We start from the raw sequence: 72,089 nt of genomic DNA, 5'->3' as shown, positions 1-72,089 counted from the left end.
TAAGAAGATAAGAGCTTCACTCAGCATCTTGGATCTCTAAAAGATATGTGGAATGAACTGGATGTCTACCGACCTAATACCACTGACTCCACAATTCTCCTAAAAAAGGTTGAGGAGGATAAAATCTTTTAGTTCTTGTCTAGCCTGAGCTCAAACTATGAAGATCTAAGAAGTCATATCCTCATGAATCCCAAACTACCAACCTTCACAAGCATTTGTGCTACCATTCAATGAGAGGAAGTGAGAAGGAAGGTTATGAATGCAGGAACCAAAGTGAATGTTATTGAAGCTCGAGCCTATATGACCAATGAAAAGAGATACAAGAGGAAAAACAGTAATTTGAAGTGTCAGCATTGTCACTACAATGGCCATGATAAGGAGACTTGCAGGATCTTGGATCCAGAGTTGAAACCTGATTTTCTGAAAAACAAAGTTTCACCTAGAAGATATCAACCACCACAACTTTCCCACCGAGCCAACATGGCTTCATCTTCAACTATCAACAGTCATGATCATTACAAGCAGTTCACAGCTAATCTTGTAGATCTTATAAACAAGTTTACAACCTTCATACAAAAGGAAGAAGGAAAATAAGTAGCCGATCAAGCTGTTGATCTTGAAGATGGAAATACCACTACCGTGTTAGGCAAGTTTGCTGGTTTTTTGGCATATGCTGATTACATACCAAAGCAAGACCATCAAGGTATCTTAAATGCTTTCAAAACTGCTCTAAATGTTAATTTCTTGCATGATTTTTGGATTGTTGATTCCGGAGCCACAGACCAGATGACTAACAAAGTGTCAAAACTAAAGAGTTTGAAAAATTGAATGAACCATCACAAGTGTTAGTTGCAAATGGTGAAGGGGCTAAGGTTGTATGAAAGGGAATAGTTCATTTGATTTCAGATAAAATCGAGTCAATGGCTTTGTATGTAGCTACATTTCCTTTACAGCTCTTATCTGTGGGAAAATCACAAATACTTTGAATTGTTTGGTCATTTTTTCACCACAAAGTGTCAATTTTCAGTATTGTATCACCAAGAAGACGATTAGTGAGGGTTTTTGTCTAGATGGACTGTATTACATCTCAAAAAATAGTCCAAGTGGATTCCATTCCATGTTAAGTCAATTCCCAACCAAGACAATTTTTCGTGGCATCAACGTCTAGCTCATCCTTCCCAACGTGTTTTGTCTACTTTGTTTCCCAATTCAAGCAAAGAAGCAATTAAGTGTGAAACTTGTCATATGTCCAAAGCTACTCGATTACCCTTGGGATAGTTTGTATCTAGGGCTAGCAAGATTTTTGAACTTGTACACTCAGATATTTGGGGTCCTACTAATGAATCTTTTGATGGTTAGAACTATTTTGTAACTTTTGTTGATGATTATTCAAGGGCCAATTGGTTGTATCTTTTGAAATCAAAAAGTCAAGTAATGGATATGTTTAAAGACTTTCATAACCTTGTCAAAAACCATTTCTCTTCAAATATTCAAACTCTAAGGTCTGATAATGGCTCATAATACATGTCTCAAATCATGACACAATACTTGAACAACAATGGCATTATGCATCAAACTAGTTGTGTTGAAACCCCTCAACAGAATGGCATTGCTGAGAGAAAAAATCGTGACTTATTGGAAAAAACTAGGGCACTGATGTTGTAAATGAATGTGCCTAAGAAATTCTGGTCACATGGTGTTATGGCAGCTGCTTATTTAATTATGATAGGATTAAAAGCACACCACAAAGTAGCACACAAATGTCCTATTAATTTTCCTTATTAACAATAAGATTTATCAATTGTAACATATGAAAATAAGGGTTTTTCCCACAGAAGATTGTTTTATCTAACTACTTAGAATGTCACAAAAACTGAGCTGTGGTCCCTACTGACCAGCCACCGAAAAATAATTATTAGACCAACTTACACTTACCTAAAGTCTACGAAATTTTACATGCATATACAAGACACACAGAGCTATACTCACACAAATTTTTGGGATTTTTGGAGTTGATTTGATATTTAAATTAAATCGAACAAAAACAAGACAGAGACAGATTTTTAAGTAGTTCACAAATTAAGAAAAATGAGTTAGGGGAATTGCTATCCACCACCAAATAATCATGCAAACATGTTATGTTTCATTCAAATTCCTTTCATTTTTGGATGAAGATGCTCAAGTTGGCTCAATGTTAGAACTCAACCTATTACTCTTTCTTATGTAGTATGTTAAGAGAATGGCGTTTTCAACTTAACTTAGTCCCTAACATGCAATTTCGAATGGTGTGTTCAAAGATTTAACAAGTAGAAATCATTAAGAATGAAAAGAGTTTGAGTCGTCACAAGGCATCGTAAGTACTAGCGTTGTCTTACTAATCCTAGAAATTGGTTCACATGTTAATCACAATTAACAAGTACTACTCTAGAACATATGTAGGTCCTCATTCGACAAGTGCAGGCACACACATATTCATAGCATTAGAATCCTAGATATGCTTACTAAGTATGCATCCGTAGAAATCACATAAAGAATTCATTAATGAGACAAGTAGTGAACCAATTTTCATCCATTCGTAAAAGTAATTCAAACAAAATGTCATAACAAACTTGCAATCATATTAGGGGCTTCAAAACAGACCCTAACTACTAAAAATTAGTTACACATAATTCTCAAATTAAACCAAAAGAAAGACATGAGTTTGAGAAGATAAAACCGAGAGAAGAGAATGCCAAGATTTCCTCCTTCCTTTCCTTCCTTTTTTTCTATCTTTTTTTCACACTTTTCTCCCTCTTTGCTGCTGCAACCTGTAGCCCTTTTCTTCTTTTCTGCTGCCATAGTTTTTTCTCCATAACTCACCCCACTAACAGCCATTTAGTGATGACAATAAGTGAGAGGAAATGCTAAAACAATTGTAACTCTTTGGGCAGCCTTTATGCCCATTACTCTCACTTAATTTTCCATTTCCTCTGATATTTGAATAGGTGTTAGCTGGCTTGTCCTTGGCTGCATCAGTTTTGGCTGTTGGTTTTATTGGATTTATTGCTTTCAATGCTTTCTTGTCAGTTACAAACTGCTCAGCCTCTTGGGAACCTTTCAATGTTAAAACGGCCATAACTTCTTCTAGAACAATGATATTAACAATCCGTAAAATGCTCCAGAAAAATAGATATCCGTAGCTTTCCAAGCATATAAGGCTCATTCTCTAATTCATTCTAAGCTGTCCGCAACTTGCTTCCAAAGTCAGCTGACCTGCACGGGCAGTATTGACGAATTTGTTACTTAAAATTCCACTTGTGTTATTTTTCTTTTCTTTACTTGACAAATCCTACAAAACACAAAAAACAAAGTAAATTACTCAAAAATATAAGGAACTAACTAAGAAAAGGCAAGTGAATTTGATATAAAATATATATAAATATAAGCTTATCAAATACCCCCACACTTAGCTTTTGCTAGTCCTCGAATAAAACAAAGAAAACATGCAAAAGTAGCAACATGAAAAACATTAGCTTCCCGCTATGTGACCCTCATAGAATTTCATTCAAGAAAACAAATCATCAAGAACCTTAGCTAGCATCAAACAAGCTAATCCAAGCTCATCTTCCTTGTGCAAATGTTAACAACTACCTTTTAATCATCCTTGAAGTGTAGTGTGTGTAATAGCCATGCTAATGCAATTTCAAGTTTTGTTTAAAACACCACATGCAAACTAGTGACCTTCTCACGGGACATACACTCAATCACACATATGTTTAGTTTAACGTGTTTCGCTCAAAGAATCAAATGTGAAAGATCTACCATAAGTTTGCATAAAGATCTCATCTACACAATCATAATTGCAAAACTAAAATCAAGAGGACTTTTATTGGTTGTAATGAGGCTTAGGTGATGCGAAAATTACTTGACACTCAAATTAAACCCTCGTTTGACAATTGTAGTAGAATGGATAAGTGAGGGATCGTTCTGGACCGGGGATTAGGAGGGATTGTTAATCTCTTGGAAACTGACTCAAAAACGTAAAAACAATATAAAACACTATACTAGACTCAAAGAATGCAAAACTAATCTTTAAAACACTAAGACAAACCAAAGACTCAAAATGCTTTTAAAAACACAAACTAAAATGATTTCTAACTAAATTGACATTAAAGTAAAGGGGGATTTAAGTTTATACGAAATTAAATTAAATGAACAAATTAAAACAGAATGTAAATATGGAATTGATGAAATGGAATGAATGGATGATAGAATAGCTAAGGGGTTCATCTCCATACATGTTACACTTGCATAATAAAAAGATTTCCAATTGCATTTTAATAAATTATGAAACTCATCACCCCGGGTCAATTAGGTCCGCTTAAATTAACCGTCAAGTTTTCCTTAAGTTAATGAATTGGATGGGTTAGCGCAACGCAATTCACTACATTCTCCAAAAGTCCTTTACGTGAACAGCACAATAAAGATACAATCAAAGATCATTAAGTATTATGAAAACTATAAGTGTTGACGAGGCATTCGTTACTATGGAATACGCATGAAACTCGTGCCAAGAATTCATTTAACGCGATTGTTTATAAGCAACCTCCACTACTTGTGAATATAAGTTCATAACGATTAGGTGAAACTCACTTATATTCTAGCGTCATATTCATGCATGAAAATTAAGCGCGCATTCTCAATAACATACATAAATAAGTTATCAATCAAACGGTTAAACAAATTGAATTCACAACTTATGAAACGCAATTAGAAGTAATCAAATCAAAATGCAAGCATAAACATTTATTTCGAATCACCCCCTAGCTAAAGGGGGTTTTAGTTCCTCATTACGTTGAAATCAAAGAAACACCTAAACATTCCAACAACTCAAACTTGAATTGTATGAACGTTTAGGCACTCTTCTCTTCCATTCCTTATACGTACAAAACAAAGAGAATTAAAATGAAACATTGAAATCAAAGAATCACCTAAACATTCCAACAACTCAAACTTGAATTGTATGAACGTTTAGGTCCTCTTCTCTTCCTCGTTGTTGTAGCACAAGGTCTAAGGTGAGGTTTGGGGGATTATGGAAATGTGGAATGGAGTGAGGAGTGATGGAAATGGAAAGATGGTTTTGGATTCTAAGGGGACTCACGGCAAAGAGAAGGAATGGAAGTGTTTGTGGTGTGTTGTGTATGAAATGAGATGATGAGAATTGAGGTGTAATGGATGCTTATTTATAGGTGAATGAAGGAAGGAAAGAGGGAATATTGTAGCTAGGAGGGAATGAATGAATATGGGTGCATGTGATTGGAATAATGAAGGGGGAATGTATGTAATAAAATAGCTAGGAAAAGTTGTGGAAAGCTGGAATTTCAAAGGGGAAGCCACGGCATGGATGTTGTTTGAATGTGTAAAGTGTGTGTGAATGCATGTGAAGATGCTAATAATTAATGCATGTAGGGTTAGGAAATAAAATCATAACTTAAAGGGGGATGATTAAAGGGTGTTGAAAGGTTTGAAATGCATGTGTAATGTTGGAAAGGGATTGGGAATGCACGGCTTTGGGGAAAGAATGAGTGGATGTGCAAATGTGTTTTAATTAATGAAAGTGTTTGGAGAATGAATGCAATGATGAAGAGTGAATAAAGAATGCATGTAGGGTTAGCTAGGTTGGCTTTGTTTGGGTGCATGTGTGTTAATGGTGGTTTTGCATGTGAATTGATGGATTGTTTTTGATGGAATTGATGGTTCTTTGCATGGCTATAAGGGAAAGAATAAGAGAGAATGGGCTAGGCCCTTTGTTTTATGTCCAAAGTGAATACAAGGCCTTCAAATTCGTCCATCCTCTTGGCTCCATGTATAAGCTATCCAATCCATGCCCAAAAATGCTCCAAATGGCCTCAAAATGCATTTTCTTGCTCCCTAAGCCCTTAGAACCTGAAAACACACAAAAGAAGCATAAAGAACTAAAATAACTAAAGAAACATAACGTAAATGTACGAGAACAAGCCATTTAAGTCGCATGAATATGCTCCTATCAAATACCCCCACACTTAGCTTTTGCTAGTCCTCGAGCAAAACAGAATAAAAACAAATAAACAAAACGACACTAAACACGTAAAACACAACCTAAACCTTCCAACAACCGTCTTAGGGATTTCCAATGCACATGACACGTTAAAAATCATCATTCCCACAGATTTTAGTCATCTTCACACTTAAGTACATTCTTAATCATAGTCACCATATACTAGTTCACAATTAAGCATTTAAAACCATGTTTTGAATGTAGTAACATGCCTTAGAGAATTTGCTCAATTCCTTACAAGATATGCACTCGATTTTCACTCAGATTTTCTAACTACACACCCTAATCTAGTCATATGTGAGAAGATTGATGTAAACATGAAAACGAACACTCACATATATGTATCATAAAGAGAGCAATTTCTGGAGTTAATAAGCATGTTTAGGTATGATCTCATGAATGGAATGCTACTACTTAGAAGCGAGAACCAGTGACACCATAAGCTTATACCAAGTTCAAACTCCACAAATTGAAACACATAACAATCAAGATAGAAGTCAAAGGGTTGTAACGGGGCTAGGGTATTGGCTAACAATGAAAGGTGAAGGATAAACAAACATTCTTAAAGCAATAGTGAGCAAAGTATTGAATTAGGTACTTAGAATTCCCTTTAGAACGCAGAAGTCAACTTTGAACACCCAAGGGGAAGTCACAAAACTTAGGGCCATATTCAACTTTTTTGGGCCCTTTCTTCAACAATCACACTTGTGAGTCCATTCTCACTTATTTTCACTCTTTTTCTTTCTTTTCTTCTTCTTTTTCTCACATTTTTTTTTTCTTTTTCCCGTGCCTCCTTTAAGACTTAGGCACATACATACACACAAAAAAAAATCCCTTCCCCCACACTTATTTTCTGCAACATATTAATCAAAAGGAATTCATTATCCGTCATGCTTACTATGCTTCAAGAACAAGGGTACGGATGGTCCTAATCTAGGCTAGGTGAGGATGATATGGGTTAACAAAGAACATGGGCTAAACAAGGCTCAACGGGGTTAAAACTTACAACCTATACGAAATATGGGAAGTAAGGCTATTTGGCTATGATGGCAACTACACAACTTCATCTTGATATATGTTATGCAATTCAATGTCATGCTTTGAATGAAACGGATATAAGTTCTAGCATTTAGTTCTATCATGATACAATTGCATTCTAAGTAGCAACCAAGCAAGGAATAATGAGATCATGCAACAACTTTAGAAAACAAAGAATCACAGAAAATAACTCTCCAAAGAAGGTAATGGCTCGAGTCTCACAGGGATGTAGCGTTATTATGAGTTCCTTCCTTCAAGCATGTTACAAAAACGAATTTTTTTTTTTTCTTTTATGATTGCATGTGAAGTCATACATTATAACCATAACTAAACATATACCAAGAGTAAATCAAACTTTCATCCATGTTTATAACTCTTTTTAACAGTCATGCAATTACAAACCAAATCCTCATCATAACGTTGGAAGGTTCCCTAAGACACAAAAACAACTCAAAACACTCTTTTTAGGCTTTTCAAAAAAATTGTTTTTCAAATTTTTATGTGATTTTCGGAGTTATAAAACAAAACACGCTAAAACAGTTTAAAAACACCTTAAAAACATTTAAAACAGCAAGGAACAACACTTGAAGTTATGGGTGATAAAATTCAACGAATTTGCATCAACATACTTAGTTACCCCCCCACACTTAAATCAAACATTGTCCTCAATGTTTTAAGCATAGATTCACACAAAGCATAAGTAAATACACAAAAAGCACTTAAACATACTAAACATGGCATAATGTAATTAACAAAGAGAAGAGTTTAGAGACGCAAATCTGGTTATAGAGTGTAAATTTCATCTTCTCCTTGGTAATTGCATTGAGGCTTTTGATCTTTGTGATTCCACAGGCTTACTCTTGAACTGGTTTCTGCCCATCGTTGATTTTCCTTTGTGCTACTTCTTGAACTGGGCAGCAGGATGGTTCTTTTGGTCTCCCCCGAAGGTCTGAGCTTACCCTTTTGGTCTGTTTCTTTGTTCAATCTTTCCAATTCGTATTGAAAAGGGTTGGAGGATAACTCAGCCTATGTTTGTCTCCACATGCTTCAATGTATCATTTTCACTTGCCTTACTCGCTCCCCTTTGCAGAAGTGGTCCCTTCTCCGGAAGTGTATCAACCGTTGAAGATGACTACTCGAGAGCAACGCTAGGTAAGCAATCAGGAATAGATCCCAGGCAGTTGGCTCCAGATCGGAAGACTGACTCCAAGTGCCGGCTGATTGCTTCTTTTACTTTGCCATGCGAGTAAGAACAAGGACAAAGAAAAAGACAGGGAAAGAGCATGATATGAGATACTTTTGCTTTTGACCTTGATGATATGAGATACCTTTTCTTTTGAAGAAGCGGTGAATGAATCAGCACATGTATTTGTTGTGCTGCTTCCTCCTGGGTCATATGTACTCCAGGCATCTGGTATCATCTTTGGGGAAGAAGAAAGAATTGAGTATTTCGAAAGGTTTTGCTGGGAGTGCGCCCTCAGAGGTGAGGGAGAGTTGGGCATTTTCTTCAGGTTTGCCCTGCCATAAAAGACGAAGGTCGACATATATAGAGATAATATCAAGTGGTGGTACTTTTTACCCTTGTCGACAAACGTTTTGATCCCGCAATTCCGGCTTTTTGAAATAGTGGCGCCTCTTCGATCTTTGAATACGCCTCTTCGATTTCTGAGTAGGCGCCCCTTCGCTTTCTGAACGACACGTGGTAGTGCAGATGCGGCTCCTTTTGACAAAGCTGCACGCATTTTCAGAAAAGCAGTGAAAGTGTCGCCGAACTTTGCGCTTGTCGGCTAAAGACGTGTAGTTGCGATGATGGCCTCCACGTGTTTTCAGCTTTGTCAGAAATCTTTTGACAAAGTTGAACGCGTTTTCTGAAAAGTCGAGGGAGCGTCGCCTAACTTACGCCGGAAAATCCGGCTCTTTGAATCGGTGGACGCGTCGCCTTGGCTTTTTATAGAGCTATCGATCACCGCCAACATACACACTCTGAAGAACTCCCATTCTTGAAAATTGTCTCCGGCCCTTCGAAATTTAACTCCATCCACTCCTTCTCTTTGAACACTTTTGAAAGAAAATGGCAAACTCATCGAACCTTAGCTTAGATTTGAGTCTCAGCAGCGATCCGGTTGCGCCCCGTCAAGGTAATGTGTGGCGCCCTTCTTTTTTATCTTCTAACGGTCCTCTTTCAGGTGAAGACTCTGTGATGCAGGACGCCACAACAGCTACAATAGTAGCTAAGAATCTCCTCACTCCGAAGGATAGTAGGCTGCTGTCAGGACGGTCCGATGAGTTGGCCGTTCAAGAGTCCCTCGCACTTAGTGTTCAGTGTGCGAGCTCTGTGTCCAACATGGGCCTACGCCTGCTTGCTCGGTCCCGCCAAGTGGAATCGTTGATGGCAGAGGTGGAAAGACTTAAGCAAGAGATCCAGCAGCTTAAGTATGAGAATAGAAGTTTGCATGTGCTTGCAAATAACTATTCGTCGGGGATGAAGAGGAAGCTTGATGAGCTGCAAGAATCTGAGGGTCAAATTCACAGTGACCGTCAAAGGCTTGCGTCTTATCTCCAGAGGCACCTTTTTCCTGGGTCATCCAGCGCTTGGCCAAGTATTGAGGCCTGGAATGCTCTAGCTCCGATGTCTCCCGCTCCGATGGCTTCCGCTCCGATGCCTCCCGCTTCTATGCCTCCCGCTTCTGCGCCTTCCGCTTCTGCGCCTCGTAGTGGGGCTTCACGTAAACAACCTTTGTGAAGCTCCACCTTTCTCTATGTTTAGTATCTTTCTTTTTTTTTTCTTTTTTTTTATATATATATATATATTTTTTTTTTTTTATATTTTTTTTTTATTTTTTATTAACATAAATAAAATCAAACGGCATGGAATTGGTCCTTGAATGGAAGGTGATACTTGAAGTGAACCGGCATTGGTTTGAATTCTAGTGTAGGTGCCTGATTCAAAAAAAATAGCAAGTTAGTATAAAATCTAATGGAATTTGGAAAAAAATACTTACTTGTTTTGTCCGACAAGAACTCAATGACAAATACCACTCATTTGAAAGTTTCAGGGATATTGGACTTGGCCAGATTGCAAGTGATGGTTATTACTTGTCCAATGTCATCAAATTTAACTTCTTTGGATTTTGTGGTTTCAAGAACGTCCTCTTTGATGAATTCATGACATTCCCTACTTGTCACCTTTGGAAGGGCTTCCAAGATGTCTTTTTCACCTTCTTCTTCCTTGGAAGTCATGAATCTGCAAGGAATAGGGATACTTGTTAGAACGGGGTTAAAAATAATGAAATTTGGAACAACCATACCTGTATTAGATGGCATAGGAGCAATAGGTGCCTCCGGCAAAGGTGTTTCCACCCTTTCCGTGGGTTGGGTGTATTCCTCTTCCTTGTGATTTGATTTTGATGGTTGAGGGTCCGTTCCAACCTCCTTGTCACTTCTCAACATGAAAGCATTGGTGGTTTCAAATTCTCCCTTCTGATTTGCAATGGTTGAACTAGGGAGTTCGCCTTGGTCGCAAAATTGTCCTTCGAACTCCGCTATCTGCCCAATTTGCTTTTCCAGAGTAGTAAGTAATTGAAAAATCGTATCATTATCATTTGAATTACCTACATTACTTTGGGCAGGTTGTGGTGGCTGCATAGACGTTGAATAGAACTCTTTATACGGCTGCCAATATCCTTCTTGTTGAGCCTCATTGTCTTGATTTTGTAAGCCCTGCACCAAACAAATTAATTCATCAAGCTTTTGATTATAATTTATTGACGAACTTAAATTTGGTTGGGCATATTGAATATGAGGTTGTGGTGGCTGCCAATATCCTCCTTGTTGAGCATTTTGAGGTTCCCACCACATAGAGTTTGAATGATCACTCCAATCCGAATTGTAAGTATTGGAAAACACGTTATTCCTTGATTGAAGATTAAATATATCAACTCTTTGCATTTGGGACCTTTCCATGAGTTGTGACAAAAGAGAAGCATTATCAAGTGCCATCTAGTACTTGAATTCAACAAACAAAACACAAATAAAAAAAAAAACTAAATCTAAAATACATAACAGAAACAAACAATCCAAGGGATTAGCAAATTTTCTAATCCCCGGCAACGGAGCCAAAATTTGATGCGAAAATTACTTGACACTCAAATTAAACCCTCGTTTGACAATTGTAGTAGAATGGATAAGTGAGGGATCGTTCTGGACCGGGGATTAGGAGGGATTGTTAATCTCTTGGAAACTGACTCAAAAACGTAAAAACAATATAAAACACTATACTAGACTCAAAGAATGCAAAACTAATCTTTAAAACACTAAGACAAACCAAAGACTCAAAATGCTTTTAAAAACACAAACTAAAATGATTTCTAACTAAATTGACATTAAAGTAAAGGGGGATTTAAGTTTATACGAAATTAAATTAAATGAACAAATTAAAACAGAATGTAAATATGGAATTGATGAAATGGAATGAATGGATGATAGAATAGCTAAGGGGTTCATCTCCATACATGTTACACTTGCATAATAAAAAGATTTCCAATTGCATTTTAATAAATTATGAAACTCATCACCCCGGGTCAATTAGGTCCGCTTAAATTAACCGTCAAGTTTTCCTTAAGTTAATGAATTGGATGGGTTAGCGCAACGCAATTCACTACATTCTCCAAAAGTCCTTTACGTGAACAGCACAATAAAGATACAATCAAAGATCATTAAGTATTATGAAAACTATAAGTGTTGACGAGGCATTCGTTACTATGGAATACGCATGAAACTCGTGCCAAGAATTCATTTAACGCGATTGTTTATAAGCAACCTCCACTACTTGTGAATATAAGTTCATAACGATTAGGTGAAACTCACTTATATTCTAGCGTCATATTCATGCATGAAAATTAAGCGCGCATTCTCAATAACATACATAAATAAGTTATCAATCAAACGGTTAAACAAATTGAATTCACAACTTATGAAACGCAATTAGAAGTAATCAAATCAAAATGCAAGCATAAACATTTATTTCGAATCACCCCCTAGCTAAAGGGGGTTTTAGTTCCTCATTACGTTGAAATCAAAGAAACACCTAAACATTCCAACAACTCAAACTTGAATTGTATGAACGTTTAGGCACTCTTCTCTTCCATTCCTTATACGTACAAAACAAAGAGAATTAAAATGAAACATTGAAATCAAAGAATCACCTAAACATTCCAACAACTCAAACTTGAATTGTATGAACGTTTAGGTCCTCTTCTCTTCCTCGTTGTTGTAGCACAAGGTCTAAGGTGAGGTTTGGGGGATTATGGAAATGTGGAATGGAGTGAGGAGTGATGGAAATGGAAAGATGGTTTTGGATTCTAAGGGGACTCACGGCAAAGAGAAGGAATGGAAGTGTTTGTGGTGTGTTGTGTATGAAATGAGATGATGAGAATTGAGGTGTAATGGATGCTTATTTATAGGTGAATGAAGGAAGGAAAGAGGGAATATTGTAGCTAGGAGGGAATGAATGAATATGGGTGCATGTGATTGGAATAATGAAGGGGGAATGTATGTAATAAAATAGCTAGGAAAAGTTGTGGAAAGCTGGAATTTCAAAGGGGAAGCCACGGCATGGATGTTGTTTGAATGTGTAAAGTGTGTGTGAATGCATGTGAAGATGCTAATAATTAATGCATGTAGGGTTAGGAAATAAAATCATAACTTAAAGGGGGATGATTAAAGGGTGTTGAAAGGTTTGAAATGCATGTGTAATGTTGGAAAGGGATTGGGAATGCACGGCTTTGGGGAAAGAATGAGTGGATGTGCAAATGTGTTTTAATTAATGAAAGTGTTTGGAGAATGAATGCAATGATGAAGAGTGAATAAAGAATGCATGTAGGGTTAGCTAGGTTGGCTTTGTTTGGGTGCATGTGTGTTAATGGTGGTTTTGCATGTGAATTGATGGATTGTTTTTGATGGAATTGATGGTTCTTTGCATGGCTATAAGGGAGAGAATAAGAGAGAATGGGCTAGGCCCTTTGTTTTATGTCCAAAGTGAATACAAGGCCTTCAAATTCGTCCATCCTCTTGGCTCCATGTATAAGCTATCCAATCCATGCCCAAAAATGCTCCAAATGGCCTCAAAATGCATTTTCTTACTCCCTAAGCCCTTAGAACCTGAAAACACACAAAAGAAGCATAAAGAACTAAAATAACTAAAGAAACATAACGTAAATGTACGAGAACAAGCCATTTAAGTCGCATGAATATGCTCCTATCATTAGGGAGAGGGTTATAGAAATGAAAGGATAGGTAAACACAAGTTCCAAGCTACATTGCAAGCAATCCTCTTATTGAGATTTATAAGAACTCAAGCTCTCCAACCACTCTACTAATACCTCCAATCACATCCCTAAACTTTTTATTTGCTTTGTATACAATTTTTCTTTTTCTTTTCTTCTTCTTCTTCTTCTTCTTTTTTTTTTTTTTTTTTTTTTTTTTTTTTTTTTGTATAAACCAATTTTCGCACATAACTAAATACAAACATGAAATACCCCCACACTTATTCTTTTGCCAAACTCCTTCAAAATACTTCACAAACATTTCTCATAAGACAATCTCACATTGCTCACTAGCTAGCTTGGAAAGGGTAATGAAAAATGTTTAAGGTATAAGGGCAGACATATCTGGTGATAAGAAATAAAAGGCTCAACATATACGGCTCAAATTGGCAATCTAATGATATCATTTTTCTTTAGGAAACATGCTTATTTGGGCCATGGTGATAAACCTAATGCCTCTATCCTTTTCAAGTTCATGCAATCAATGACAAACATTTGAAAGATCGTTATGCAAGTTCTAGAGATGTAAGTCACATAAGTTCATCACACATGAAAGAATAGGAGTGTATGAAAAATGCACACACTTTCAATAGGCTCAAAAACTCACATAGGTTGTATATGGTCACTATGTTCACATATGAAGCTTTAAATCATGTTTTAGTTTCACATCAACAAGGCTATGTGCTTTTGGTTTTTCAAAGATGATTAAATATGTACAAAACTAACAAGAGAATAAGAATTTCACGCAATACATGCTTACTAAGTTCTTGATCACCGTGGTTCAAATTCACTCCAATTATATCATTGGGTCGGAAAATGATAGAAGCATATTCATGCGACTTAAATGGCTTGTTCTCGTGCATTTACGTTATGTTTCTCTAGTTATTTTAGTCCTTTATGCTTCTTTTGTGTGTTTTCAGGTTCTAAGGGCTTAGGGAGCAAGAAAGTGCATTTTGAGGCTATTTGGGGCACTTTTGGGCAAGGATTGGATAGCTTAATCATGGAGCAAAGAGGATGGACGAAATTGAAGCCTTGTATGCTCTTTGGGGACATCAAACAAAGGGCCTAGCCCAATCAAACAAATCCTTTGAGCCATGGAAAACCTCTAGCCCAATCAAACATATTATGCCATGCAACCCAACCTATTTTAGGCCCATTCTATGTACTTAAACCCTAGCCCTTTAAACTAGCCCTATTATCACTTATCACTTTCATTCACTTATCACTCACCACATATCATTCATTTATCACTTAACATATCATTCACTTATCACTTATCATACTCATAATCATCTACACATTTCAACCATTTAAACATATGCATTTCAACTCACATGCACATCCACCTCTTTCCACCTAATCCACATGCTTTCACAACCTAAAACACATGCACATGCACCACTAATCCCTTCACTTTCATGCCATCATTTCTTCCCCCCCCCCCCCAATGCCGTGCACTCCTTGAGCATTTCCAGTTTTTCCCCTTCTCTTTGTATTCACAAGTCACATGCATTCACTTCATCATTACACCACCACTCATTCTTTAAATCCACATGCACATTCAATCATTCATTCAAGCCCCCTTGTGCCATGTTTCCCCCTTTGTTCCCACCCATCACATGCATCATCATCAAACAAACACTCAATGCCGTGCACTCCCACTTCATCATTCCAGCTTTCCAACTTAATTCACATACATTCCATCCTTTAATATTCAACCCACATGCACTTTAATCATTCAATTACCCCATTCACACACCTTTTCTTCAAACCTAACCCGTGCATTCCCTTGCATTTCCACAATCTTAATCAGCCAACACATGCACAAATCCATCCATGCCGTGGGTTCCCTTTGCTCCCCTTGTGCAATTCCAGTTTTCACATGTGTCCTAGCTGTTTTTCCATCATTCCTCCACACAAATGCTTAAACAAACAGCCATATGTTCCCTCCACTACCCCTATAAATACCCTAGCATTCATTCATTCATGGATATCTCATTTTTCATACAAAACACACAACACAAACACTTCCCCTTCCATTTCTGTGCAGTTTTTCTCCTCCATTGCAGCCACTATTCAACCACTTCCCATTCCTCCAAAACACTTCATACCATCACACAACCTATCCTTAAACCTTGTGCTACAACAACGAGGAAGAGAAGAGTGCCTAAACGTTCATACAATTCAAGTTTGAGTTGTTGGAATGTTTAGGTGATTCTTTGATTTCAATGTTTCATTTTAATTCTCTTTGTTTTGTACGTATGAGGAATGGAAGAGAAGAGTGCCTAAACGTTCATACAATTCAAGTTTGAGTTGTTGGAATGTTTAGGTGTTTCTTTGATTTCAAAGTTATGAGGAACTAAACCCTTTTTGGCTAGGGGTGATTTCAATACCATGATTATTTATGTGATATGAATTGATGAATTCCGGTTATGAACTCTTGATTCGTGAATGCAATTGGCTTAACTATTTGATGATTAACTTATTTGTGTTTGTTGATTGAGGGTCAACACTTAATTAGCATGCATGAATATGTGGCTAAAGTTTAAGAAGGTTTCACATAATCGTTACTAACTTATACTTGAAAGTAGTGAAGGTCGCTTGTCACGATCGCGTTAAGTTTAATTCTTAGCATGAGTAACATGATGTCATAGTTGCAAATGCTTTGTCAATGCTTATGGTTTTCATTATTCTTAATGATCTTCGATTGTATCTCTATTATGATGACATATAGGGAACTTTTGAGAATGTTTTGGGTTGTCGAATGATGCCATCCAATCCAATAATATAAGGAAAATCTGAGGGTTAACTAGTGATGTCACGGTTAATTTGGGGCATTGTCGTTCATAATTCAATGAAGGAATAACTGGAAATTGATTCATAAATATCATGTGTGGAGAAAGAACCTCTAGCTAATTCACCAACCATCTTGTTTCACAACACTTGTTTACAATCTGTCCATTTTTGCATTTTGTTTGTTTATTTCAACTTCGTCAAAACTAAAACCCCCTTTTTTATTTCCTTGTCCCCAAGTGTCTTAAATCTGTTTTAATTTAGTTTTTATGTTTTTAAGTCAATTTAGAAGGTTTTAGCAAGCCCTCCTAATCCCCGGTCTAGAACGATCCCTCACTTATCCATTCTACTACAATTGTCAAACGAGGGTTTAATTTGAGTGTCAAGTAATTCTCACATCAAATTTTTGGCGCCGTTGCCGGGGATTAGCAATTTTGCTAATCCCTTGTCTTTATTTTTATATTTTTTTTTGTTTTTCGTGCATTCTTATTTCAGATTCTTAGTTTGTTTGTTTCCTTGTTTTTTAGGTACTGTGTATGACTCGTAGCTCTCGGCCTATTATAGAGAACATCTCCGACTTTGACGGTGATTTTGAACGCACTTTGAGGAGAACGAGGAGTCAACAAGAGCCACCACAACCTCCACCACAACCTGGGCTTGAAGAAGACAAAGTAGGTGTAGAAGAAAAGCCCACGGATCAGATTTTTGAAGAAGAACAAGCCATGGCAGCAGATAATAGAACCATCAAGGAGCTTTTGGCCTCGGGTTTGGATAATGCATTGCCTCTTTGTATCCAATACCCCACGGCTGCAGAGGGGAAGACTGAGGTGTTTGAACTCAAATCCAGTTTGTTACACCATATTCCGAAGTTCCATGGCTTGTCTATGGAAGACCCCAACAAACACTTGAAGGAGTTCGAGGTGGTTTGTTCGAGCATGACCCCCGTCAATGTGGATGGGAGTATATTGAAGATGAAGGCCTTTCCATTTTCACTTATGGACAAGGCCAAAGATTGGCTCTACGAACTAGCCCCGGGAACTGTGACTTCGTGGGAGAGTATGAAGCGTGCTTTCTTGGAGAAATTCTTCCCTACTTCGAGAGTGATTCTCCTACGGAAGAAAATTAGTGGTATTCAACAGAATCATGGTGAGACATTCCCGGCTTATTATGAGCGCTTCAAGGGCCTTGTAGCTTCATGTCCTCAACATCAAATGAAGGAGGAACTTCTCCTTCAATATTTCTATGAGGGCCTCCTTCCTATCGAACGTCAAATGCTTGATGCATCAGCGGGAGGAGCATTGGTGGACAAAACACCAAGGGATGCCAAGATTCTCATAGCCAACCGAGTGCTCAACGCTCAACAATATGAAGGAGTGGGCCAAAGGGAAGCCCCACGGCAACAAAGTGTAAATGAGGTGAGTGCTATTTCTGAAATTCAATCACAACTTGCTAATCTTACTTCTCTTGTTTCTCAGGTTGTGATTGGTCCAAAAGCACAAGAACACCAAGTTTGTGGCGTGTGCTCAATTCAAGGGCATCCATCCGACAAGTGCCCTCAACTAATCGAGAATGGTGGGTGGGAATCTGCCAATGCAATTGGTTTCCAAGGACAAAATCAAAACAACCCATACTCGAACACTTACAATGTCGGATGGAGGGACCATCCAAACTTCAAATGGAGGGAGCCACAACAAGCTGCCCAACAAGGAGGATTTAGGCCAAACCCCCCTGGTTTTTATTCCAAGCCGTATGCCCCCCAACAACCCCAACAACCCCAACAACCTTCGGCATCATCTCATTCAGGTACGTCCTTGGAAAGTGATCAAGCTATGCAATTACTAACCTCTATTTCGCAGGGGTTGCAAAATCAAAACAACCGGATAGCAAATAACGAGAAGGAGATGATGGATATGAAGAAACAAATAGGGCAGATTTCTGAGTTCCTTGGACAGATTAGAGAGCAAGGAAAGCTTCCTAGCTCAACCACAGTCAATCCAAAGGGAGGATTCGAATCCGCCAAGGCCATCACCCTAAGGGGTGGAAAAGAAGTTGGGACCGAGCCAAACAATCCCAAATCTGCCCAGAAAGTAGATGAAGAGACGACACAACCTGAGGAAGTGTCTAGCTCACCCACGGTAAGGGTGAAAAACCCAATGCCGCAGGCCCCCAATCATCCTAACTCAGCCAAATCAGGTAATTTAAGTTCAAATTCATGTACTTCACGTCCTAATCTGCCCAATGTACCTTTTCCTCGCAGGTTCATGCAAGAAAAAAAGGAAGAAAGCGAGAAGGACATTCTTGAAACGTTCCGGAAGGTGCAAGTGAACATACCGCTTCTCGATGCAATCAAACAGGTTCCAAAGTATGCTAAATTCCTCAAGGACCTATGCAATACAAAGAGAAGAAGGGCAAACAAAGAGGTAGTGAAGGTAAGCGAGAATGTGTCCGCTGTTTTGCAACGTAAACTGCCTACCAAGTGCAAAGACCCCGGTAGTTTCACGATTCCTTGTGTGATTGGACATAATCGTTTTGAACATGCCATGCTTGATTTAGGTGCATCCATAAATGTCATGCCTTATTCTATTTATGCATCTATGAATTTGGGTGAATTAAAACAAGATGGTGTAATTATACAATTGGCCGATCGTTCTAACGCGTATCCAAAAGGAGTTTTGGAAGATGTGCTTGTGCAGGTGAACCATTTAATTTTTCCGGCTGATTTCTACGTCCTAGACATGGAGGATTCAGCCCATTCTACATCTTTGCCGATTCTCCTTGGTAGGCCATTCATGAAGACGGCCCGAACGAAGATTGATGTATACAAAGGCACCTTGACAATGGAATTCGATGGGGAAGTGATTGATTTTAATATTTCTGAAACTATGAGATATCCCGTTGATGACCATTCTTGTTTTTCCATTGATGTTATCGATTCTTTGGCGCAGGTATACCTTGAAGAATTGAACGAGGACGCCCTGGAAACAACCATCACTAAGGCCATAGAGTGCAAAAATGAAGGAATTGGGCCAAATCAAGGCCACGGCAAGGAGGAGGAATTCTTTGCCATGGGTTCTAGTGAAGAAATAATTGAGGTTGTGGCAGCCCTTGAGTCATTGCCACAACAATATGGTAAGGTTCCACTCTCACTTTCAAATTCAGTTTCCACTAAGATGCTACCTTCTGTTGTTCAGGCACCATCGCTTGAACTTAAGCCGTTGCCGGACCATTTGAAGTATGTGTTTTTGGGAGAAGGCGAAACATTGCCCGTCATCATTTCATCAAGTCTCACGGCAATGGAGGAGGAGAAGCTTGTGAGGGTGCTGCGAGAACACAAAACGGCCATAGGGTGGACTTTGGCCGACATTAAAGGAATAAGCCCTACCACATGCATGCACCGTATACTTCTTGAGGAGGGGACTAAGCCATCCCGAGAGGCTCAACGTCGTCTCAACCCTCCGATGATGGAAGTGGTGAAGAAGGAAATAATCAAGCTTTTGGATTGCGGAGTGATCTACCCTATCTCCGATAGCCGTTGGGTCTCTCCAGTTCAAGTCGTTCCCAAGAAGTCCGGAGTAACTGTTATCAAGAATGATGAGAATGAGCTCATACCTACACACATTCAGACTGGATGGCGAGTATGTATCGATTACCGGAAGCTAAATGCCATGACTAGGAAAGATCACTTTCCTTTGCCATTCATCGACCAGATGCTCGAAAGGTTAGCCGGTCATGCCTTTTACTGTTTTCTTGATGGATACTCTGGATATAACCAAATTGTGATAGCCCCGGATGATCAAGAGAAGACCACATTCACATGTCCCTTTGGAACATTTGCTTATCGTCGCATGCCATTTGGCTTATGCAACGCACCGGCCACTTTCCAAAGGTGTATGGTAAGTATATTTTCCGATTTTGTTGAAAAGATCATTGAGGTTTTCATGGATGATTTCAGTGTGTTTGGGAGTTCATTTGATAATTGCTTGGATAATCTAACCTTAATTTTGAAACGATGTGTTGAAACTAACCTTGTCTTGAATTGGGAGAAATGTCACTTTATGGTGAAACAAGGTATAGTTTTAGGACATATTGTTTCAGAAAAAGGAATTGAAGTAGATAAATCGAAAATAGACCTTGTACGTCACTTACCCTCTCCTACTTCGGTTAGAGAGGTACGTTCGTTTCTTGGCCATGCAGGGTTCTATAGGCGTTTTATCAAGGACTTCTCCAAGATGTCCAACCCTCTTTGCCGATTGCTTCAAAAAGATGTGCCATTCAAGTTTGATGAAGAGTGTAATTCGGCATTTAACCAACTCAAGGAGAAGCTAGTCTCGGCCCCCATTATTGTACCTCCAGATTGGAGCCTTCCGTTCGAGCTCATGTGCGATGCATCCGACTATGCATTAGGAGCTGTTCTAGGACAAAGAAGAGACAAGCGGCCGCATGTCATATACTATGCCTTTCGGACTCTCAATGATGCCCAATTGAACTACTCCACGATGGAAAAAGAACTTCTAGCTGTGGTTTTTGCTTTAGATAAATTCCGTTCATATTTAATTGGTACTAAAGTAATCGTTTATTCTGATCATGCAGCTTTGAGGTACTTGATCACGAAAAAGGAAGCAAAGCCGAGGCTTATCCGTTGGATTCTTCTTCTTCAAGAATTTGATATTGAAATCCGGGATAAGAAAGGAAGCGAGAATGTAGTGGCTGACCATTTAAGCCCAATGATCCACGAGAAGCATGAACATGCCGTACCTATCCCTGAAACTTTTCCCGATGAGCAGCTGCTATCCATTGAGGTAAGTGAACCATGGTATGCAGATTTAGTGAATTACTTGGTGGCTAAACAATTTCCAAATGAACTAAACAAGCACCAACGTGATAAGCTTAAAAATGATGCACGTTTCTATGTTTGGGATGACCCTTATTTGTGGAAGTATTGCTCAGATCAAATTGTACGTAGATGTGTGCATGATTCTGAATTTCACTCAATTCTAAGCTTTTGTCACACATATGCATGTGGTGGTCATTTTGGCACACAACGCACTGCCCTCAAGGTTCTAGAGTGTGGTTTTTATTGGCCGACTATATTTAGGGATGCTAGAACCTTTTGTATGTCTTGTGATCGTTGCCAACGAATGGGTAACATAGGTACCAAGGACCAAATGCCGCAAACCCCTGTCTTTAATGTTGAAATTTTTGATGTTTGGGGCATTGATTTCATGGGCCCTTTCCCTCCATCTTATGGTTTCACTTATATCTTGCTAGCCGTTGATTATGTTTCTAAATGGGTGGAAGCAAAAGCCACCCGTACTAACGATTCTAAGGTGGTTGCAGATTTCGTGAAAACTAACATTTTTGCTAGGTTTGGAATGCCGAGAGTAATCATAAGTGATGGAGGGTCTCACTTTTGCAATCGGACCATTGAGGCGTTGCTAAGAAAGTACCATGTCAACCATAAGGTCTCCACACCTTACCATCCTCAAACAAATGGCCAAGCCGAGGTGTCTAACCGAGAAATCAAACAAATTTTGGAGAAGACCGTTGGACCAACAAGGAGGGATTGGAGCTTACGTTTAGATGATGCACTGTGGGCATATCGTACGGCGTACAAAACACCCATTGGGATGTCACCTTTTCGGCTCGTCTATGGTAAGCCATGTCATTTGCCCGTAGAGTTAGAGCACAAGGCACATTGGGCCGTGAAGACTTTCAACATGGACATAGATGCAGCGGGAGTTCATAGAAAGCTCCAATTGAATGAACTTGAGGAGATTCGGAATGAAGCCTATGAGAATGCCCGGATGTACAAAGCCAAGACCAAAGCATTCCATGATAAAATGATTCGAACCAAGACCTTCACAGTTGGGCAGAAAATGTTACTTTTCAACTCTCGCCTACGTTTGTTTCCTGGTAAGTTGCGTTCTAAATGGATTGGCCCGTTTGTTGTTACTAACGTTTTACCTTATGGTGCAGTCCACATAAAAAGCTTAAGGAATGGCGTAGAATTCAAGGTGAACGGGCATCGGTTGAAGCCATATTACGAGCAAAGTGTGGGGCAAGTGGTGGAAGACATTCCTTTCCATTCCGTGGGCTCAAATGAAGATTGAAGAGAGTACTCGTCCGGCTGCAAGACTTAAAAGAAAGCGCTACTTGGGAGGCAACCCAATACAGTAAATAAAACAAAGCTTGTTCATTGATTTTTTCGATAAATTACAATTGTATCTAAACATGGCAGAAAGATGGAGCCTTCACAGAGGATGTTTACGTGAAGCCCCACTACGAGGCGTCGAAGCAGAAGGAATAGAAGCGGAAGGCATAGGAGCAGAAGGCATAAAAGCAGGAGGCATTGAAGCGGAAGGCATCGGAGCGGAAGGCATCGGAGCTAGAGCATTCCAGGCCTCAATACTTGGCCAAACGCTGGATGACCCAGGAAAAAGGTGCCTCTGGAGATAAGACGCAAGCCTTTGACGGTCATTGTGAATTCGACCCTCAGATTCTTGCAGCTCATCAAGCTTCCTCTTCATGCCCGCCGAATAGTTATTTGCAAGCACATGCAAACTTCTATTTTCGTACTTAAGCTGTTTGATTTCCTGCTTAAGACTTTCCACCTCTGCCATCAACGATTCCACTTGGCGGGACCGAGCAAGCAGGCGTTGGCCCATGTTGGACACAGAGCTCGCACACTGAACACTAAGTGCGAGGGACTCTTGAACGGCCAACTCATTGGACCGTCCTGACAGCAGCCTGCTATCTTTTGGAGTGAGGAGGTTCCTAGCTACTATTGTAGCTGTTGTGGCGTCCTGCATCACAGAGTCTTCACCTGAAAGAGGACCGTTAGAAGATAAAAAAGAAGGGCGCCATACGTTACCTTGACGCGGCGCGCCCGTATCACTGCTAAGGCTCAATTCCAAGCTAAGGTTCGATGAGTTTGCCATTTTTTCAAAGGTGTTCAAAGATAGGGGTTGATGGAGTAAATTTTCAAAGGGTCGGAGTCGATTTTCAAGAATGGGAATTCTTCAGAGTGTGTTTGTTGTGGTGATCGATAGCTCTATAAGAAGCCAAGGCGACGCGTCCACCAATTCAAAAAACCGGAATTTCCGGCGTAATTTAGGCGACGCATTCTCGGCTTTTCAGAAGACGCGTTCAACTTTGTCAAAAGATTTCTGACAAAGCTGAAAACACGTGGAGGCCATCATCGCAACTACACATCTTTAGCCGACAAGCGCAAAGTTCGGCGACGCTTTCTCTGCTTCAGAAAACGCGTGCAGCTTTGTCAAAAGGAGCCGCATCTGCACTACCACGTGTCGTTCAGAAAGCGAAGGGGCGTCGTCCAGAAATCGAAGGGGCGCCTGCTCAGAAATCGAAGAGGCGTATTCAAAGATCGAAGAGGCGCCACTATTTCAAAAAGCCGGAGTTGCGGGATCAAAACGTTTGTCGACAAAGGTAAAAAGTACCACCACTTGCTATTATCTCTATATATGTCGACCTTCGTCTTTTATGGCAGGGCAAACCTGAAGAAAATGCCCAACTCTCCCTCACCTCTGAGGGCGCACTCCCAGCAAAGCCTTTCGAAATACTCAATTCTTTCTTCTTCCCCAAAGATGATACCAGATGTCTGGAGTACAGATGACCCAGGAGGAAACAGCACAACAAATACATGTGCTGATTCATTCACCGTTTCTTCAAAAGCAAAGGTATCTCATATCATCAAGGTCAAAAGCAAAAGTATCTCATATCATGCTCTTTCCCTGTCTTTTTCTTTGTCCTTGTTCTTACTCGCATGGCAAAGTAAAAGAAGCAATCAGCCGGCACTTGGAGTCAGTCTTCCATTCTGGAGCCAACTGCCTGGAATCTATTCCTGATTGCTTACCTAGCGTTGCTCTCGAGTAGTCATCTTCAACGGTTGATACACTTCCAGAGAACGGACCACTTCTGCAAAGGGGAGCGAGTAAGGCAAGTGAAAATGATACATTGAAGCATGTGGAGACAAACATAGGCTGAGTTATCCTCCAACCCTTTTCAATACGAATTGGAAAGATTGAACAAAGAAACAGACCAAAGGAGTAAGCTCAGACCTTCGGGGAAGACCAAAAGAACCATCCTGCTGCCCAGTTCAAGAAGTAGCACAAAGGAAAATCAACGATGGGCAGAAACAGTTCGAGAGTAAGCCTGTGGAATCATCAAGATCAAGCCTCAATGCAATCAACAAAGAGAAGATGGAATTTACACTCCATAACCAGATTTGCGTCCCTAAACTCTTCTCTTTGTTAATTACATTTTGCCATGTTTAGTATGTTTAAGTGCTTTTTGTGTATTTACTTATGCTTTGTGTGAATCTATGCTTAAAACATTGAGGACAATGTTTGATTTAAGTGTGGGGGGGGTAACTAAGTATGTTGATGCAAATTCGTTGAATTTTATCACTCATAACTTCAAGTGTTGTTCCTTGCTGTTTTAAATGTGTTTAAGTTGTTTTTAAATTGTTTTAGAGTGTTTTAGTGTGTTTTGTTTTATAACTCCGAAAATCACATAAAAATTTGAAAAACATGTTTTGAAAAGCCTAAAAAGAGTGTTTTGAGTCGTTTTTGTGTGTTTGTGTCTTAGGGTACCTTCCAACACAATGACAAGGATTTGGTTTGTAATTGCATGACTGTTAAAGAGAGTTATAAACATGGATGAAAGTTTGATTTACTCTTGGTATATGCTTGGTTATGGTTATAATGTATGACTTCACATGCAATCATAAAAGAAAAATTCGTTTTTGTAACATGCTTGAAGGAAGAAACTCATAAATAACGCTACATCCCTGTGAGACTCGAGCCATTACCTTCTTTGGAGAGTTATAATTTGTGATTTCTTGTTTTCTTAAGTCGTTGCATGATCTCATTATTCTTTGCTTGGTTACTACTTAGAATGCAATTGTATCATGATAGAACTAAATGCTAGAACTTATATCCGTTTCATTCAAAGCATGACATTGAATTGCATAACATATATCAAGATGAAGTTGTGTAGTTGCCACCATAGCCAAATAGCCTTACTTCCCATATTTCGTATTCGTTGTAAGTTTTACCCCCGTTGAGCCTTGTTTAGCCTATTTTCTTTGCTAACCACATCACCCCTTACCTAGCCTAGAGTAGGACTTTCCTATACCCTTGTTCTTAAAGTATAGTGAGCATGACTTAAATGAATTCCTTTTGAGTTACATTATGCAAGGAAATAAGTGTGGGGGAGTAAAAGTTTGTTCTTACGTTTATATTTATGTTTTGAGATTCAAAAGAAAAAGAAGAAGAAAAGAAAAAAAAAAAAAAAGGAGTGAAAATAAGTAAGAATGAACTCACGAGCGTTGATGGTTGAAGAAAGGGTCCAAAAAAGTTGAATATGGCCCTAAGTTTTGTGTAATTCCCCCTTGGGTGATCAAAGTTGACTTCTGCATTCTAAAGGGAATTCTAAGTGCCTAATTCAATACTTTGCTCACTATTGCTTAAAGAACGTTTGTTATCCTTCACCTTTCATTGTTAGCCATTACCCTAGCCCCGTTACTACCCTTTGACTTCTATCTTGAATGTTGTGTATTTCAATTTGTGGAGTTTGAACTTGGTATGAGCATATGGTGTCACTGGTTCTCGCGTCTAAGTAGTAGCATTCCATTCATGAGATCATATCTAAACATGCTTATTAACTCCAGAAATTGCGTTCTTTGTGATACATATATGTGAGTGTTCGTTTTCATGTTTACATCAATCTTCTCACATATGACTAGATTAGGGTGTGTAGTTAGAAAATCTAAGTGAAAATCGAGTGCATATCTTGTAAGGAATTGAGCAAATTCTCTAAGGCATGTTACTACATTCAAAACATGGTTTTAAATGCTTAATTGCGAACTAGTATGTGGTGACTATGGTTAAGAATGTACTTAAGGGTAAAGATGGCTAAATTCTGTGGGAATAATGATTTTTAACTTGTCATGTGCATTGGAAATCCCTGAAACGATTGTTTGGAAGGTGTAGGTTGTGTTTTACGTGTTTAGTGTCGTTTTGTTTATTTGTTTTTATTCTGTTTTGCTCGAGGACTAGCAAAAGATAAGTGTGGGGGAGTTTGATAGAAGCATATTCATGCGACTTAAATGGCTTGTTCTCGTGCATTTACGTTATGTTTCTCTAGTTATTTTAGTCCTTTATGCTTCTTTTGTGTGTTTTCAGGTTCTAAGGGCTTAGGGAGCAAGAAAGTGCATTTTGAGGCTATTTGGGGCACTTTTGGGCAAGGATTGGATAGCTTAATCATGGAGCAAAGAGGATGGACGAAATTGAAGCCTTGTATGCTCTTTGGGGACATCAAACAAAGGGCCTAGCCCAATCAAACAAATCCTTTGAGCCATGGAAAACCTCTAGCCCAATCAAACATATTATGCCATGCAACCCAACCTATTTTAGGCCCATTCTATGTACTTAAACCCTAGCCCTTTAAACTAGCCCTATTATCACTTATCACTTTCATTCACTTATCACTCACCACATATCATTCATTTATCACTTAACATATCATTCACTTATCACTTATCATACTCATAATCATCTACACATTTCAACCATTTAAACATATGCATTTCAACAAACATGCACATCCACCTCTTTCCACCTAATCCACATGCTTTCACAACCTAAAACACATGCACATGCACCACTAATCCCTTCACTTTCATGCCATCATTTCTTCCCCCCCCCCAATGCCGTGCACTCCTTGAGCATTTCCAGTTTTTCCCCTTCTCTTTGTATTCACAAGTCACATGCATTCACTTCATCATTACACCACCACTCATTCTTTAAATCCACATGCACATTCAATCATTCATTCAAGCCCCCTTGTGCCATGTTTCCCCCTTTGTTCCCACCCATCACATGCATCATCATCAAACAAACACTCAATGCCGTGCACTCCCACTTCATCATTCCAGCTTTCCAACTTAATTCACATACATTCCATCCTTTAATATCCAACCCACATGCACTTTAATCATTCAATTACCCCATTCACACACCTTTTCTTCAAACCTAACCCGTGCATTCCCTTGCATTTCCACAATCTTAATCAGCCAACACATGCACAAATCCATCCATGCCGTGGGTTCCCTTTGCTCCCCTTGTGCAATTCCAGTTTTCACATGTGTCCTAGCTGTTTTTCCATCATTCCTCCACACAAATGCTTAAACAAACAGCCATATGTTCCCTCCACTACCCCTATAAATACCCTAGCATTCATTCATTCATGGATATCTCATTTTTCATACAAAACACACAACACAAACACTTCCCCTTCCATTTCTGTGCAGTTTTTCTCCTCCATTGCAACCACTATTCAACCACTTCCCATTCCTCCAAAACACTTCATACCATCACACAACCTATCCTTAAACCTTGTGCTACAACAACGAGGAAGAGAAGAGTGCCTAAACGTTCATACAATTCAAGTTTGAGTTGTTGGAATGTTTAGGTGATTCTTTGATTTCAATGTTTCATTTTAATTCTCTTTGTTTTGTACGTATGAGGAATGGAAGAGAAGAGTGCCTAAACGTTCATACAATTCAAGTTTGAGTTGTTGGAATGTTTAGGTGTTTCTTTGATTTCAAAGTTATGAGGAACTAAACCCTTTTTGGCTAGGGGTGATTTCAATACCATGATTATTTATGTGATATGAATTGATGAATTCCGGTTATGAACTCTTGATTCGTGAATGCAATTGGCTTAACTATTTGATGATTAACTTATTTGTGTTTGTTGATTGAGGGTCGACACTTAATTAGCATGCATGAATATGTGGCTAAAGTTTAAGAAGGTTTCACATAATCGTTACTAACTTATACTTGAAAGTAGTGAAGGTCGCTTGTCACGATCGCGTTAAGTTTAATTCTTAGCATGAGTAACATGATGTCATAGTTGCAAATGCTTTGTCAATGCTTATGGTTTTCATTATTCTTAATGATCTTCGATTGTATCTCTATTATGATGACATATAGGGAACTTTTGAGAATGTTTTGGGTTGTCGAATGATGCCATCCAATCCAATAATATAAGGAAAATCTGAGGGTTAACTAGTGATGTCACGGTTAATTTGGGGCATTGTCGTTCATAATTCAATGAAGGAATAACTGGAAATTGATTCATATGCATAAATATCATGTGTGGAGAAAGAACCTCTAGCTAATTCACCAACCATCTTGTTTCACAACACTTGTTTACAATCTGTCCATTTTTGCATTTTGTTTGTTTATTTCAACTTCGTCAAAACTAAAACCCCCTTTTTTATTTCCTTGTCCCCAAGTGTCTTAAATCTGTTTTAATTTAGTTTTTATGTTTTTAAGTCAATTTAGAAGGTTTTAGCAAGCCCTCCTAATCCCTGGTCTAGAACGATCCCTCACTTATCCATTCTACTACAATTGTCAAACGAGGGTTTAATTTGAGTGTCAAGTAATTCTCACATCAGAAAACTAACAAAAATCTAATTCAAAACAATAAAGACTATAAGACTATTTTTGGATTTTCAAATTTTCCCAATTTTCTCTTTTTTTTTTTTTTTTTTTTTGGGTTTTTTTTAGAGTTAACAAAACTAATTAAGAAAACAAAAAGAAACAACACGGACACAAATCAAACCAGTTCAATTTTTCAATATTTTTTTTTTTTAATCCTTACCCCCAAACTTAAACTAGACATTGTCCCCAATGTCAAAAAACACAATAATGCATAAAATAAAAATAAAATAAAATAGTAAGAAACAAAATAAAGCATTTGAACTGAAAACTTCCCCAATTTGCAATAAAATCAAGTGATGACCCCCAAACTTCAATTCTGCAATCAACTCCAAGGGTGGACATAACCAAAGATTCCTACAAAGAAAAGAAATAATTCAGCTTAGCACGCAAGAAAACTCAGAAAAAAAAACAAACGAAAAATTGAAAATGACATAAAAAGATAATGAATAGAAATATTGGGTTGCCTCCCAATAAGCGCTTGCTTTACGTCCGCAGCCGGACGGTACCAAGAGTAATCATTCAAGGGAAGCTGGTTCTTGGAGGGGTATAACCTCCACATCATGCTCCGCAAAAGACTCGTAATATGGTTTGAGTCTATGTCCATTCACTTTGAACACGTTTCTGGTCTTTGCACTTTGGATTTCCACTGCACCATGAGGAAAAATATTAGTTATAACAAACGGACCAACCCATCGAGAACGAAGCTTACCTGGAAATAACCGAAGGTGAGAATTAAATAGAAGAACTTTTTGTCCAATGGCAAAGCTCTTCCTTGATATCATCTTGTCATGAAATGCCTTTGATTTCTCCTTGTATATTCGACTAGACTCGTATGCATCATTTCGGATTTCATCTAACTCATTTAATTGAAGCTTTCTCTGCTATCCGGCAACACTCATGTCCATGTTGTAGGCTTTGATCGCCCAATAAACTTTGTGTTCTAATTCTACTGGAAGACGACATGGTTTCCCATAAACTAATCGAAATGGGGACATTCCAATAGGAGTCTTATAAGCAGTCTTATAAGCCCACAATGCATCGTTCAAGCGCATGCTCCAATCCTTCCTACTAGGACTCACAGTTTTCTCCAAAATTTGCTTCACCTCACGGTTTGATACTTCTGCTTGACCACTAGTTTGCAGATGATAAGGTGTAGACACCTTATGTGTGACATTGTACTTCCTAAGCAACGCTTCAAATGTTCTATTGCAAAAGTGACTCCCTCCATCGCTAATGATTGCTCTAGGTGTCCCAAATCTTGCAAAGATGTTAGTCTTAATAAAATCTGAAACAACTTTTGAATCATTAGTTTTGGTGGCTTTCGCTTCCACCCATTTAGAAACATAATCCACAGCCAATAAAATGTAAAGAAAACCATTTGAAGATGGAAAAGGTCCCATGAAATCAATGCCCCACACATCGAAGATCTCAACAATCAAAACAGGGGTTTGTGGCATTTGATTTCTTGGGCCTAAGATACCTATTCGTTGACAATGATCACATGTTGCACAAAACTCGTACGCATCCTTAAAGAAACTAGGCCAATAAAAAACACTCTCTAACACCTTAAGGGCTGTCCTCTTTGCTCCAAAATGGCCGCCACATGCATAAGAATGACAAAAAGTTAGAATAGATTTAAACTCAGATTCAGGGACACACCTTCTAATCAATTGATCAGGGCAATATTTCCACAAATAAGGATCATCCCACTCGTAGTATTTGGCGATTTTGACAAGCTTATCTTTCTGAGCACGTGTAAAATCATCCGGAATCTTTTTGGTGACCTTGTAATTGATAATATCTGCATACCAAGGGTCAGTAACCTTTAATGAAGACATATGCTCATCCGGAAAACTCTCACGTAAAGGGATGAAATCTTCCTCTATGTTTGAGTGCACAAGTCTGCTAAGATGATCTGCTAAACATTCTCACTCCCTTTCTTATCCTTGATCTCCAAGTCAAACTCTTGAAGCAGAAGTATCCATCGAATGAGTCGCGGTTTTGCATTTTTTTTTGTGAGTAAATACTTCAAAGTTGTATGGTCAGAAAACACAATAACTTTAGTTCCAATCAGATAAGATCTAAATTTTCTAAAGCAAATACAACATCTAGAAGCTCTTTCTAAGTTGTTGAATAATTCAACTGTGCATCATTGAGTGTTCGTGATGCATAATAGATGACATGTGGCACTTTGTTGACACGCTATCCTAGAACTACACCGACAACATAATCTGAAGCATCGCACATTAACTCAAAAGGTAAACTCCAATCTGGTGGCATGATCACAGGAGCCGTGGATAACAACTCCTTAAGTTTGTTGAATGCTACCACACACTCTTCATTCATATCAAATGTTGCATCCTTTTGAAGCAAACGACACTGATGCGAGATTTACTTGACACTCAAATTAAACCCTCGTTTGACAATTGTAGTAGAATGGATAAGTGAGGGATCGTTCTAGACCGGGGATTAGGAGGGCTTGCTAAAACCTTCTAAATTGACTTAAAAACATAAAAACTAAATTAAAATACTCTTAACAAGACTACTATGCTCAGAATGGCTTTGAAAAACTCAAATTGTCTAAAACAATCAAATTGACTCAAATAGAAGCTAGAACTTGATTTAGACGAATTTGCAATTGTTTATGACTCCAAAAGCTTAAAGATACAAAAATAAAACAAATACGAATGATTAAGACTTAACAAAATAAGGGGGGGGGGGGAATTGTGGTTGGACGATATTAAATCAAAAAGACAGAATATAATTAAAGGCAAAATGTAAATATGAATGTGATAAAAATATGGATGATGGAATAGCCAAGGGGTTCTTCTCCACACATGTTACACTTGCATAAAATATTGATTCTCAGTTGGTCTTTCGATAAGTTGTGAAACTCAATGCTCCAAGTTAATTAGGTCCGCTGTTGCGAAATTTATACGCGCACAAATTAAACCCTCTTTTCGTCAAATTGTAGTATATGTATAAGTAGGGATCGTTCTAGACCGGGGATTAGGAGGGATTGTTAATCACTTGGATTTGACTCAAAAACGTAAAAACGTAATATAAAACACTAAACTAGACTCAAAGAATGTAAAACTAAACTTTAAAACACTAAAACAAACCAAAGACTCAAAATGCTTTAAAACATAAACTAAATTGATTTCTAACTAATTTGACATTAAAGTAAAGGGGGATTTAAGTTTATACGAAATTAAATTAAATGAACAAATTAAAACAGAATGTAAATATGAAATTGATGAAATGGAATGAATGGATGATAGAATAGCTAAGGGGTTCATCTCCATACATGTTACACTTGCATACAAGATTGATTCTCAGTTGGTCTTTCGATAAATTATGAAACTCAACGCCCCGGGTTAATTAGGTCCGCTTAAATTAACCGTCAAGTTCTCCTTAAGTTAATGAATTGGATGGGTTAGCGCAACGCAATTCACCACATTCTCCAAAAGTCCTTTACGTGAAAAGCACAATAAAGATACAATCAAAGATCATTAAGCATTATGAAAACTATAAGTGTTGACGAGGCATTCGTTACTATGGAATACGCATGAAACTTATGCCAAGAATTCGTTTAACGCGATTGTTTATAAGCAACCTCCACTACTTGTGAATATAAGTTCATAACGATTAGGTGAAATTCACTTATATTCTAGCGTCATATTTATGCATGAAAATTAAGCGCGCATTCTTAATAAACATTCATAAATAAGTTATCAATCAAACGGTTAAACAAATTGAAATCAAAACTTATGAAATTCCAACGAAAGGTAATCAATTCATATGCAAGCATAAACATTTATTTCGAATCACCCCCTAGCTAAAGGGGGTTTAGTTCCTCATAACTTTGAAATCAAAGAAACACCTAAACATTCCAACAACTCAAACTTGAATTGTATGAACGTTTAGGCACTCTTCTCTTCCATTCCTCATACGTACAAAACAAAGAGAATTAAAATGAAACATTGAAATCAAAGAAACACCTAAACATTCCAACAACTCAAACTTGAATTGTATGAACGTTTAGGCACTCTTCTCTTCCTCGTTGTTGTAGTACAAGGTCTAAGGTGAGGTTGTGTTGAATGGATTTGGGGAATTATGGAAATGGATGAGGAGTGGTGTTTGGATTATAAGGGAGAGATGGGAAGCTCACGGCTAGGGAATAATGGAAGTGTTTGAGGGGTGTTGTGTTGTGAAAAATAGATGTCCATGAATGAATGAATGCAAGGGTATTTATAGGAGTAGTGGAGGGAACATATGGCTATGTCATTTGTAGGTGAAGTAGGTGGATGTTGTAGGTGAAGTAGGTGGATGTTGTAGGTGAAGTGGATGTTGTAGGTGAAGTAGGTGGATGTTGTAGGTGAAGTAGGTGGATGTTCTAGGCGAAGTAGGTGGATGTTGTAGGTGAAGTGGATGTTGTAGGTGAAGTAGGTGGATGTTGTAGGTGAAGTAGGTGGATGATATGTTAAGTGATAAGTGATAAGTGATATGATATGTGGTTATGATATGATAAGTGGTTAAGTGGTGATGATAAGTGATAAGTGATTAAGTGATATGATATGTGGTGATGATAAGTGATAAGTGCATGTAGGTTAACTAATGAAGGAAATGCATGTGCAATGACAATGTGTTAGAATGGATGTGTGTTATGCATGGCATGATTGGGATTAGGAAAGGTTTAAATGTCCTAAAACTAAAGAGAACAAGGTTCCAACACTTTGGCTCCAATTAGGTCTTCAATTTCGTCCAACACTTTGGCTTCAAGCATAAGCTATCCGTCCTTAGCCCAAAAGTGCTCCAAAAGTCTCCAAAATGCATCTTTTTGCTCCTTTAGCCCTTTGGACCTACAAACACACGAAAATAGCTTAAAGTACTAAAATAACTAAAGAAACATAACGTAAATGCACGAGAACAAGCCATTTAAGTCGCATGAATATGCTCCTATCAAATACCCCCACACTTATCTTTTGCTAGTCCTCGAGCAAAACAGAAAGAAAAACAAAACAAAACCAAACGAAACAAAACAAGTAAAACACAACCTAAACCTTCCAACAACCGTCTTAGGGATTTCCAAAGCACATGACAAGTTAAAAATCATCATTCCCACAGATTTTTGCCATCATTACACTTAAGTACATTCTTAATCATAGTCACCACATACTAGTTCACAATTAAGCATTTAAAACACATTTCGAATGTAGTAACATGCCTTAGAGAAATTGCTCAAATCCTTACAAGATATGCACTCGTTTTTCACACAGATTTTCTGACTACACACCCTACACTAGTTATATGTGAGAAGATTGATGTAAACATGTAGACGAACACTCACATATGTTATAACAAGGAAAGCATTTTCTGGATTTACGATAATGACATGAATATGATCTCATGAATGGAATGCTACTACTTAGAATGAGAACCAGTGATTCCATAAGCTCATATCAATTTCAAACTCCACATTATTGAACACATAACGATCAAGATAGAAGTCAAAGGGGTGTAACGGGGCTAAAGGTATTTGGCTAACAAAGAAGGTATATGGAAAACAAAGGTTCTTAAAGAAATAGCGAGCAAAACATTTGAATTAACGTAGAATTCACTTTTGAATGAAAACTCAACTTTTGAACAACAAGGGGGAACAAGCTCTTTTTTTTTTTTTTTCTTTCTTTTTTTTCTCTTCTTTTCTGTTTTTCTTTTTCATATGTTTTTCACAATTTTTTTTTTTCTTTTCTTTTGACTCTCAAAACATACAAACTTAAGAACAAACTTTTACTCCCCCACACTCATTTTCTTGCAAAATGTACTCAAAAGGAATTCATTTAAGTCATGCTCACTATCTTTTAAGAATAAGGGTACGGATGGTCCTAATCTAGGCTAGGTAAGGGGTGATATGGTTAGCAAAGAAAATAGGTTAAACGAGGCTCAACGGTGTTAAGACTTACAATATATACGAAATATGGGAAGTAAGGCTATTTGGCTATGGTGGCAACTACACAACTTCATCTTGATATATGTTATGCAACTCAATATCATGCTTTGAATGAAACGGATATAAGTTCTAGCATTTAGTTCTATCATGATACAATTGCATTCTAAGTAGCAACCAAGCAAGGAATAATGAGATCATTCAACAACTTAAGAAAACAAAGAATCACAGAAAATAACTCTCCAAAGAAGGTAATGGCTCGAGTCTCACAGGGTTGTAGCGTTTGTTTGAATTCCTTCCTTCAAGCATGTTACAAAAACGAATTTTTTTCTTTTATGATTGCATGTGAAGTCATACATTATAACCATAACCAAGCATATACCAAGAGTAAATCAAACTTTTCTCTATGTTTATAACTCTTTCTAACCGTCATGCAATTATAAACCAAATTCTTATCATTGTGTTGGAAGGTACCCTAAGACACAAACACACAAAAACGACTCTTAAAACAACTCTTTTTGGGTTTTTCAAAACAATTTTTCAAATTTTTATGGGATTTTCGAATTATAAAACAAAACACACTAAAACACTCTAAAACAACTTAAAAACACCTTAAAACAGCAAGGAACAACATTTGAAGTTATGGGTGATAAAATCCCACGAATTTAAATTAACAACATTAGTTACCCCCCCACACTTAAATCAAACATTGTCCTCAATGTTTTAAGCATAGATTCACACAAAACATAAGTAAACACACAAAAAGCAACTAAACATATTAAACATGGCATAATGTAATTAACAAAGAGAAGAGTTTAGGGACGCAAATCTGGTTATGGAGTGTAAATTCCCTCTTCTCCTTGGTGATTGCATTGAGGCTTTGATCTTTGTGATTCCACAGGCTTACTCTTGAACTGGTTTCTGCCCATCGTTGATTTTCCTTTGTGCTACTTCTTGAACTGGGCAGCAGGATGGTTCTTTTGGTTTCCCCCGAAGGTCTGAGCTTCCTCCTGTTATCTGTTTCTTTGTTCAATCTTTGCAGGAGTGGTCCCTTCTCTGGAAGTGTAACAACCGTTGAAGATGACTACTCGAGAGCAACGCTAGGTAAGCAATCAGGAATAGATTCCAGGCAGTTGGCTCCAGATTGGAAGACTGACTCCAAGTGCCGGCTGATTGCTTCTTTTACTTTGCCATGTAAGTAAGAACAAGGACAAAGAAAAAGACAGGGAAAGAGCATGATATGAGATAATTTTGCTTTTGACCTTGATGATATGAGATACCTTTGCTTTGAAGAAGCGGTGAATGAATCAGCACATGCTTCAATCCGCCGTTTCCTCCTGGGTCATATGTACTCCAGGCATCTGGTATCATCTTTGGGGAAGAAGAAAGAATTGAGTATTTTGAAAGGCTTTGCTGGGAGTGCGCCCTCAGAGGTGAGGGAGAGTTGGGCATTTTCTTCAGGTTTGCCCTGCCATAAAAGACGAAGGTCGACATATATAGAGATAATATCAAGTGGTGGTACTTTTTACCCTTGTCGACAAACGTTTTGATCCCGCAAATCCGGCTCTTTGAAATAGTGGCGCCTCTTCGATCTTTGAATACGCCTCTTCGATTTCTGAGCAGGCGCCCCTTCGATTTCTGAACGACGCCCCTTCGCTTTCTGAACGACACGTGGTAGTGCAGATGCGGCTCCTTTTGACAAAGCTGCACGCGTCTTCTGAAAAGCAGAGAAAGCGTCGCCGAACTTTGCGCTTGTCGGCTAAAGATGTGTAGATGCGATGATGGCCTCCACGTGTTTTCAGCTTTGTCAGAAATCTTTTGACAAAGTTGAACGCGTTTTCTGAAAAGCCGAGGGAGCGTCGCCTAAATTACGCCGGAAAACCCGGCTCTTTGAATCGGTGGACGCGTCGTCTTGGCTTTTTATAGAGCTACCAATCACCCCAACACACACACTCTGAAGATTTCCCATTCCTGAAACTCGACTCCGGCCCTTTGTGAAATTTTAACTCCATCCACCCCTTCTCTTTGAACACTTTTGAAAAAAATGGCAAACTCATCGAACCTTAGCTTAGATTTGAGTCTCAGCAGCGATCCGGTTGCGCCCCGTCAAGGTAATGTATGGCGCCCTTCTTTTTTATCTTCTAACGGTCCTCTTTCAGGTGAAGACTCTGTGATGCAGGACGCCACAACAGCTACAATAGTAGCTAAAAACCTCCTCACTCCAAAAGATAGTAGGCTGCTGTCAGGACGGTCCGATGAGTTGGCCGTTCAAGAGTCCCTCGCACTTAGTGTTCAGTGTGCGAGTTCTGTGTCCAACATGGGCCAACGCCTGCTTGCTCGGTCCCGCCAAGTGGAATCATTGATGGCAGAGGTGGAAAGACTTAAGCAAGAGATCCAGCAACTTAAGTACGAGAATAGAAATTTGCATGTGCTTGCAAATAACTATTCGTCGGGGATGAAGAGGAAGCTTGATGAGCTGCAAGAATCTGAGGGTCGAATTCACAGTGACCGTCAAAGGCTTGCGTCTTATCTCCAGAGGCACCTTTTTCCTGGGTCATCCAGCGCTTGGCCAAGTATTGAGGCCTGGAATGCTCTAGCTCCGATGCCTCCCGCTCCGATGGCTTCCGCTCCGATGCCTCCCGCTTCTATGCCTTCCGCTTCTATGCCTTCCGCTTCTGCGCCTCGTAGTGGGGCTTCACGCAAACAACCTTTGTGAAGCTCCACCTTTCTCCATGTTTAGTATCTTTCTTTCTCTTTTTTTATTTTTTTTTATTTTTTTTTATTTTTTTTTTATTAACATAAATAAAATCAAACGGCATGGAATTGGTCCTTGAATGGAAGGTGATACTTGAAGTGAACCGGTAATGGTTTGAATTCTAGTGTAGGTGTCTGATTCATAAAAAACAGCAAGTTAGTATAAAATGTAAAGGAATTTGAAAAAAACTTACTTGTTTTGTCCGACAAGAACTCAATGACAAACACCACTCCTTTGAAAGTTTCAGGGATATTGGACTTGGCCAGATTGCAAGTGATGGTTATTACTTGTCCAATGTCATCAAATTTAACTTTTTTGGATTTTGTGGTTTCAAGAACGTCCTCTTCGATGGATTCATGACATTCCCTACTTGTCACCTTTGGAAGGGCTTCCAAGATGTCTTTTTCACCTTCTTCTTCCTTGGAAGTCATGAATCTGCAAGGAATAGGGTTAAAAATAATGAAATTTGGAACAACCATACCTGTATTAGATGGCATAGGAGCAATAGGAGCCTCCGGTAAAGGTGTTTCCACCCTTTCCGTGGGTTGGGTGTATTCCTCTTCCTTGTGATTTGATTTTGATGGTTGAGGGTCCGTTCCAACCTCCTTGTCACTGCTCAACATGATTTCCTTGGCAGTTTCAAATTCTCCCTTCTGATTTGCAATGGTTGAACTAGGGAGTTCGCCTTGGTCGCAAAATTGTCCTTCGAACTCCGCTATCTGCCCAATTTGCTTTTCCAGAGTAGTAAGTAATTGAAAAATCGTATCATTATCATTTGAATTACCTACATTACTTTGGGCAGGTTGTGGTGGCTGCATAGGCGTTGAATAGAACTCCTCATACGGCTGCCAATATCCTTCTTGTTGAGCCTCATTGTCTTGATTTTGTAAGCCCTGCACCAAACAAATTAATTCATCAAGCTTTTGGTTATAATTTATTGACGAACTTAAATTTGGTTGGGCATATTGAATATGAGGTTGTGGTGGCTGCCAATATCCTTCTTGTTGAGCCTCATTGTCTTGATTTTGTAAGCCCTGCACCAAACAAATTAATTCATCAAGCTTTTGGTTATAATTTATTGACGAACTTAAATTTGGTTGGGCATATTGAATATGAGGTTGTGGTGGCTGCCAATATCCTTCTTGTTGAACATGTTGAGGTTCCCACCACATAGAGTTTGAATGATCACTCCAATCCGAATTGTAAGTATTGGAAAACACGTTATTTCTTGATTGAAGATCAAATATATCAACACTTTGCATTTGAGACCTTTCCATGAGCTGTGACAAAAGAGAAGCATTATCCAGTGCCATGTTGTTCTTCTCTAGTATTTGAATTCAACAAACAAAACACAAATCATAAAAACTAAAACTAAAATACATAACAGAAACAAACAATCCAAGAGATTAGCAAATTTGCTAATCCCCGGCAACGGCGCCAAAATTTGTTGCGAAATTTATACGCGCACAAATTAAACCCTCTTTTCGTCAAATTGTAGTATATGTATAAGTAGGGATCGTTCTGGACCGGGGATTAGGAGGGATTGTTAATCACTTGGATTTGACTCAAAAACGTAAAAACGTAATATAAAACACTAAACTAGACTCAAAGAATGTAAAACTAAACTTTAAAACACTAAAACAAACCAAAGACTCAAAATGCTTTAAAACATAAACTAAATTGATTTCTAACTAATTTGACATTAAAGTAAAGGGGGATTTAAGTTTATACGAAATTAAATTAAATGAACAAATTAAAACAGAATGTAAATATGAAATTGATGAAATGGAATGAATGGATGATAGAATAGCTAAGGGGTTCATCTCCATACATGTTACACTTGCATACAAGATTGATTCTCAGTTGGTCTTTCGATAAATTATGAAACTCAACGCCCCGGGTTAATTAGGTCCGCTTAAATTAACCGTCAAGTTCTCCTTAAGTTAATGAATTGGATGGGTTAGCGCAACGCAATTCACCACATTCTCCAAAAGTCCTTTACGTGAAAAGCACAATAAAGATACAATCAAAGATCATTAAGCATTATGAAAACTATAAGTGTTGACGAGGCATTCGTTACTATGGAATACGCATGAAACTTATGCCAAGAATTCGTTTAACGCGATTGTTTATAAGCAACCTCCACTACTTGTGAATATAAGTTCATAACGATTAGGTGAAATTCACTTATATTCTAGCGTCATATTTATGCATGAAAATTAAGCGCGCATTCTTAATAAACATTCATAAATAAGTTATCAATCAAACGGTTAAACAAATTGAAATCAAAACTTATGAAATTCCAACGAAAGGTAATCAATTCATATGCAAGCATAAACATTTATTTCGAATCACCCCCTAGCTAAAGGGGGTTTAGTTCCTCATAACTTTGAAATCAAAGAAACACCTAAACATTCCAACAACTCAAACTTGAATTGTATGAACGTTTAGGCACTATTCTCTTCCATTCCTCATACGTACAAAACAAAGAGAATTAAAATGAAACATTGAAATCAAAGAAACACCTAAACATTCCAACAACTCAAACTTGAATTGTATGAACGTTTAGGCACTCTTCTCTTCCTCGTTGTTGTAGTACAAGGTCTAAGGTGAGGTTGTGTTGAATGGATTTGGGGAATTATGGAAATGGATGAGGAGTGGTGTTTGGATTATAAGGGAGAGATGGGAAGCTCACGGCTAGGGAATAATGGAAGTGTTTGAGGGGTGTTGTGTTGTGAAAAATAGATGTCCATGAATGAATGAATGCAAGGGTATTTATAGGAGTAGTGGAGGGAACATATGGCTATGTCATTTGTAGGTGAAGTAGGTGGATGTTGTAGGTGAAGTAGGTGGATGTTGTAGGTGAAGTGGATGTTGTAGGTGAAGTAGGTGGATGTTGTAGGTGAAGTAGGTGGATGTTGTAGGTGAAGTGGATGTTGTAGGTGAAGTAGGTGGATGTTGTAGGTGAAGTAGGTGGATGATATGTTAAGTGATAAGTGATAAGTGATATGATATGTGGTTATGATATGATAAGTGGTTAAGTGGTGATGATAAGTGATAAGTGATTAAGTGATATGATATGTGGTGATGATAAGTGATAAGTGCATGTGGGTTAACTAATGAAGGAAATGCATGTGCAATGACAATGTGTTAGAATGGATGTGTGTTATGCATGGCATGATTGGGATTAGGAAAGGTTTAAATGTCCTAAAACTAAAGAGAACAAGGTTCCAACACTTTGGCTCCAATTAGGTCTTCAATTTCGTCCAACACTTTGGCTTCAAGCATAAGCTATCCGTCCTTAGCCCAAAAGTGCTCCAAAAGTCTCCAAAATGCATCTTTTTGCTCCTTTAGCCCTTTGGACCTACAAACACACGAAAATAGCTTAAAGTACTAAAATAACTAAAGAAACATAACGTAAATGCACGAGAACAAGCCATTTAAGTCGCATGAATATGCTCCTATCATCCGCTTAGATTAACTTTCAAATTTCCCTAAATTCGTTGGATTGAATGGAATACGCATTACAACCAAATTATTCTTAATCAAAGTCCCTAACTATGGAATACGCATGATAGAGACATTCAACAAAGATCATTAAGTTCAATGAAAATTATAAGTGTTGACGAGGCATCATTGAGAGTCCGAGAGGCATCGCACATGAGCTCGAACGGAAGGCTCCAATCTGGAGGTACAATAATGGGGGCCGAGACTAGCTTCTCCTTGAGTTGGTTAAATGCCGAATTACACTCTTCATCAAACTTGAATGGCACATCTTTTTGAAGCAATCGGCAAAGAGGGTTGGACATCTTGGAGAAGTCCTTGATAAAACGCCTATAGAACCCTGCATGGCCAAGAAACGAACGTACCTCTCTAACCGAAGTAGGAGAGGGTAAGTGACGTACAAGGTCTATTTTCGATTTATCTACTTCAATTCCTTTTTCTGAAACAATATGTCCTAAAACTATACCTTGTTTCACCATAAAGTGACATTTCTCCCAATTCAAGACAAGGTTAGTTTCAACACATCGTTTCAAAATTAAGGTCAGATTATCCAAGCAATTATCAAATGAACTCCCAAATACACTGAAATCATCCATGAAAACCTCAATGATCTTTTCAACAAAATCGGAAAATATACTTACCATACACCTTTGGAAAGTGGCCGGTGCGTTGCATAAGCCAAATGGCATGCGACGATAAGCAAATGTTCCAAAGGGACATGTGAATGTGGTCTTCTCTTGATCATCCGGGGCTATCACAATTTGGTTATATCCAGAGTATCCATCAAGAAAACAGTAAAAAGCATGACCGGCTAACCTTTCGAGCATCTGGTCGATGAATGGCAATGGAAAGTGATCTTTCCTAGTCATGGCATTTAGCTTCCGGTAATCGATACATACTCGCCATCCAGTCTGAATGCGTGTAGGCACGAGCTCATTCTCATCATTCTTGATAACAGTTACTCCGAACTTCTTGGGAACGACTTGAACTGGAGAGACCCAACGGCTATCGGAGATAGGGTAGATCACTCCGCAATCCAAAAGTTTGATTATTTCCTTCTTCGCCACTTCCATCATCGGAGGGTTGAGACGGCGTTGAGCCTCTCGAGTTGGTTTAGCCCCTTCCTCAAGAAGTATGCGGTGCATGCATGTGGTAGGGCTTATTCCTTTAATGTCGGCCAAAGTCCACCCTATGGCTGTTTTGTGCTCTCGCAGCACCCTCACAAGTTTCTCCTCCTCCATTGCCGTGAGACTTGATGAAATGATGACGGGCAATGTTTCGCCTTTTCCCAAAAACACATACTTCAAATGGTCCGGCAACGGCTTAAGTTCAAGCGATGGTGCCTGAACAACAGAAGGTAGCATCTTAGTGGAAACTGAATTTGAAAGTGAGAGTGGAACCTTACCATATTGTTGTGGCAATGACTCAAGGGCTGCCACAACCTCAATTATTTCTTCACTAGAACCCATTGCAAAGAATTCCTCCTCCTTGCCGTGGCCTTGCATTGGCCCAAATCCTTCATTTTTGCGCTCTATGGCCTTAGTGATGGTTGTTTCCAGGGCGTCCTCGTTCAATTCTTCAAGGTATACCTGCGCCAAAGAATCGATAACATCAATGGAAAAACAAGAATGGTCATCAACGGGATATCTCATAGTTTTAGAAATATTAAAATCAATCACTTCCCCATCGAATTCCATTGTCAAGGTGCCTTTGTATACATCAATCTTCGTTCGGGCCGTCTTCATGAATGGCCTACCAAGGAGAATCGGCAAAGATGTAGAATGGGCTGAATCCTCCATGTCTAGGACGTAGAAATCAGCCGGAAAAATTAAATGGTTCACCTGCACAAGCACATCTTCCAAAACTCCTTTTGGATACGCGTTAGAACGATCGGCCAATTGTATAATTACACCATCTTGTTTTAATTCACCCAAATTCATAGATGCATAAATAGAATAAGGCATGACATTTATGGATGCACCTAAATCAAGCATGGCATGTTCAAAACGATTATGTCCAATCACACAAGGAATCGTGAAACTACCGGGGTCTTTGCACTTGGTAGGCAGTTTACGTTGCAAAACAGCGGACACATTCTCGCTTACCTTCACTACCTCTTTGTTTGCCCTTCTTCTCTTTGTATTGCATAGGTCCTTGAGGAATTTAGCATACTTTGGAACCTGTTTGATTGCATCGAGAAGCGGTATGTTCACTTGCACCTTCCGGAACGTTTCAAGAATGTCCTTCTCGCTTTCTTCCTTTTTTTCTTGCATGAACCTGCGAGGAAAAGGTACATTGGGCAGATTAGGACGTGAAGTACATGAATTTGAACTTAAATTACCTGATTTGGCCGAGGTAGGGTGATCTGCCTCAGGTTGTGTCGTCTTTTCATCTACTTTCTGGGCAGATTTGGGATTGTTTGGCTCGGTCCCAACTTCTTTTCCACCCCTTAGGGTGATGGCCTTGGCGGATTCGAATCGTCCCTTTGGATTGACTGTGGTTGAGCTAGGAAGCTTTCCTTGCTCTCTAATCTGTCCAAGGAACTCAGAAATCTGCCCTATTTGTTTCTTCATATCCATCATCTCCTTCTCGTTATTTTCTATCCGGTTGTTTTGATTTTGCAACCCCTGCGAAATAGAGGTTAGTAATTGCATAGCTTGATTACTTTCCAAAGACGTACCTGAATGAGATGATGCCGAAGGTTGTTGGGATTGTTGGGGTGCATACGACTTGGAATAAAAACCAGGGGGGTTTGGCCTAAATCCTCCTTGTTGGGCAGCTTGTTGTGGCTCCCTCCATTTGAAGTTTGGATGGTCCCTCCATCCGGCATTGTAAGTGTTCGAGTATGGGTTGTTTTGATTTTGTCCTTGGAAACCAATTGCATTGGCAGATTCCCACCCACCATTCTCGATTAGTTGAGGGCACTTGTCGGATGGATGCCCTTGAATTGAGCACACGCCACAGACTTGGTGTTCTTGTGCTTTTGGACCAATCACAACCTGAGAAACAAGAGAAGTAAGATTAGCAAGTTGTGATTGAATTTCAGAAATAACACTTACCTCATTTACACTTTGTTGCCGTGGGGCTTCCCTTTGGCCCACTCCTTCATATTGTTGAGCGTTGAGCGCTCGGTTGGCTATGAGAACCTTGGCATCCCTTGGTGTTTTGTCCACCAATGCTCCTCCCGCCGATGCATCAAGCATTTGACGTTCGATAGGAAGGAGGCCCTCATAGAAATATTGAAGGAGAAGTTCCTCCTTCATTTGATGTTGGGGACATGAAGCTACAAGGCCCTTGAAGCGCTCATAATAAGCCGGGAATGTCTCGCCATGATTCTGTTGAATACCACTAATTTTCTTCCGTAGGAGAATCACTCTCGAAGTAGGGAAGAATTTCTCCAAGAAAGCACGCTTCATACTTTCCCACGAAGTCACAGTTCCCGGGGCTAGTTCGTAGAGCCAATCTTTGGCCTTGTCCATAAGTGAAAATGGAAAGGCCTTCATCTTCAATATACTCCCATCCATATTGACGGGGGTCATGCTCGAACAAACCACCTCGAACTCCTTCAAGTGTTTGTTGGGGTCTTCCATAGACAAGCCATGGAACTTCGGAATATGGTGTAACAAACTGGATTTGAGTCCAAATTCCTCAGTCTTCCCCTCTGCAGCCGTGGGGTATTGGATACAAAGAGGCAATGCATTATCCAAACCCGAGGCCGAAAGCTCCTTGATGGTTCTATTATCTGTTGCCATGGCTTCTTCTTCTTCAAAAATCTGATCCGTGGGCTTTTCTTCTACACCTACTTCGTCTTCTTCAAGCCCAGGTTGTGGTGGAGGTTGTGGTGGCTCTTGTTGACTCCTCGTTCTCCTCAAAGTGCGTTCAAAATCACCGTCAAAGTCGGAGATGTTCTCTATAATAGGCCGAGAGCGACGAGTCATACACAGTACCTAAAAAAAAACAAGGAAACAAACAAACTAAGAATCTGAAATAAGAATGCACGAAAAACAAAAAAAAAATATAAAAATAAAGACAAAGGATTAGCAAAGTTGCTAATCCCCGGCAACGGCGCCAAAATTTGATGCGAGATTTACTTGACACTCAAATTAAACCCTCGTTTGACAATTGTAGTAGAATGGATAAGTGAGGGATCGTTCTAGACCGGGGATTAGGAGGGCTTGCTAAAACCTTCTGAATTGACTTAAAAACATAAAAACTAAATTAAAATACTCTTAACAAGACTACTATGCTCAGAATGGCTTTGAAAAACTCAAATTGTCTAAAACAATCAAATTGACTCAAATAGAAGCTAGAACTTGATTTAGACGAATTTGCAATTGTTTATGACTCCAAAAGCTTAAAGATACAAAAATAAAACAAATACGAATGATTAAGACTTAACAAAATAAGGGGGGGGGGAATTGTGGTTGGACGATATTAAATCAAAAAGACAGAATATAATTAAAGGCAAAATGTAAATATGAATGTGATAAAAATATGGATGATGGAATAGCCAAGGAGTTCTTCTCCACACATGTTACACTTGCATAAAATATTGATTCTCAGTTGGTCTTTCGATAAGTTGTGAAACTCAATGCTCCAAGTTAATTAGGTCCGCTTAGATTAACTTTCAAATTTCCCTAAATTCGTTGGATTGAATGGAATACGCATTACAACCAAATTATTCTTAATCAAAGTCCCTAACTATGGAATACGCATGATAGAGACATTCAACAAAGATCATTAAGTTCAATGAAAATTATAAGTGTTGACGAGGCATTCGTTACTATGGAATACGCATGAAACTTATGCCAAGAATTCGTTTAACGCGATTGTTTATAAGCAACCTCCACTACTTGTGAATATAAGTTCATAACGATTAGGTGAAACTCACTTATATTCTAGCGTCATATTCATGCATGAAAATTAAGCTTGCAATCTCAATGAACATACATAAATAAGTTATTAATCAAACAGTTAAACGAATTGAATCCACAACTTATCAAATTCCAACCAAACGTAATCAATTCAAATTGCAAATATAAACATAGTTTCGAATCACCCCCTAGCTAAAGGGGGTTTAGTTCCTCATAACTTTGAAATCAAAGAAACACCTAAACATTCCAACAACTCAAACTTGAATTGTATGAACGTTTAGGCACTCTTATCTTCCATTCGTCATACGTACAAAACAAAGAGAATTAAATTATAACTTTGAAATCAAAGAAACACCCAAACATTCCAACAACTCAAACTTGAATTGTATGAACGTTTAGGCACTCTTCTCTTCCTCTTCGTTGTGTCACAAGGTCTAAGGAGATGTTAAGGGCTTTAGGTGTATTTGGAATGGAGTAGGGAGTGGTTGGAGATGGAAGAGTGAAGAGAAAATATGCAGAAAATGAAGTGGGACTGCACGGCAAGAATGGAGGTATTTGTGGTGTGTTGTGTATGAAAATGAGATGTGAATTGAATGGGGAGTGAATGAATGCCAAATGAATGAGAATGCAAGGGTTTTTATAGGAGGAATGGAGATGTATATGGCTGTTTGTTTAAGATGCAAGTGGCTAATTAATGATGGAAAATAGTTAGGAAAGCATGTGAAAGCTGAAAATGCATATGGGGTACACGGCAATGATGCTTGTTGGTGCTGAAATTGCATGTGTGTGAGGTGTGTAGGTGCTGAAAATGCATGTGAATGCATGGCATTTGAAATGATTGTTGTTTGGAATTGAATGTGAAGACATGTGAAAGTGGAAATGCATGTGAAGATGTTGGAAATGGGAATGAAGGGGATACACGGCAATGTTTGGAATGTGGAGAAAAGGGTGCATGTGGTTGTAATGTTTGTTGGTTAAAGATGCATGTGGATGTATTATACAATGGGAAAGTATGTGATTGAATTAAAGGATGCAAAGTGAATGAATCATGAATCATTGTGGATGAAAGGTGGAAGTGCATGTGTTGATGACTAGGTTAGTGGGTGGAAATCTGAAAATGGCATATAGGAATGGGAGCTCACGGTTTGAATGTGTAAAGTGTGTGTGAATGCATGTGAAGATGCAATAAATAATGCATGTAGGGTTAAAGAGGGAGAATGTGGTGAAATGATGAAGTAGGAAGGTGGAAATGCATGTGAGATGTTTGGAAAGGAATAAAGAATGAATGGTGGAAATGTGAGTGAATGATGTGCATGTGTGAGAATGCATGTGGAATTAAGAGGAGTATGGAAGTGAAATAAATGAATGATATGTTAAGTGATAAGTGAATGATATGTGGTGAGTGATAAGTGAATGGTTTGATAAGTGATAAATGAACTAGTTTAAAGGGCTAGGGTTTAAGTACATAGAATGGGCCTAAAATAGGTTGGTTTGTATGGCATAATGTGTTTGATTGGGCTAGAGGTTTTCCATGGCTCAAAGGATTTGTTTGATTGGGCTAGGCCCTTTGTTTGATGTCCCCAAAGAGCATACAAGGCTTCAATTTCGTCCATCCTCTTTGCTCCATGATTAAGCTATCCAAATCATGCCCAAAAATGCTCCAAATGGCCTCAAAATGCACTTTCTTGCTCCCTAGGCCCTTAGAACCTGAAAACACACAAAAGAAGCATAAAGGACTAAAATAACGAGAGAAACATAACGTAAATGCACGAGAACAAGCCATGTAAGTCGCATGAATATGCTCCTATCAGACACAAGGGTCTAGAAATCATTGAGAAGTCCTTCATAAACCTACGGTAGAAACCTGCATGTACAAGAAAAGAACGAACTTCCCTGACAGTAGTAGGGAGGGGTAAAGAACTAACAAGTTATACTTTAGATTTATCAACTTCTATTCCATTTTCAGATATGATAGGCCCTAGAACTAATCCATGCGAAACCATGAAATGACATTTTTCCCAATTTAAGACCAGATTAGTTTCTTGACAACGTTTTAAAACTAGGGACAGATTATGTAGACATGTATCAAAAGAATCACCATAAACTGAAAAATCATCCATAAACAGTTCAATTATTTTCTCAATCATATCAGAAAAGATACTTGCCATACACCTTTGAAATGTGGCGGGGGCGCTGCAAAGTCTAAACGGCATCCTCCGGTATGCAAATGTGCCAAATGGACATGTGAAAGTCGTCTTTTCTTGATCCTCCGGATCAACTGCAATTTGATTATATCCAGAATAGCCATTAAGAAAGCAATAATGAGAATGACTAGCTAACCTTTCTAACATTTGATCAATGAATGGAACTGGAAAGTGATCCTTGCGTGTGGTGTTGTTTATCTTCCGATAGTCTGTACAGACTCTCCAACTATTTTGCACACGTGTAGGCACTAGCTCACTAGCTTCATTCTTAACAACTGTGACTCCGGATCGCTTCGGAACTACTTGAACAGGGCTCACCCACTTGCTGTCCGAGATAGGATATATGATGCCAACATCAAGAAGCTTGATAACCTCTTTCTTGACGACCTCCATCATGAGTGGGTTCAAACGGCGTTGAGCTTCCCTTGTAGGTTTTGCACCTTCCTCTAGCAGAATCCTATGCATACATGTAGCTGGATTTATACCTTTGGTATCTGCAATGCTCCAAGCTATAGCAGTTTTGTGATTCTTCAGTACCCGGATCAGTTTCTCCCTTTCTTCTGCTGTGAGTTGTGATGATATGATGACCGATAATGTTTCATCCTCTCCCAAAAATGCATACTTCAAATGTTCAGGAATCGGTTTAAGTTCCAATTTGGGTGCCTGAATCACAGAAGGAAGAATTTTTTCGTTAGAAGTAGGAAGAGAAATAAAATAGGAAGAAGACTTACCACGAATTGGGGAAAGAGACTTAAGGGCTTCCACTGTCTGGATTAATTCTTCTTCAATGTGCTTGGAATAATTAAGTTTTCCATGTGTAATGGTATGCACTAACGCCTTCTCTAAATTGTCTTGTCCCACACCTTCATTAAAACAATCCTGCACAAAATAGTCAAACACATCAATAGACAAACAAGATTCAAAATCACTAGGGTACCTTATAGCACTGAAGATTTTGAACTTGACGCTTTCTCCATCAATTTCCATGGTTAAAGTACCATCGTAAACATCAATCTTCATACGCACCGTTCTAAGGAATGGTCTTCCCAATATAAGAGGAAATGCAGTAGGCATAGGGTCATGTTCCATCTCAAGAACAAAAAAATCAGCGGGAAAAATAAGTTCATTCACTTGCACAAGTACATCCTCCAATAGGCCTTTGGGATATCTATTTGAACGATCTGCCAACTGGATTACTACCTTTGTTTCTTTCAAGTCTCCAAGGTTTAGTGATTCATACACTGAATATGGCATCAGATTGATGGATGCCCCCAAATCACACAATGCTCTCCCAAACTCTTTCCCTCCAATTACACATGGAATGGTAAAGCTACCGATATCCTTCAACTTCGGTGGTAGCTTTCTCTGCAAAACAGCTGATACTTCCTCGCTTAATGCCACAGTTTCTTGATCATTGAATCTTCTCTTGTTCGTACAAAGCTCTTTAAGGAAATTTGCATACTTTGGCACTTGTTTTATGGCATCTAAAAGAGGTAAGTTCACTTGGACTTTTCGGAAAGTATCCAAGATTTCCTTATCAGTTTGCTATTTCTTAGACTTCATAAACCTACAAGGAAAAGGAACAGGGACACATGAGTTAAATGAATTTTGAACTTCTTTACTTACCTTATCAGAATCTTTTTTGTTCAATTCTGTATCTTTATGAAACTTTTCAGTTTCTGTTGAAGCCTCATCTTGCTCAAGATTTTTGGTTTGTTGCTCCCCTTGCTCATTTGTATCTTGTCTAGTCCTCTTTTGCATCCTTGGCTGCTAAAAAACTTCTTTTCCACTCCTTAAAGTCACAACATTCATCTGCTTCGCATTTGGATTCACCACCGTTTGGCTAGGCAACCTTCCTGGTTGATGTTGTTGCCCCATCAAACTTGCTAACTAACTCATTTGGCGCTCAAGGTTTTCAATTGCTTTGTCTGTTTTCTGTTGATGAGATTGAGTAGAGTTAGCTAAAGAAGAAATTAAATCCTCAAGAGACTTACTTGGAGCTTGTTGTTGTTGAGGCTGAAATGGTGCCTGCGGTCTTGCTTGAAAGAAGCTAGGTGGACGGTTATAGTTGTTGGGAGCAGATTGTTGTCCGTTGTCTTGATTGTTTCACTTTAAGTGTGGATGATCGTGCCACCCTGCGTTATAGTTGTTGGAGTATGGATCATACTTTTGTCTTTGTTGCCCCTGAAACCCTCCTAACGCATTAGCTTGCTCAAGACCACCTTGATCCATCAACGAAGGGCAATTATCCATGGCATGTCCCATCATTGAACATACACCGCACACCTGTTTTGGAGCCACCATAACCTGTTGCACAAGATTAGTCAAGTTAGCTAATTGTAATTCAATACTAAAGTTAGCACTTACCACGTTAACTTTCTTAAAAGGTAGCTCATCTCTCCTTCCAAATTGTTGTGTGTTGCCGGCAATGTTCTTTAATAATGCCTTAGCATTTGTTGGTGTCTTGTCCATGAATGCTCATCCACTTGCTGCATCAAGCATTACACGATCAGTACCACACAATCCTTCATTAAAATATTGTATTAAAAGATGCTCTGAAATTTGATGATTAGGACAAGATGCAATCAAATGTGTGAATCGCTCATAGTAATCTCCAAAGGGATCTCCATGTTGTTGTCGGATTGCACATACGTCTTTCCTTATGCTTGCAGCTTTTGTGGCCGGAAAATATTGCTCCAAGAATGCTTGCTTCACCTGGTTCCATGTGTTCATTGATCCCTGAGGTAAATTGTAAAGCCACTCCTTTGCCTTAGCTTTTAATGTAAATGGGAATGCCCTCAACTTGACTTGCACCTCATCCACATTGGCTGGTCTCATTCCCGAGCATACCACATGAAACTCCATGAGATGCTTGTTGGCATCCTCTGTTGAGAAGCCATGGAACTTAGGCAAGTAGTGAATCATGCCAGACTTAAGCTCAAATCCTCCTTCTGCATTTGGATATGTGATGCACAATGGTTGTTGATCCGTATTAGGTGTTGCCAACTCCCTCAAAGTACGGTTATTAGCCATGCCTTCTTGTGGTTCTTCCTCCTCTTCCGAACTCAAATGTGGTGGAGAAGATGGTGGTAAAGACACCGATGCACGCTTCTGCTTGATTGTTCCTCGAAGCTTTCGAAATGTTCGTTCAACCTCGGGATCGTAGGAAGCTAGATCAATGTTCTTGGACCTTCGAGTATGCATATACTATGAAGAGTACCTGAAATAAAAACAAAAAGAAAAAGAAAAACAAAAACACTAATTAGACAAGAAAAGAAGACAATAAAAAATAAGTAATTAGAAATAACAATCCCTGGCGACACGGCGCCAAAAATTTGATAGGATTAAAAGCACACCACAAAGTAGCACACAAATGTCCTATTAATTTTCCTTATTAACAATAAGATTTATCAATTGTAACATATGAAAATAAGGGTCTTTCCCACAGAAGATTGTTTTATCTAACTACTTAGAATGTCACAAAAACTGGGCTGTTGTCCCTACTGACCAGCCACCGAAAAATAATTATTAGACCAACTTACACTTACCTAAAGTCTACGACATTTTACATGCATATACAAGACACATAGAGCTATACTCACACAAATGTTTGGGATTTTTGGAGTTGATTTGATATTTAAATTAAATCGAACAAAAACAAGACAGAGACAAATTTTTAAGTAGTTCACAAATTAAGAAAAATGAGTTAGGGGAATTGCTATCCACCACCAAATAATCATGCAAACATGTTATGTTTCATTCAAATTCCTTTCATTTTTGGATGAAGATGCTCAAGTTGGCTCAATGTTAGAACTCAACCTATTACTCTTTCTTATGTAGTATGTTAAGAGAATGGCGTTTTCAACTTAACTTAGTCCCTAACATGCAATCTCGAATGGTGTGTTCATAGATTTAACAAGTAGAAATCATTAAGAATGAAAAGAGTTTGAGTCATCACAAGGCATCGTAAGTACTAGCGTTGTCTTACTAATCCTAGAAATTGGTTCACATGTTAATCACAATTAACCAATTTTCATCCATTCGTAAAAGTAATTCAAACAAAATGTCATAACAAACTTGCAATCATATTAGGGGCTTCAAAACAGGCCCTAACTACTAAAAATTAGTTACACATAATTCTCAAATTAAACCAAAAGAAAGACATGAGTTTGAGAAGATAAAACCGAGAGAAGAGAATGCCAAGATTTCCTCCTTCCTTTCCTTCCTTTTTTTCTATCTTTTTTTCACACTTTTTCTCCCTCTTTGCTGCTGCAACCTGTAGCCCTTTTCTTCTTTTCTGCTGCCACAGTTTTTTCTCCATAACTCACCCCACTAACAGCCATTTAGTGATGACAATAAGTGAGAGGAAATGCGAAAACAATTGTAACTCTTTGGGCAGCCTTTATGCCCATTACTCTCACTTAATTTTTCATTTCCTCTGATATTTGAATAGGTGTTTGTTGGCTTGTCCTTGGCTGCATCAGTTTTGGCTGTTGGTTTTGTTGGATTTATTGCTTTCAATGCTTTCTTGTCAGTTACAAACTGCTCAGTTTCTTGGGAACCTTTCAGTGTTAAAATGGCCATAACTTCTTCTTGAAAAATGATATTAACAATCCGTGAAATGCTCCAGAAAATAGATATCTGTAGCTTTCCAAGCATATAAGGCTCATTCTCTAATTCATTCTGAACTGTCCGAAACTTGCTTCCAAAGTCAGCTGACCTGCACAGGCAGTTTTGACGAATTTGTTACTTAAAATTCCACTTGTGTTATTTTTCTTTTCTTTACTTGACAAATCCTACAAAACACAAAAACAAAGTAAATTACCCAAAAATATAAGGAACTAACTAAGAAAAGACAAGTGAATTTGATATAAAATATATATAAATATAAGCTTATCAAAATACCAGATTGCCTAGTAGGGTGTTGAAGTTCAAGTCTCCAATGGAGATAATAAAAGGAAGAAAAGTGGACCTCTCTCATCTTAGAGTCTTTGGATGTATATGTTTTGTGCACATTCAATCTCCATATCGAGACAAACTTGATCCTCGAGCAGCAAAGTGCATCTTTCTTGGGTATTCTTCAACTCAAAAAGGATACAAATGTTACAACCTTCAACTTAAGAAACTTATTGTGTTTAAGGATGTTAGGTTTCACGAAACTAACCCTTTTTACAGTAAGAATCTTGAAGTTAACACTTAGGGGGAGAACTACTTGGATCTGTTTCCCTTGCCAACCATAGATATCTTGATCACTGAAGATTCAAATTCAAGTCTCAACCTACCTGCTCAAGGAACTCTTCCTTCTAGTGAACAAATCTACGAGGGTCTGTCTCCTAGCAATGTAGCCAATGAAGGGTGTGAAAACTTGCAAAGTGTGACCTCAGAAGCCATGGAACATTGATAGGAGCATATTTATGCGACTTAGTTAGCTTGTTTTCTTGCATTTATGTTGTTAGTTCCTAGTTATTTTAGTATTTTAAGCTATTTTCGTATGTTTGTAGGTCCAAAGGGCTAAAGTAGCAAGAAAGTGCATTTTGGTGCATTTTGGGCTTGGAATGGATATCACATGCATGGAGCAAGGTGGATGGACGAAATTGAAGTTCAAGAAAAGCTAGGAATATGCTAAAGAGATGGAATAAATTAATTCAAGACTTGGAAGAAAAAGAATCAGCTACAAAGTAGGAAACATGAGTCAAGCTACCTTATTTTGACTTAATCAATCCTAATCTTTTCCTACTTAATTTCCAGCTGTTAAGGGGGGTTCCTAATTAATTTAGGACACTTAAATATAAGTTCTAGAAGCCCTAATCCCAATCAAAGAGGGATGCCACACCAATCCTCCCTTTCCCTTTCCTTGTCGTGCAAGGAAGTCACTTTCCCTCTCTCCCTAGGTGCTGCCGCATATCCTTTCCCTTTATCCCTAGGATTATGACATTTATTTCTCCTTTTCCTTGTGGATTTGGGATCAAACCTATTTACCAAATTAAGTTAGGCCTTGTTTTACTTAAACCTATAAATAAAGGCCCTTGCCGCAGCCTTTAGGGGAGCCATTCACTAATATTCATACTTTCAGCCATTCTTTCATACAATTCATCACTCAAACCTTCACCCACACCTTGTGCCGCACCAAAGGAGGAAAAAAAGGGCCTTGGGACGTTCTTGCCATTCAAGATTGGATTGTTGGAGTGTTTTTAGGTGTAATCCATCTTTTGTTTTCAATGTTTAATTTAAGTTTTCTTTGTTTTGATGTGAACATGAGGAACTAATTTTGTTTTGGTTAGAGGAGACTTTGAAACCATCATTATATTTGCAATATGAATTGATTACTTCCAGTTGTGATTTCATAAATCGTGAATGCAATTTACTTAACTGCTTGATTGATAACTTATTCATGTATGTTTATTAAGGATGCATACTTAATTTGCATACATGAATTTGATACTAGAATATAAGGGAGTTTCACCTAATCGTTATGAACTTATATTCATAAGTAGTGGAGGTTGCTAGTCACAATCGTCTTAAGTAAATTCCTAGCACTAGTATCATGTTGTTCATAGTTACGAATGCCTTGTCAATGCTTATGATTTTCACAAAGCTTAATGATCTTTGATTGTATCTTTATTATGTTGTTCATGTAGGGAACTTTTGAAGAATAATTTGGTTGCCGATGCGTATTCCATCCAATTCAATGACTTAAGGAAAATCTGAGGGTTAATTAGTGTTGTTCACGGTTAATTTGGGGTGTTGAGGTTCATGGTTTATTGGAAAAGCAATTGGAAATCAATTTGTATGCAAGTGTGTCATGTGTGGAGAAGGACCCTCTAGCTAGCCAAGCACCCATCCATTCACACAATTTCGTGTCAACTTTGTTTAAGTCTTTAAGTTACTTGTTTTTACTTTAAATTTGTCAAAAACCCAATCCCCTTTACTTTGTTGTGTCAAATTAGTTAGAATCTGTCCAAACTTGTGTTTTTAGGTGTTTTGAGTCAAAGTTAAGTTAGAATTCTTCCAAATCAGCCTTTAGAGTCTAGTTTGAGTTTATTTGATTGTTTTGTGCTATTTTGAGTCTTTCTAGTTTGGTTTTAGTCATATAAGTCTAGTTAAGTGTTTTCAAGCCTAGTTTTATGTTTTAAAGTAAGTTTAGAGTAGATTAGCAACCCCTCATAATCCTTGGCCTAGAACGATCCCTACTTACATCTTTACTACAAATGTCAATAAGAGGGTTTAATTTGAGTGCTAGTGTATAACACATCAAATATGAATCAACACCTATTGCACCACAATGCAGTCCTATAAGAGAAAGACAGTTGCCTACTAGATTGCAAGACTGTGTGAATTACCAGCCACGGCATCTAACTTCCAATTATGTCTCCTATCATAAATTGGCACCCGCTCACGATGCATTCCTCAACAAGGTTTCTGACCTCTCAGAACCTCAAAATTTTCAAGATGCAAATGAATCTAAAGTGTGGAGGAAAGCTATGCATGATGAGCTACATGCACTCGATCAACATAACACTTGGAGCATTGTAAAGTTACCACATGGAAAAAAGGCTGTGGGATAAAGTTCAACTCGGATGGATTGATTGAAAGACATAAGGCGAGACTGGTAGCCTATGGATTCACACAAACTCTTGATGTTGACTACAAGGAAACCTTTGCTCCTGTTGCAAAGATGAACTCAGTAAAGGTACTTCTCTCAGTTGCTGTGAATAAGGGATGGCCAACGTATCAAATGGATGTTAAAAATGCATTCTTGCACGGAGATCTCGAATAAGAAGTATGTGGATGCAAATTTCTTCCTCCTTGTTCTTGGACAAATTGCACCTACAAAACAAATAACACTTTGGGTCAAGGCCAAAAGTCTCATGTGCCCACGATGAATTGGGGGGCTTTGGTTGAAGAACCTCTGACGCCAAAGTTAGAATTTTGAGGGAAAAGTGTTTGGAGAATTTTTGAGTGTTTAGCAAGAGTGAAAACTTAGGTTTTTAGAGAAAATGGGGTAGTATATATAGGGCATGGTTAGCCCCCTTAGAAGAGAAGGTGACTGACGTTTTGGGTGTAATTGGTAGTTTAATTAGCCATTTAATAGATTAATTAGGTAATAAATATATCAATTAGCTAATTAACATAATTTAAAAGGAATGTTTAGGGGGTTACCTTGTGGAGAAGATATGATGAGTCTGGATGAAATAGGTTATAAATAAACACCTATTTGGGCACCTTTGACTTGATTGTGGAATAATTGTCCATTACTCGCGCGTAGGAGTTCCGGTATTCCTCGAGGCTAATTTTGTCCTTTTTCACCCTAGAATCCACGTGTCGTCTCCATATTTTTCTTGATTATTTTTGGCTCCACAAATGCCCCCACACCTGTTGGGCTGCTCGCAGGAAAATGCAGCAATTTATTCTACCCTACAAGAGAGAGAACGCTAGAGGATATTTCTTCCCCTTCCCCTAGCAATCTTCTACAGTTACCTGTGCAAAGGACCGTCTTTCGTTGCTTTCTTCATCTTCTTTACACCGCATCGAGGTAAGAAAATTTTAATTTTCCTTGTCTTCTTCTTGGATAGTACTGTCTTGGGGCAGCTGTCAGGGTGGTGCAGCACGTCGGTTGGTAAGGGCCAAGAGTTAACACGGCATGGGCCAATGAGTTGTTATGGCAGGGACTACTGCTTAGGCTACTTGTCTTGGCTAGAGCTAAGGGCAGCTTGTGCGGCTGGGGCCGCGGATTGAGGCGCTAAAGCATAGTGCTAGGCGAGTCGCATGACTCATGTCTTTTGGGCTCTTGGACCTGAAGCGAGCCAGGTGGACGATTGAGATAAATAAAGAGGTCGCGAACCTCATGAACTGCTAGAATGCTGGGCATGCAGGCCTTTTGCCTGCTGGAATTCTGGGTTGAGCTCATTTGCTTAGTTATCTTGGCCAGAAGAAATGTAGGCTGCTACTGAAAGAAGTGGTAAAAAGGATCAAGGCGGATGCATTGGCTCATTTGAACGTTTTCGTGGAGCCTATTATGAATGAAGGTGGAAAGAAAAGATATTCCCCGCCTGCTCAAGAAATGTCGGTTAAGAAAACTGAAGACTTGCTCCGCTGCTTGTAAAGGTCCACCTGCTGCCGAGAGGTCTGTGATTGACATGACTTCTTTAAATGGAAGAAAAATGAGGTTGCTAGATCTGAGTATGCGGTGCTTACCATGTTGAGAATGGCTTGTATGTTTGCAGATAAGATTGCTCAGTGTAAAGGTCCTATCATGCCCCTAGTGTCGAAGTCTGTACCAAGACATCAGTTGGGAGCCAAGTCTGGTTTACCTTTGGAGAAGCTTGCTATTATGAAGAGCGATAAAGTGGACTCTGATACTAAAGTGGCGCCAATGCCCACTCCCTCTACTACCGAGACTGATTCACCTGCTGGGAATAAGGGGACTGCTTGCATGGGCAACTATGAGAAATCCACTAAGCCTGTTTTTAGGGAGGCTGCCGAGATTTGTGTGCTCTTGAAACTAGATCTGCTTGAAGTCATGGATGCTTGTGCTAAGTTTGTTGTTGGCGTTAGAAATGTTTGTTTGCCCAAGTTCCTTTGTGAGGCATACGACCTAATATAGAATGACTGCTCTACTTGCTATGATGCATATATAGCAAGGCTCCTAAGGAGGTGGCGAAGACTATGGTAGCTAAAGCTTATTCCTCAGCCGAGGAGATTAAGAGGTTGGATTCCGAGCTCGTTACTTTGAAAGGGTCTAATATTTTTGCCCCCACTTCTCTACAGCTTGAGACTGTTTTCCAAAAGATTGTTGACTTGAAAACTAGGCTTGATGTGATCTAAGTTAAGTATGAAAGTACAAAGAAGGAGATTGGATGTTACATACCTCAAATTGAAAATCTTAAGTTTGCAGTTTCTGAGCTTTGTTTTGTTGCTTATGCAAAAGATGAAGAGTTGATTGCTGCTTATACTCAAGTGATCCATTTCAGGAGAATCGTCGATAGGCTTAAACTCTAACTGTTGAAACTTCAAGGTGTACTGAAGAGCAAGGAAAGTCTGAAGAAGGAAATGGATGAGCTGTAGCGCGTCCGTGTTGGTCTGCTCGAGGAGAATGAGCAACTGAATGGTGAGAAGGATAGGCTCGAGGTTTCAAGATATTCTCTATTTCTCCGAAAGACTTGCTTGCTTTTACTTTTGAAGCTTCCATTGGTGAAGTAGTTGGAGAAATTGGTGCCCAAGCTGAGGCAGCCGAGGGTGAAACGCTGGATAATGCCGCTGCTAAGACCATTGCGGCTGTTAAAAGTGTCGTGACCGAGTAGTCGTGGGATGTCCAAGCTACTAAAGTGTAGTCTTCTAGGTAGCCTTTAAGTTTTCTTTGTTTTTCCTTGTAGCTCTTGTTTCGCTTGAACTCCTTCGGCCTTTGCTAGTTGTTTATAAACATGTTTCCTTCACTTTTCTTCATTTTTGCTTCTTTTGTTCATGCCCTAACCTTTAGACTTTATAGGCTAGTGGTAGGCGTGCTATTTTTCTATAAGCAAATAGGCCCGCGTAGCCTATATAGTTGTAGGTGTTGGTGTAGAACTTTGCAAAGTTGTTAGCCATAGGGTTAGTAGCCGGATGCCTTACTTCCAGAAGCAGACAAGTCTGCGTAACCACTTGGCTATTAACCTTGGCTTTCTCCAATTTTGTAGGTTGCATAGCAAGTATCACAACACTTTAGGACTTGGTGTAGGTTGTTCCGCGCTTGGCAGAGGTAAAGCTTATCGACTACGTAGCATATCAGCAGTGGATAAAGCTTCGTATATGCACACTAGCTTGTTTAACCTTTCACAAGAATGTGCGATTGTATAAGTCTAGCGTGGTTTTACTACTCGAAGGGCAAGCCGTAGGCAGTCTTCCGGAAATCGTAGATTGCCTTAGTGCACTCGGTAGCAGCTTTAGGGTTCCAGGGCAGCTGTCTATAGGGCGTACTACATAATGTGCCTTATTCGTCTCTAGGGCTCGGTTCCCCACGGATTAGGCCAAGAGACCCAAAGTTCTTCAGTTAGCTAAGCCTTGAAAAAGACCCTTGGGGCTACTTCTAGGAATCCCGGCGTAAGCCATCGTGCATCTAGTTATACTAAGGCAGCCAGGCTTATCCACGTCTGGATATTCAGAGTGTAGAGTTTCTCCTCACGTCTGGATTATCCTTGGCTTGTGAGATGGCCGGTCGAGCTACTTGAGTCTATGGGCATTGATGTAGTGAGAGGTCACATATGGTACTTTCTCAGATTGTAAGGGCTCCACTGTTTTTTGATCTTTTTGTCGTTTCTTGGTGGCAAGGATGTAATTACTCTTGTCGCCCACTCTGCTGATCTTGTACGGACCTTCCTAAATGTGATCCATCATTTTGGAGCCTTCTCTACGAGTAGTGATGAAGGCTTTTCTTAGGACTAGATCTTCGGGTTGGAATTGCCGAATCTTGGTCCTTTTATTATAGCTGGAAAGGAGCTGCTGCTGGTAGGCTGTCATGCGGGTGATGGTCTACTCGCGCTTCTCCTCTGCCAGATCTAAGCTTATGGCCATCTCCTTATTGTTCTGCTCAATGCTTGGTAGTAGAGCGATGATACTTGGCTTGTTGACATTGGAATGAATGATTGCTTCTGAGCTAATGCCAAAGAGAAATAAGTATCACCAGTGACTCGTATTTTGGTGGTGCGATATGCCTATAGACATCCAGGGAGTTTGTTTGGCCATTTTCCCTTCTTATTGGCGAGGGATTTGTTGAGACAATTAAGGATCATCTTGTTGGATGCTTCAGCCCGCCTAATGCCTTGAGGATATCTTGATGTGGACATGTGTTGCTTGATACCATACCTTTGGGCTTTGCTATGTTGACCCAGGCACCCTAGGCCTTTGGCTTAATGAGCTTAACGAGCCTGAAGTCCCTTAGCCTAACCAAGAAAGCCTGCAACCTTCTTGGCATGTTGTCCTGCGAACCCCTGGTCTAACTCAAGGAACCCAGTACCACTGGGCTTACTTTTGCCCCATGATTTGGCCTGCTCGCAGTAGTTTATAGCTCACTTGGCTTCGCCCCAATCTTCAGTCGCAGCCTTTGTTGCTTGGCTTGGGTTGCATCGACCCAAACCCAGCTTTGGCTGGGCTTCCCAGAATAATCCACGAACAACTTTATCCAAGTTTTTGGCCCAATGCCAGTAGCCTTGGCTGTTAGGCTCCCCAGATCACACGGCCCAGAGGCTTGAAGCCCTCCCGTGACCTAATAAGCCTGGAGTCGAATCTACAAGGCTCACTCCCGTGTCTTTTTTCGACCCGATGCCAATTTTTGGCATCCCTACGTTATAAATCATGCCCAAATATTTATTTAGGGTACTTTAGTTTACACTAATTAATTATCACTTGGTTTATCACCAACCAAAGCTAATATGAACTGTTTGTCATTATTTTGCTTCCACGATCGACCCTGTTTGGTCCTGATCTATTTAATTAATTAAAAAAGACATGCAGTCCATTAATTTGATAATTAATCCAAAATTATTGACCTGAAGATCTTTTGGACATTAACGATTCAATAATTTGTTTTATACTTTGAACCATTGATATACTTCCGTAGTCCTGAAGCTCTAACACTTGAGTTCTTGAGGCAACTCAAATCCACTACTCTTAAATCAGCATATTGCATTCTGTGTTTATACAAGAACCTCTTTTTTATGAATTAATCATTCATAAAACTAAATTGAACCTGTAATTTCATATTTAGTGCCTTTGAAACCCGAAGTTTTCATTCAAAACTTACATGAAACCTGTAGCTTTCATGCATAAATTAAACCAATACATGTCTATAGAACCTGAATGTTCTACAATGTATGTCTATGGATTACCATGACTAACCACGTTTTTGTTAAACCCTCCGTTTTAGGGACATGTCGAACTTGAACAAGCTCGATTTCACTACTCTGGAAGTATATGGAAGGATTTTCTTGAAGTGGGTTCAAGACGTGAAGCTCTGTCTTATTACAAAGGGTATTAGAGCCACCATCGAGGCACCTATCGACAACAAACCTGTCGACGAAGCTTAGAAAGCTAATGCAATGATCTTCATTCGAAGACACATCCATGATGCACTGCAAATCGGGTACCTTGCTGAGGAGGACCCACGCACCATCTGGCTTACTCTGGCTGACCATTTCAATCACCAGAAAGACATTTAATTACCTTAAGCAAGACATGACTGGCAGCGTCTACGTTTCTAATACTTTAAGTCTGTAAGTGAATATAACTCTGAAGTTTGTAGAATTCGATCATTGCTAAAGTTTTGTAAAGTGGAATTAACCGAATCAGATTTCTTGAAGAATACCTATTCGACCTTCCATGCCACCAATATTGCCCTATAACATCAATATAGGGCACAGAAGTTCACCAAATTTTCAGATTTGATCTCTATTTTACTTCCCCTTGAAAAGCAAAACCAGTTTTTGATGAAGAATCATCAAGCTCGACCTACTGGCTCGAATGCCGCGCCTGAAGTACATGCGACCAATTCTAGCAGCTACAAACGACGTAAAAATCATCGTGGCCGTGGTAATGGATGGCAAGCCCCACCATGGGCCCAAGGTCCACAGAGTCAAAGCCACCCAAGGGAGGAAATTTGACCTAGAAACGCCAATCCCTTACCCTTAAGGCCACAAAATTAAAGAATAAGGGAAAAGCTACCGTTCAATCGACTTCCATTGAAATGGACATGTGCTACTGCTGTGGATCAAAAGGCCATTGGTCACGCATATGCCGAGTTACCCGTAAGGCCATTGCTAATTATCATTCCCGTGATGAGTCTAACTTTGCGCATGTGGATCATCCTCAAGATACTACTAGACCCATGGAGATATCAAATCTTCATGAGGTATCAGCTCCCATTGACAAATAAAATTTAGACATGTTTTTAGGGTGTTTTACCCCTAGTGGCTGGACCCCCCCTATTTTCTAGGTTTATGGTTTAATTTTGGACAATTTTTCTAAGTATTTGGAATAATTTGTTTGGATTTGGTTTCTTTTGAATTATGGATATTATTTCTCAAATTGATTAATTGAATGAATGGAATTATATTTATGCATATGACCAATTTAATCAATTTATTTCTGGGTATATGTCTAGTGGGGAAGTTAGTTGTCTGGTTGATAGTGCTACCACACATACCATATTGTGTGATCAACACTATTTTACTAACTTTGTACCTAAGAAAGCACCTATGACAACTTTCTCAGGCTCATCCAACCTAAGTGAAGGATACAGAAAGGCCTGTATCATGTTGTCCAATGGTACCGTCTTCAACATTAAAGAGGTCCTCTATTCTCCACGTTCCGGAAGAACGTTGCTGAATTTTAGAGATATTTGAGATAATCAATGTCATATTGAAACCACTGAAGACAATGGATCTAAATTTCTTTGTATCACTTTGTATGAATATGGCCATAAGCATATTCACGAGAAGTTGAAACGTCTCCCAAGTGGGTTGTACATAACATCCATTCACGGCATAGAAGCCTACCATGTGGCCAGCCCTATACCTGAGTTCCAGAACACTTTGCTGCTTTGGCATGACCGTATGGGACATCCTGGATGTGACATGATGTGTTGTATCTTCAAATCATCACATGGGCATCATTCACCGCCCTACGTTGGATTCTTACCATGCGAAGCATGTTCTTTGGGGAAGTTGAATACTTAACCTTCAATTACAAAGATTATTCACAACCCTTCTAATTTTCTTCAACGGATTCAAATGGATATTTGTGGACCTATCCAACCAACATGTGGACCATTTCAATACTTTAAGGTGTTGGTTGATGAATCGACATGATGGTCACATGTTTGTTTATTGTCTATATGCAACACTGCATTTGCGAACTCCTAGCATAAATTATTTAGTTAATGTCTCACCACCCTGATTATCAGATCAAGTCGATTCGACTTTATAACGCTAGAGTGTTTACGTCACATACTTTTGATGGTTATTGCATGTCAGTAGGGATTGAAGTGGAACATCATGTACCCCATTTTCACACGTAAAACGGCTTGGCATAAGCTTTCATAAAGCACCTTTAATTGATAGCTCAGACTTTGGTTATGCAAACCAAAATGCCAGTATCTGCCTAGGGCTATGCAATATTGCATGCAACTTTACTAGTTCCCCTAAGGCCCACCGCTACCCAACCTCATTCACCGTTACAGTTGGTTACTAGATATGAGCCTGACGTCTCGCATTTATGTATGTTTGGGTGCACAGTTTATGTGCCAATAGCGCCGCCACTACATACCAAAATGGGTTTATAGAGAAAAATGGGAATCTATGTTAGTTATGATTCGTCATCAATTATTCGCTATTTAGAGCCCTTGACAGGAGATCTCTTTACCCCACGTTTTGCGGATTGTCACTTTGATGAGACAGTCTTCCTATTGTTAGGGGGAGATAAGTATGCTAACGTTCCTGGAGAACGCCGCGAATTGTCATGGTATACTCCCACTATGTCTCATCTAGATCCCCGCACTGCCTAATTTGAAACTGAGGTGTGATGAATTATAGATCTTCAGAGCATTGCTCAAAGCATGCCAAATGCTTTACTGATCTAGCTAAGGTGACAAGATCACATATACCCACTACAAACGCACTTGCAAGGATAAATGTACCCCGCCTACGTCATAATCCCGTCTGAGAAGCCGAACTATCCCTAAAAGAGGGAAGGCCGCACCTTCCACATGGCTCAGTACATTGGCGGCTAGCCAATCATCTGCTTCAACCTTGAAGCATGGCAGACCCCTTGGTTCAAAGGATTCACAAACCCGGAAGAGGAAAACAGCACCAACTAGTGACCCTAGTTTGAATTCGACTACCGCTCACTCATCTATTCCAACGCATGAGGTTGTTCTAGATTATGGTGATGTTTTAGACGAGACAAATTGACCTTTCAAGAATCGAGAGATTTCGGTCCACTACGAAGTATTGGATGAGGTTTGGAATCGGAATGAGATGATCATCGACGATGCATTTTCGTACACAACAACTATTGACATCATGCCTAGCAATGACATTGAACCACATTCCATTGATGAATGCCAATGTAGATCAGATTTGTCAAACTAGAAACAAGCAATCTAGGTCAATCTCAATTCGCTTACGAAGCGTAAGGTGTTTGGACCTATAACTCATACTCCACCACATGTGAAGCCCGTGGGCTAATGGGTTTTCGTGAGGAAGCATAATGAGAAGAATGAAATAATGCGATAGAAAGCACACCTTGTAGCACAAGGCTTCTTTCAGCGCCCTGGGATTGATTACAAGGAGACGTATTCCCTCGTAATGGACGTCATAATGTTTTGCTACCTAATTAGTTTAGTAGTTTCCAAAAAATTGAATATGTAGTAGCATATTGACATGGTAACCGCGTATCTCTACGGGGATATAAATACAGAAATCTACATGAAAGTTCTATAAAGACTTCCATTGACTCGTTCTAATAGTTCTAAAGCACAGAACACTCTCTCTATTAGATTGAGGAGACCACTCTACGGATTGAAACAATTTGAGCAGATGTGGTATAACTGTCTGAGTGAATATTTGACAAGTCAGGGTTATGTGAACAACGAATTATGTCATGCGTGTTCATAAAGAAGTCACATTCTGGATTTGTGATTGTTGCAGTTTATGTCAATGACATGAACCTCATCGGAACTCCCGCAGAGCTTGAGGAAATTACCGTTCACTTGAAATCGGAATTTGAGATGAAAGGTCTTGGGAAAACTTGATATTATCTTGGCTTGGAGATCGAGCATTGTTCAGATGGAATCCTAATACATCAATCGAACTACATCCAGAAGGTGTTGCGATATTTTAATGAGGATAAAGTGAAGCTTTCGAGTGCTTTTATGGTCGTTTGAACTCTAGATGCTAAATGAGATCCTTTCCATCCAAAGAAAGATGAGGAAGAGATTTTGGAACCTGAAGTTCCATACCTAAGTGCAATTGGGGCTTTATTGTACTTAGTTCAATGCACTAGACCTGACATCTCCTTCGTTGTTCATCTTTTGGCTATATACAGCAATGCGCCCACACGTAGACACTGGAATGGTGTTAAAGAGATTTTTCGCTACCTCAAGGGTACGATGGATTTGGGCTTGTTCTATACCCAAGAATCCTTAAGAGTTGCCTCCCCCCTGGGTTCTCGAGTTGATTCCTGCCTTGTTGGTTACGCAGATGCTGGATATCTGTCTAACCCACATAGGGCACATTCTCAAACGGGTTATGTCTTTACCATTAGAGACACTGTTATATCTTAAAGGTTTACCAAGAAAACGCTAGTTGCAACTTCTTCGAACCATGCTAAGATTCTCGCTCTGCATGAAGCATCGCGTGAGTACTTTTGGTTGAGAGTTGTTATGGAACATATTCGAAGCACTAGTGGTCTTACTTCCATCATTGACCTTCCTACGACGATCTTTGAACACAATGCAGCATGTATTGAGCAGTTAAAGAAAGGATACATGAAGGGAGACAACACCAAGCTCATAGTACCGAAGTTCTTTTATTCTCATCAGCAACAACAACATCAGAACATTGAAGTCAAGCAAATCCATTCCCAGGATAACCTGGCCGATCTCTTCACCAAGTCATTGCCTAAGTCTACTATTTAGAAGCTTATCCAAGGAATTGGTGTGGGTAAATTATCTGAGTTGAATCGCTTGTAGTTCTCTTATTTGGAAGTTATATCTAACTCAGGGGGAGTATTCAGAAGCATACTCACTTGATCTTAATGTACTCTTTTTCCTACGATTAGGAGCATTTTTTGTCACTGGGTTTTTTACGAGGTTTTAAAGAGGCACCCATCCTGGGATGATCATACTCCATTGAGTGCACTACTTTTGTCCTGTTTGACGTTTTTTTTAGCCATTATACATACTTCTCTCACTTTTCTCTTTGGTCTATGGGTTTTCTCCCACCTTGGGTTTTACCATAGTGAGGTTTTGTGAATTTTACTACCAATGCATACTTTCTTTAAATTTGTCACATTCGCCTGTTGTTCCGCTAACTTCATCAACTGTTCTACCTTATCTACTGAAGATCTGATACGACGTTTTGTTTGAGTATTTACACACTCAAGGGGGAGTATTGCAGTCATATTTAGAATATGAATGTGATTGTGTAAATCCTAATGTATCTAAGGATATCTTTGAATATTCCTTTTAGTAGTTAATATCCTGTTAGAGTTGTAATTCTAAAAGGGTAAGGATTTAACTTATCCTACTACTATAAATAAAGGCACAATGGGGTGATACAACACACACCTCACAATTAAGTCTCTTTTTTCTCTCTTGTTGCCGCCGACCCCCTCTCTATTCCCTTAGAATAGCCCGGTTAAATAGGCCTACAACACGCCCCATTTTTTTGTGGAGAAATGGGTATGTATAGAGGAGGTGGCCAGCCACTAGGGTTGATTTTGTGAGAATATTCCTAAGATATTGGGTAAATAATATCTTGGAAATAAAGGTAATTATCCTTAATTAACTATAATGGGGATTACTTACTTGATAGGGTTTGTCTTCAATTAGGAATGTATTTCTGATAGGATTTTGGGATAATCCTATCATTAAATACCTTTGAATTTTTTCCATGGGCAGTAGAGCTCTGAGTAGTTGTAGCCTACTGCCTGCATGTCCTAGGATGCTGAGTTGTGCGTGGGATGTCGTACTCATTTAATAAGAGCAGTCATGTCTTTTTTGGCTGAAACTCCACGTGTCACCTTTAAGATTTTTAGGATTATTATTCGCTCCACAAGTGCACTTACAGCTGTTGGTCTGCTCACAGAAAAAGGGCAGTAGATGTAGAAATCCCAAGTTGCTTTGGTAAGCCTGAAGTTGTTTCCCAATTTGATGTAATTTCTCAATTTGGCTTAGAATTAAATTCTTCTAGGAAAGAGATTTTAATTAGCACCAAAATCTATTTAAGCCTGTCTGAAGTATGGTATTAAGTAAAATAAGAGATGAATTAAAATTCCTACAAGAAAGAAAGAAAGCCAGATGATATTTGTTCCCTCTCCCCTAGCAATCTTCTTTGCTTTCCTGTGCAAAGAATTGTCTTCTGCTGCTTTTCTTTGTCTCCGCGCCACACCAAGTTAAAAAAAAAATATAATTTTTTTTGTCTTCTTCTTAGATGGTGTTGCTGTAAGGCAGCTGTCGGGGGGGGGGGGGGGGGGCGCAGGGTTGCGACACGTCGGCTAGTAGGGGCCGAGAGTTAACTTGGCGTGGGCTGAGAATGTGGCATGGTAGGGGCCACGACTTGAGGCACTGGGGCGCAATGCTGGGTGAGTGGCATGGGTCAGGCCATTTGAGCTCTTAGACCTAACTTTGGCGAGGTCGACAATTAAGAGAAATGAGGAGGTTGTTGACCTCCTAGATTACTGGAATGTTGGGTATGTAAGCCTCATACCTGCTAAATCGAGAGAGAATAAATAAGGGAAGAGCCAGCATAGGCTGGGCTCCCTTCTACCTGGTTGAGTCGAGAGGGACAGCAGTTAGGCCATGGGGCCTGGCTCGTGCACAGTTGAGGTCTTGTCATAAACTACTTGATCTCTCAGGAAAATGGGATCAGGACTGTGTCAGAGACACCTTAGAAATCAAAGGAGAGTGGGAATCCAACTTCTCTCATAAGTTGCACATTTCGTCTTAGTTTATCAATAGTAAGTGAACTGCTTCTTCTTTGGGCTGCTTTATGCTAGTGTTAAGCTATTTCTGACTTGTTCATTGAATGCCCTTCGTCTTTGGGCTCAACTCTAAAGACTTCGTCGGATATGAAGAAGGTGCACGTCGCTCTGGGCATTCTTGCTGAGTATCATGAATGGCTGGCTACTTAGCACTTTTCTTTGGGAGAAAAATGGATTGCCCTCGAGAGAAGCTAAGGCATTAACTCGTTTTATCGCTGTCGTGAAGCTTGCTACAAACGAAAGTGGGAGGAAAGAGATCTTCGTCACCTACTCGTGTGATTGATTTAACTTCTTCAAATGGGAAGAAAGAGGCTGCTGGGTTTGAGCCTGTTAAGCCTACTATTTCGAAGCTAGCTGAAGATGAGCCTATGAAGCCAGCTGCCCCGAAGGTGGCTAGAATAATTGCTGACAATATTGCACAACGTAGAGGTTCTTTTGTGCCCTAGTATCTGGAGATAAGTCTAACTCAACTTTGGAGAGGCTTGCTACCATGAAATGTGGAAATGATGATTCTGCAAGTAAGGTGGCACTTAGGCTTATTTCTCCTGCTGTTTGCATCGATTTGTTGCTAAGAAGGAGAAGTCTACTCATGAGAGCAGTTGTGAGAGATCCACCATGTGAAATCTCATCCCCTGTTTTCATTATTTAAAATTACATATTTCATATTTTATTTTCTTATTCGTAGTTTCAACGCGTTTGTATAGCGTATAATTTTTTTTGGATAAATGAAAGGACGAAATTGCCCCTAATGTATTAAACAGGATTCTTCACGAACGTATTTGATCTTTCATGATTTTTCGAATTTCTTTACATATTTGGATAGTATGTTTCGATATGGACTCGTGGGCATAAACGAAATGTAATTTAGAGTTATAACGAAAAAGTTATAAGTGAACGAAGTTGAGGACAATATAGTCATTTGACCATAAATCTGGAAGGCTCCAGATTTGTTAGATCATTGATCTGGTGCCACATCTATGGCTAGGATGGAGAGATGAGGAGAGACATGAGGGAAATTAGTGAGGGGAGCGGGGGCCCAATGAGAAGGGGGAAAGGAGAGAGGGAAAAAAGAAGGAACCTGTTCATCCTTTTGATCTATTTTTCAAAACTATGACCCAGCTCCCCAACCCAATTCCTCCACACATTCCGACTCCGACTACGGCATTTTTTTCCAACGATCCAAGGCTCCCCACTACCTAGAAAACATTCCCCATCATTCCTTCTTCTTTTTCCACCCCAAAATTGATGAAATTTTGGCTCAGTTTCATGAAGAACAGTACCGGTGGGTGTGGTGGTTCCATAGGGGCGATCCGTTAAACCTGGAGCTAACTCTGTTAACCACTACCACCAATAGACTTCCCTCAACCTTAGGAACAAAGCCCAAATTGTGGTGAAGGCATTGAAGCTTTTTTTAAGGTCGAATTGGACTTTGGCCAAGGTATGAAAGTTGTTCTTCTCATTAAGATCTACATGCCTGTAAAATTTGGTAATTTTTAGAGTTAGTTGGAAAATTAGATTTCCGTTCTTTGGAAACCGCCATCTGCGGTGGCGCGTGCGAGGGCGGGTGGCCAATAGGCTGACGATGCCTTTTCAAGTTTCATTAGATATCCTGATTTCATATTTGATATCCGCTTGATGTGATTTGATTGTTTGAACCTAGTTTCATTATGGCACGCCACTTGATCATTATATGAATCAACGATCCAACTGTTGGATCATCACCAAATTTAATGCGTTATAGTACGTAATATTTGACGATCTTAGAAACTTTTGAATCGGGAATCGGATGTACGGATCTTCCCGAATTGAATTTCTAAGTTTGTAAAACCATACGTTGATCGCCTTGTAATTTTAGCGATTGGCGGAGATCCGATCGTTGGATTGCTCCAAAATTTTAGGATATGGTTCTAGAAGATTAATGAGAGTCTTGGGAAGTTACAGATCAAAAATTCCTGGGTAGATATTTCAGATTGAATTACGTATGGTTGTGGACCCTACTGTTGACTGAGAGTTGACCTTTGGTCAACATGTCTCGAACCGTTAGAAAAACTAAAATTAGTATTACTAGAGACTCAGAGAGGCTTTGCGGGCTTATCTTGGTAAGTGACTTTAATATATGTGATATAGTTATTACTCTGAAAACCTCCCGTTCTAGTATAATTTGTAGATATAGCATGGATTTTTAAATTATGTTTTATGTTAAATAATTGTTTTTACAAAGTTTGCCATCGATCTACTTTATCAAATGTTATGTCACTTGCCTATTTGAAATGTTGATGAACTGTGTTTTGAAATATATATTTGACATGTTTGTTACACGTGAGGGCTAGTAGAGGACCGTTACCCTAGTGTCCTGGGGTTAGGCGACACCGAGTTTGCACCATGTAGCAGTGGTACATGGATGGTCCTGCTTGGTTAATCCGGGATAGGGGACAATACTATTTATGGATCGTGCTTGGTTAATCTATGATGGGCGATCCTTATATCTTAGGTATAGCCATATATACTTAGGGGTGATCATGCTTGGTTAATCTACGATGGGTGATCACTGCCTAACAGTTTCGTAGGTGTGACTCTGCTTGGTTAATCCGCGATGGAGGGTCACTACCTACTTGGTTATCTTCTTAGTGTTGGTCTTGCTTGGTTAATCCACGATAGGGGACCATACTATTTATGGATCGTGTTCGTTAATCCGCGATGGCAATCCTTATGGCCATACATACTTAGGGGTGATCATGCTTGGTTAATCTGCAATAGGTGATCGCTACCTAACAGTTTCGTAGGTGTGACTCTACTTGGTTAATCTGTGATGGGGAGTCATTACCTGTTTGGTTACCTTCTCAGGGGTGGCTCTGTTTGTTAATCCGTTATAGGGGGCCACTTCTTGTTAGGTTACTTATATAGGCTTCGGCCAAACTGCATCCCTCTAGCCCTAGTTTTTAGTGTACTTATGAACGATCGTTTTTGAGAATTTTTGTGGTTTTTATTAGAAAAGCCGTTTGATGTCTGGGTAACTCTTTCAAAGTTTTTCGTGACTTGACTATGATTTCTTAAGTATGAATTTATATTTGAGGTTTATAAACTGTGATCGACGAACTTTATTTTATTGATTATCACATAAGTTGTATTAGTGTCACTCACACAAGCTTCGCAGCTTATTCGAGTTCTTGTTTGCCCGGTGCACCATTCCCATGGTGTAAGCACTGATTGTACAGGTGGTAGGTCTGAGTAGATTACGAAAAGTTCAGAGTTTAAGAAAGGTGAACTACGAATGGCTTGATCTTTATTTAGGGTATGTAGGCAGTTTAACGAGGAGGTTAGATGTAGCCATAAAGAATACGAAATTACTCTGCAATCGAAGCTTGAGTTGTGCTTTGTCCATATCCTGGAGGCGGGGTAGGTTAGTTATATGGATACTTGGTGACGTCACTGGTCTACCCTGGACGTACGTCGAGATCGGGGCATGACACACCAAGCCTGCCTCTGGAAATTTTGCTGAGTTTGTCTGCTGCTGAAGCCTAATATGCTCGAGGATATAAAAGCATGCGCCGAGTTTGTTGACAGCGTCAGAAAAGCCATCGATTTGAGTTCTTTTGTCATGTGTGCAATCTATTTTCGTACAAGTTCTCTGTTCATTATAGACATGTAAATTTCATTACATACAACTAATGCATCACAAAGCTCCACGTGGCATATAACTCATCACAAATGGACAAGTCATCAATGACATATGGCACAAATCAAGCAAAGGAAGCTCAAAACTTCCCCAGAATTTGGCAAAAAGGGAAAGAAATCTCCTTAAAATCAACAAGGGGCCCAAATTTCTCTCAAAACTGTAAAGAAAGCTAAAGCATCTTCACAAAACAAGCAAGAATTGAAGATTGCTCACAAAATAGGCAATAAGCCCTATAGATTTCAGCCAAGCAAGGGAAAGTGGCTGAAAACAAGACATAAAACATTCCTAAATTCTCCCATGGACGAATTAAGACACAAATCAAAGCTAAATCCACCCAAAGGCATGGCTTTGGAAGTATATAAATACAAGGTCCCAAGACAAGCATAAAGGTTGACAATTTCTACATTCAAGGCCGAAATTCTCACAAAATGAGAACCTCTGCCAAATCCTTGAAGACAAATATGTTGCCAAAGCTCTCTTCGAAGAATGTACAACCAAAGCCAAAGCTTTCTTTCGACCAAAGCCGAAGCATTCCCTTGAAGAATCAACAAGCACTTGTGGTGATTCCTTCAAGACTTTGTTGCAAGCTTAAAACTTGTAACGACATTCGATTTAAGATCAAGTTGCCAAGACTCTTGA

The 72,089-nt window shown here is 39.2% G+C and overlaps 1 protein-coding gene across 1 annotated transcript; it reads right to left on the bottom strand.

Annotated features, from left to right (window-relative positions):
- Positions 1-29,640: 29,640 nt before the first annotated feature.
- Positions 29,641-49,804, bottom strand: LOC137734277 (uncharacterized). The gene is made up of 3 exons (XM_068473570.1): positions 49,670-49,804; positions 48,001-49,588; positions 29,641-30,560 (listed from the first exon to the last, which is right to left on the bottom strand). Exons 1-3 carry the CDS (start codon positions 49,802-49,804, stop codon positions 29,641-29,643), a joined length of 2,643 nt encoding a protein of 880 aa, XP_068329671.1.
- Positions 49,805-72,089: the final 22,285 nt, after the last annotated feature.

The sequence above is a fragment of the Pyrus communis genome, chromosome 5 (genome assembly GCF_963583255.1).
Source record: "Pyrus communis chromosome 5, drPyrComm1.1, whole genome shotgun sequence".
Taxonomy (NCBI): domain Eukaryota; kingdom Viridiplantae; phylum Streptophyta; class Magnoliopsida; order Rosales; family Rosaceae; genus Pyrus; species Pyrus communis.
This window is presented reverse-complemented; position numbering and strand designations above follow the sequence as displayed.

What these genes read in the sequence shown, in the direction of transcription:
- LOC137734277 (XM_068473570.1), bottom strand. Translation starts at nt 49,804, where the DNA reads ATGCAAAAGAGGACTAGACAAGATACAAATGAGCAAGGGGAGCAACAA. An exon ending in ACAAAAAAGATTCTGATAAG is followed by an intron (nt 49,589 to 49,669) that starts GTAAGTAAAGAA and finishes TCTAAGAAATAG; the next exon opens with CAAACTGATAAGGAAATCTT. An exon ending in ATTTCAAAGGTGTATGGCAA is followed by an intron (nt 30,561 to 48,000) that starts GTATCTTTTCTG and finishes CTTGGTATGCAG; the next exon opens with ATATTATCAATTACAAGGTC.